Source organism: Podarcis filfolensis (genome assembly GCF_964270895.1).
Source record: "Podarcis filfolensis genome assembly, chromosome: 3".
Lineage (NCBI taxonomy): Eukaryota > Metazoa > Chordata > Lepidosauria > Squamata > Lacertidae > Podarcis > Podarcis filfolensis.
The window spans coordinates 41,766,679-41,838,220 of record NC_139606.1 but is presented as its reverse complement, the minus strand read 5'-3'; the positions used below and the strand labels follow the sequence as shown (position 1 = coordinate 41,838,220).

Genomic DNA, 71,542 nt, shown 5'->3' with positions numbered 1-71,542 from the left:
TATCACAGCAGCCTATCGCTCAAAGCTTTAAACACTTTACCCAAGAATAAGCCCCTTTCAGTCCAATTCATTTCAAAAGGAATGGGCTAAGCAAATGCATGAATTTCCCTCCCACTGAAATCCATGGAACTTGTAAGATTATGGACAAGTACCTGGGAGTAAACCCTACTAGTCTATATATGTTTTTAATTGCAGGTGTTTTTAATAGTTGCATCACTTTGGAATACTTTGGGAGAAGCAATTCACAAATGAAATTAATACATTAAACAATCCACCCACTGGAACTTACTTCTGAGCAAATATACCCAGGATTAGACTGCAGGAGTGCATGGTTCAGCAGCAATTCCCACCAATTTCAATGACTGTCCTAAGGATCAGATTCAGAATTGTAGCAGCAATTTAATGAGCCCTCACCAGCAGAGTTATGGCAGTTGAACAGCTGCCACATTCTAGGAACCAGATATGAAAATCAACATTGCTTATTGAAAGAGACGGTTGTTTGCATGCAGTTTAAAATAAAGAAGTGCAAATCAGTATAGCTTTGTACATTCCTAGTCTCTCTGAAAGGTAAACGACAGCAATGGGGGAAAAAATGAATTCAAGCAAATATCTTAACATATGAAGGCTTCACCATGTTTTGTAATGGGGAAATAATTTTTCCCCCACTGAAGAAACTGTGTCCATTCCATACTGTGCTTCATTTCTAGATCAGAGCATTAAAAACAGCAAACTTCAGCAAAACAAAAGTTCCTGTAAGAGCATTTATTGAATTATTTAAAAGTTCAAACTCAGTTCACATGCAGTTTATAGGGTCCCCCCTTTTTTAAAAAAATCCTGTTTTCATGTAAATTGCAAACACTTGTACTGCGGTTTTCAGTTTCTCCCCGCCTACCATGTAAATTTGTCAACTATTTGCATGCACACTATTTTATGTGCTTCTTTATACAAAGAACTTTCCTTTTCCCTTTTTAAAAAGGCATGTTCTAAACATGCATGTGCACTACAAAGATTCTTCACCGTTCAGGATGCATAAAAGCAACATGGGTACTGATGGATCAAACATTTCTCCCAAAAGAAGTTGAGGCAGCCTTTGTTGAATCGTACTTTTTAATAAGCCCTCGTGGTTTGAGAACATCAGAGTGGGAGAAGGTGGAGGTGGGGGGAGTGAAAATGTCCTTTTCTTTTTTAGGTGCCAAGAGAGAGAGAGACAGAGAGAGATGTTTCCAAGCAAAGGCTGGTAGCAAGTTGCAAAGCAAACAGGCAGGGAGGCGGCAGCAGCAGCAGCAGCAGCATGTTTTCGTACATACAGCCTGATATCATGCACAATCGACTGTGGATAATAATAATGGCAACTTGTACAGGTAGGCATAATTCTCTGTATGGCGCATGTCAAGTCTGCGATGCCTCGAAGGGTGTATGCTGGGAGCAGAAAGCACACACATTTCAGGGGGGTAAAGCTAAAGTCTACATTCCATGCATAGCTATTGCGCCCCTTGGCCTGCTTCCCTGCAACGCATCTTCAGACATCAGAATTGGAGCTGAGGTTGGTTAGCCGGGGATCTGCGTTGATCTCATACCTGTAGTGATAGCCCTCCATGTGGTCTCTACAGGCGTCCCTGATATTGTACATCCACTTTTTGATCCCTTTGCGGTTCAAGTACAAAACCAGGAGGAAAATGGCACCGATGAGGGCCAAGACTATCCCGAGGAAGACATAAGAGGTCTGCAGCTGAGTCTGGTTATCGGTCGGCTCTGGGCAGCTCAGCTCTGAAAAATCAATGGCCACCAAGGACCTGTTCTCCATCCCTTTGGGGTAAGAGCACTTGAGGGACGCCTTGGCCTCCACCAGGTCACTCTCCTTGAGCCAGCTGACCATGTCCTCGATACTGCAGTCGCAGACCCAGGCATTGTGGGTGAGGTTGAGGCTGGTGAGTCGAGGAAGGCCCCGGAGCTGCAGGAGGGTGCTGTTCCTCAAGCGCTTGAGGGCATTGCCGCTGAGGTTGACGCTCTGGAGCTGACGGAGGTTCTCGAGCGTCACGCCGTGCAGACTCACCAGGGAGTTGTTGTGCAGGTCCAGGTGCTGCAGGCTGTGTAGCGCAGTGAACATGCCCTGGGGCAGGTAGAGCAGGGTGTTTTCGGACAGGTCCAGGCGCTTCAAGTTCAGGAAGGCCTCTTGCTGAAGCAGCTGGGCCACGGCGGTCACATAGCTGTTGTTATAGAGGGAGTTGCGCAGGTTCAGCTCCTCTAGGGGGCTGCTGGTGTTGCCCAGGGCCACGGGGCTGAGCTCGAGGAGGGAGTTGTCGCTGAGGTCCAGGTGCTTCAAGCTGGGCAGCCCGGCAAAGGTCCCAGCCTCCACCCACTGCAGGCGATTACCGCTCAGGTTGAGGCTGCTGAGTTCTAGAAGGGTCTCCGGGGGGAACGAGGCGGACGAGACGTTCTGGATGTGGTTGCCCATGAGGAAGAGGTTCCGCACATAGCGGGGCAGGCCCACCGGCACCTCCGTCAGGTTCCTGTTGATGCACTTCACTGTCCTGGCTGCCTCGGAGCAGTCGCAAGTTCCCGGGCAATCAGCCGTCTGCTGAGCCAAAACCCAACCAGAGAGGACCAGCAGCAGCAGCAGCAGCGGTTCAAGCCACCCGGCTCCTCTCTTCTCCCCAGTTGGTGTGGGGGGTGCAGAGCCCCAAAGAGAGCACCCCAGCATCACCGCCTCTGCCAGGGGCTGCTCTTTTGTGGCACTCACACAGCGATTTCGGCCGCTTCGTGCAAGCTGTGGAAAGCTGGAGAATGCAAGCCTGCCAAGAGGTCAATCCCGGCACAGTCAATGCTCCTGGGAGAAGTGGGAGCAAAGAAACCCCTCCTCTTCAGCGCAACCGACTTAGAGTGTGTGGCACCAGCACCAGGGTGTGAGCAGGAGCCCAGCGAACAATGCAGAGCAGTTCCTTCCTGTCTTGTTTCGTGGGGGAGCTCTTGGGGGGGCCCCCAAAGTCCTCCGTTTGCTCCTTCTCACATCCAGCCACCCCTGAAAGAAGCCACAAAGAGAAAGTATGAAAGTCACTGAAGCATCGCATGCCAAGCCACTTTTGCTTGCAGACGCTCTCTTCTCCTTTCTCCAGCCCACCTCTACACAGTCCTTCTCGAAAGCTTTGCCCCTACTCATCCACGTCTAACCACAAAACCAAGTAGAACTTAAGACTGCAAAAGACAGTCTGGGCTTGTCTTTGGTTTTACTACATTGTGAAATAGGTTGGGAGGGGGACACCTCACATCTGAAGAATTTTTATCAGCAGACCATGAATCTCGCCTTAGGTTCATTCTGTCTCCTCCTCCTCTATGGCGAGAGCCACCTTCCAGCCAAGAAGAACACATGCAAAAAGCAGCAACTGTCTGAATTCTAGAGGCTGCAAACAAGAGAGGATTGCCACCACTTTTTACATCCTTCTCGCGATCTTTCCCAGGCATCTGACTGGACCCTGCTGGAAAAACACCAACCCAACGGGACTTCGCTCTGGTCCAGTTTTTAAGCCACCTCGCCCCCCCAAAAAAACTTCCCACCACTTTCCAAGGTCACATATTTCATCCACACCGTGAGACCAAGCTTCTCTCCTGTGCCTTTTTAGAGACGTGACGTTTTAATCCGCGCAGCTTTTTGGAACTACAAAACTACCCCCCCTCTCCCCACCCCTTCAAAGCGCGCCTTCACCATCACGTTGTATAACCGGGCGATCTTGCAAGTTTTCTTAACTCCCGCCTCTGTTGGAAAAGCGGAAAGTCCCTGCTGCCCCTGGGCTCTTTTCTCAACTTCTCTCTCCCCTTCCACCAGATTCCCGCCAGGAAACCTCGAGATTCCGCAGAGATTCCACGCTCACAAAAGAAAATCCCCCCCTCCCGCGGCTCCTCCACCTCCTTTTCTCCCTACAAAGACTCACTTTGAGAGTCCATCAATCCCATCGAATTTAGTTGGGCTTCACTTTGGAATCTAAAGATGCGCAGAGTCCGGCCGCGCGTCGGGTACCGAGCAAAGCGCGCCAGCTCTGGGCGCAGGTACAGTATAGACAAGATCGCGCCTGACCTGGATCCAATCCGGACTCGTCTCTCTGTCTGCTCCTTTTCCTGCGCGGATGGGCGACGAGGAGCGAGGTCCTAGCAGCAGCAGCAGGATGGGCCCTTCTCGCACCGCTGGCCGCCCCTCCCCGCGCCTCCTTACCTGGCTGCCTCTCCTGGCGCGCGCGGCTCCCTCTCCAGCCAGTCCCGTGCAAACTCCGCCGCCGAGTGCGAACTACATGGCGCAGGCAGCAACTTTCCCTCCCACTCCCTGGCCGTGCCTCTGGCCCAGCCTCCGCTGCCAGGAGAAACCAATGGCAGGCGCAGCCGCGGGGGAAGCCGCGCGCCACGCCCTCGGCCGACGCCGGATCCTGCTCGCCGCCTCTGGGCGCGCGGAGGCTGCTGGAGCCGAAGCGGCGGCGGCGGCCGCTGCTGGGCTAGTGGCGAGCGGCGTCTCGGGAGCAGCGTTCCGCTCGGAAGCCTCAGTCCGTTTGGTGGAAACACCTTCGCGGTTAGAGAAAGGCACTTGGCTTGCTTTTGTTCGCGCCACAGATCCCAGGATTGAGCCGTACTTGGCACTGAGCAAGGGCGCACGCGGTGGGGTGGAAGGGGATCTATTTGCTTTACAATTCTAGATGTAGTTACAGGTAGGTAGCCGTGTTGCTCTGCCGTAGTCGAAACAAAATTTAAAAAAAAAATTTCCTTCCAGTAGCACCTTGGAGACCAACTAAGTTTGTTATTGGTATGAGCTTTCGTGTGCATTCAAGAATTGTGCATGCACACGAAAGCTCATACCAATAACAAACTTAATTAGTCTCTAAGGTGCTACTGGAAGGAATCCTAGATGTGTCTGTTCAGAAGTTAGGTGCATTGAATTGAGTGATTCCTTAGGTCACAGCCACACCATGCCCCCCCAAGGAATCCTGGGAGCTGTTAAGGGTGCTGGGAATTGTAGCTCTGTGCAGAGGATGGCAACCAAGATGATCAAGGGTCTGGGAAGCGAAGCATTATGAGGAACAGTTGGCGGAGTTCCAGGTATGTTTAGCAGTGGCGTAGCGTGGGGGGGTGCAGGGGGGGCCGGCCGCACCGGGCGCAACATCTGGGGGTTAGGGTTAGGGGGCGCAAATCCACGGGTTAGGGGGCGCAAATTACTTGCCTTTCCCCGGGTGCTGACAACCCACGCTACGCCACTGATGTTTAGCCTGGAAAAGAGGACACTGAGAAGAGATATAAGGTATCTCAAGGGCTGTCATGTGGAAGATGGAGCAAGCTGCTTTTCTCCTGCTCTGGAGGGTAGGACTTGAACCCATGGCTTCATGTTACAAGAAAGGAGATTCCGACTAAACATCAGGAACAACTTCCTGACAGTAAGAGCTGTTTGAAAGTGGAAGGAACAGGAGATGGTGGATTCTCTTGGAGATTTTTGAGCAGAGGCTGCATGGCCACCTGTCATGGGTGGTTTAGCTGAGATTCCTGCATTAGGTCCCTTCCAAGTCTACGATTCTGTGAGGGTGGACTTCGGCTCCCAGGATTCTTTGGCAGAGGCCGTGTCTATTGAAGCTGTATGAGTGTGTTTTAACTGTATGGTGTAGATATGGCCTTACTCTCAGGTTGCAGCCTTCCTTGGCTTTTTGTACCTTGCTCCAGGAGCCTCAGAATGGCACCCGCTGCCCACCACATTGATCCTCACAGCAACCCTGTGAGGCCGAGAGAGAGCTGGCGCTCGCAGGCATATAACTAACCCCCAGACAACCGGCCAAGGTTCATATCTGAGCAAGTACATTAGCCCATGACCAGGGTTTGCTGATCATACTCTTTCCACAGTATCAGGTGCTAGCATTCACAGAGGCTGAAGCTGAAAGAGCCCTGCCTTAAACAGTGGCCGCTCCTCCTGCTGCTGCTTTGCAGTGGGCACAAGCTTCATCTTCGTGTGGGGGTGGGGATCTTTTTTTGCCCGAGAGTCACATTCCCCTTCTAAACAGCCTTCCACGTTTTGCACTTGTACATCCTTCTCGGTCCTCCATCCCAGGAGGCAAGAAGCATTATCAGAAGGGCGCTTTCTAGGGAGGCATAGATACTCAAGGAAGTTGCAAAGCAGGGCCATTGAATGGTGAGGTGACCGAGAAGAATAGTCCTGAGGGCCAGATAGACTCAAATGCCAAAGAAACTAAATCTATGTTGTTCTGCATATAATATGAGTCTGATTGCCATGTGTTTTTACATACCTGTTGCAGTAATGTATTATTTTCTATTAATTATATTTTTCATATTTATTCAGTCTGCAGACTTTGTGGTTTGTGTGCAATCTGGGGGTGTTTGTGCTCTCTGTCACTTCACCCTGTCGCCATCTGTTCTGAAGTCTTCAGTCTCTCTGGATCCAGCACTCCCAGCCTCCTCACCAGGGAATCCCTACTGTTGCTCTCCCTTGCATTTTAATGTTTCTCCAGTGCTAAAGGAGCACCTGAGCTTCAAAAGACAGCAAAGGATCCAGGAGTACCCCCAAGCTATGTACCTTCAGAGGGAGTGTAACCACATCAAGAGCAGGCAGTCTCCCATCCATCCAGTCTAGGGAATCGCCCACTAACTGTGCCTCTGTCTTACCTGGATTGAGCTTCAGTTTGTTGGCTATTTGTTTCAGGGGTTTGCAGCTAGTACCTCCCAACCCTCCCCCCGCAGGCTGTTGCTTGGGTTGCCTGCCCCCCCCATTCCACCCGTCCTATAGGCTTCTTTGTCATCCCCAAATAGCCAAAGTGGAAATTTATATCTTAATCAGCTTGCTCAGGAGGTCTATTTCTGCTGCCTGCGAGCTTCTGAAAGATGATTTGGCCATTCATTCATAGCGATCCAGTTATGCCATTTCATAACAGGGTTACAAAACAATTTTATTGACCAATCTTAAGGCCATGCAATTGGCAGTTTACTGTTCAAGGAAGCACACTTGAGGAGTTAGCTGGTTGTATGCTGACTGGCTACCGACTGAGCTATCACCCCCCCCCCCTTGTTCTGGTGGCAACCTTTAATTTTGTACTGTACTCACAGGCTGGATTCCCGGTTACACAGAAGCCTGTTAATGCTGCTCTGTCAGGATCCTAGCCCACTGATAGTACATTTCTGTACTAAGGGCCTTTTGTGGCTGACACAGAACTGACGCTGGGGAACATCTGCACTGGCAGATTGGGGGCACAGCCTTTGCGGACTGCATTACTCTACTCTTTTCAGGTCCCATAGGAACGAATGAGAACTAAGTTGCAAAAGGCAGCACTCCAGACAGGAATGACCAGATGCAGTTTAAAGCAGGGGAGGAAGCAGATCAGGATCAATTGGTAGATCTCTGGATGAGTTGTATTACGCCAGCCAGGATTTCTCACTCCCAATCGTAAGAGCAATGTGCCTTCCCCCACCTTCTAAATTAGGCTGCTAGAATACTTGATAAGATGTACACTTACAATGATATAGACAGGTCATCCTAATGCAGCCATTGCTAACCTGGTGCCTTACAAATTTTGCACACTGCAACTCCCATAACCCCCTGCTGGCTGGGGCTGTTGGGAGTTGTAGTTCAGAGGACGCCAGCAAAGGTGGTACTGGGTGTGGAGTTTCAGGGGGCACTGCAGGAGGTGCTGCAGCTATTATGTAAAATTGAAGGTGAGAGATGTGCACGCCAAATTTTGTACAGGGCGCTGCGGAAATTTGAGATCCCAAGGTCTGCCACTGATGCCAGATGGGTGGAATGCAGAAGGGAACTGGCTTTACCACCTGAGCCACCATTATGCATCAAGCTCCGACACCCACACCCACTTTTTTACACCTGCCTCCAGTTGCTGGTCTTGGGGGTTCTAAAAAAAGAAGCAAAGGGTCCCCCACAAGCCTGAAGACTTTCCACCTGTGCTTTAGAGCACAGGGCTCCAATAGTTGTGCAAAGGAAGGAATTTAGGCAGGTATGCTTTTTCTCCCCATGGTATACCAAGCAGGACTTGATTTCCTCTTCTGGATTTCCATTGAGCAATACATTTTCTTCCTATCTGGTTCCAGGGTCCTCTCTATTTTGGGGTGGGATTCAAGCACGAACTGGCAAATTCAGGTTGCACAGTTGAAGCTTATTTGGAGCTCTTGTGCAACAAAGCTACTTCTTCAAAAGACTGGAGTTTTAGAGATATGGAAAGTGACATGGAAGGGAAAATGCAGTGGAAAGTGTGAGGTATTATGCCAATAAAGGCTGAATGAATGAATGAATGAATGAATGAATGAATGAAAGTGTGGGGTAACACTTGCGTTTACACTGTCTCATCTAGCCTTTCTGCAAACAAATCAGAATGAATGCTCATTAAATAGCCAGCATCATCTAATATCCCAAATCAGTGTCCAATAAGCGGCTTGTCTGGAAGGGCTCACAGTATGTCAGTGAAGTTTGTTTCTTTTACAGAAATAGAGTGGAAGAGGGTCAACTATAAAGGAAACACAAATGTACTTTGAAAGTAGCACAGGGGTATGATTCTGTGTCAAAACTGTTTCAGAAATCTGCTGCAGTCTGGAACACTGCTGCTCTTAAGAAAAAGGACTATGTTATTTCATTTAAAATGCAATGAACAATTTCTATAAGAATATATATTTTTTTAAAAAGAATAATTCTGTTGTATTCTTATAATTTGTAGACTTTGGTTGCAGCACTTTATTGTTTTCTTGGTGTCTCTTTACCTGAGCATTTATGTGTTTTATGTGAACTCTCACACAGTGTGAAAGCCATTTCTGGAAATCTAGTGGAATCTAGTTGAAAGGCTAGCATTCATTTCTGTTTTAATTATTTCCAGGAAAAAAATCCGTTTGCAACCCCATTAACTTGGAAAATTGTAGAAATTTTACATTGTAATTCCATGTGCTGAAACTTGGGAAACTATTCTGGCATACAGTTATTTCCCACCATTTAAAATTTAGCATGGCATGTTGGTATAGGGATCAAAAAGCCCACTGTGGGAAGTGGATTTTGGAATTTGGATTGAGCCCTCAGAGTCCCAAGCCAGACAATGCAAAACTACTGAAAAATAAGATATGGGTGCCAGCGCTATCTGTTAGTACTAAAATTCAACCTAGGGCTGCTACTGCTGCATTAGCAAGGGAAGAGGAGCAGAACAGGCATTTGGGTGCTACCAACACCAATAGCACACACACTTCACTGGTCAGCTGTCCAAAGGAGGAAACTGCAGAAATACAATTCATAGCATCCAACAAAGACTCTTTGCATCAAGAAGCCAGAGAGCATGATGTGTATATTTTTACTTCAGTTTTTAAAAACTTGAATATATTTACTTGTCCTCTGCAGATCGGCGGCCTTAGATATCTGTCTTCCTGGTCCACTAATGAGAGAATAGTAAATGATTCAGTAGGTATCTGAACTAGCTTAACAAATGCCAATATATGCTAAAAAAATAGAATACTATTTCCCAAGTATTTAATGGGGCTTGCAGTATTTACTATGAATAAGTTAATTCTGCTGTACATAAATAGAATATCTACTGATTTAACTGTATCTTTGTTTACTGTATAGGTTTGAATAACCGTAAAATACCAGGGATAGCTCATCCAACTATAATTTACTTTATTGTGAGTCATTATTTACTCCGTGACATGATAGGGTACAAAAATAAATTTCAGATGTAATATGAAAAGGTGCCTTTTAAATGTAATTTAAATGTAATTCAGCTAAATGCTACTGTATAAAACAGTTATAACTGGGTCAAAGCTAATAGACCTGAATCTCTTGCCTTGTTAAAGGTAAACATTAAACAGAAACCAGCAATAATTGACACACTCGTTTCCCATATAGTTTTATTTGAAAGAAATGAAGAACACACATTTCAGCCAAAGCTGAGCACTATAAGTCCCATTGTGTAGCTGTCTTACTTCAGCTTATCGGGTGTGCTTCTGATCCAGATGTTCCCTAGATAGATAGCTACAAAAATCCTTAAGGGGATTTTGTTGGTGCCATAAAACCGTTTTGGTTTCCCTAAAACTTCCTTCAAATATTTTGTGCGTGGCAGAACAACCTATTTTGCTTTTTTTAAAGAAAAGGGTGTTTTGGCTGGATGGGTGGGGAGTCTGGTGACATTGTACAAGGGCCTCATTCCTATCTGGGTGTCCTTTTGGTAGGTGGGGAGATATGCTAGTGAGGGGCAGAGCAACAAATGTCAGTTTTTCTTCTTTATCGTTTGCTTCTTTCTACATCCACACCCACACAGCTTTCTGCCCTCCATCCAAGCAAACAACAGGCATTACCAGAGTTCAGGGACACGTCACATCCACAAACCTTCAAGGAGGGTGGGAAGCAGGGCTGGTAAGGGATGTGGCTGGAGAGGAGATCTGGCCTGAAGAGAGGCTAGATTGAGAAGCCAGAGAGATAGGGTGGGCACTTTTGGTCCCTGGGCTTGAGGTTCCCCACTCCTGCTATTGCAAAAGTGAATCAAATAAACAGCAAATAGTCTGCACTTTGTAACTGTAATAAGGTAATCATAATAAGAGAGACTTGGGCCCCACATTTAAAACAGTGTCACACGACTTCATGCCTTTCACCCCAAAGAATCCTGGGAGCTGTAGTTTGTTAAGTGTGCTCAGAGCTGTCAGGAAACCCTTATTCCGCTCCCAGTACTACAATTCTTCGAGTTCCCGTGGATTGACTGTTGAATCACTCTGGGAATGATAGCTCTGAAAGGAGCTCTGGGAATAGGAGTCTCCAAATAATTCTCAGTGCCCTTTAACAAACTAGATTCCTCGGCATTCTTTGAGGGAAGCCCAAACCGTTTAAAGTGGTGTGATACGGCTTTCCTTGTCTAGTGCAGATGGGCTCTCAGAATGCTAGAGGGTTCTAGTCAGCATGTCTGTTAAGGCACTTGTTTTATTCTGCTGCGTTTAGGAACACAGGGAGTTAAACCGGACTATTTGTCAGGACTGTTTGTCCCTGCATTTGTCTGCTCTTCACTGACCAAGGTCTTTCATATCTTTTCCCATCCTATCCTGTGAAACAAAACTGGCAGGGATTAGAACCAGGGATTTCCTATGTGCAAAAGCATGTGCTCTGCCCCTGAGCTACTACTACAGTTCCTGCCCCAGTTTTTGAAGTCCCAAACATCTTTTTTCAAATCCTGTGTTGCTCTTTCAAGTTCCATATAGGGACAAAGTGCTTCATCAACTGTTTGAAAGGCTACAGTGCCAGCCAGCTCCACCAGTGCCTCAAAACATCTTGTCTCCGAGCTCCTTGAAGATAGCCTTTTGTGTTCATTTCGGAACATTAAACTACCAGATTTATTTTTATCTCACTTTGGGGCCTGTCTATTTCTAACATAAAGCCTGCAATTACGATTTATTTGTGAGGTCTCTCTCATTTTTCCTTCTTATTTCTTTCTCTCTTATAAGGCATGACTGCAGGGAACAAGCAGGTCTATGCTTTTTAATTTATTTTAAATGAGTGAACTTTTAAACCTCTGTATGCTGTCTTTTACTGAGTATAACAGAAATGGAAGTTTTCTTATAGTGTAACTACTCAGATTGACATTTTGTGACCTCCAAAAGTGATGTACTCCATCAGAGGGCCAGCAATAAGGACTGTGGCCGCTGGCACACTCTCCATAAGCTGAATCACAGGCAGAATATGCTCCATAACTTCCTTTACTGCAATGTGGACGGTAAGAGAGTTTTTGGTAGGGCAGGTTTTTTTACCCACCTCAACTTTTCTCTATGATTTCCTTATATGCAGGGACATCCCTTAAAGGACTCAGGGCCACAGGCCTGCAATGCAAATTTACACCTGCTAATTTAAATGCATACAGGCCACTTTTCAGAGGTAGAATAAATGAACTCTGACTCTTATATATTATTTGTAATATAATGTATGTAATTTCAGTATGTTCATATGTTTCAAACCTTTGTATCTTTTACCCTATATTTTGAGAAGGTTTATGTTCATCCATTTTAAATATTTGATTTTAGTAGTATTGTGTACATTTTGTATTGTTTTATGGATTAAGTGCTATATAAATCTACTTAAAATAAATAAGTAAACAAAATTTTTAATGTTCTTAGGCTGCTTTTCTAGGCAAATGCCCATTCACATTGGTTTGCTATCAAAAACAAAAGATAGATAAAAAGAACAATGCAAGAATAAAAGTACAGTCGTACCTTGGTTCTCAAATGGAGTCCGTTCCAGAAGTCTGCTCGACTTCCAAAACGTTCAGAACCCAAGGAAGCCGCAGAAGCCGCGTCGGACGTTCAGCTTCCAAAAATAGTTTGCAAACCGGAACACTCATTTCCAGGTTTGCGGTGTTTGGGAGCCAAAACGTTCGAGAACTAAGCTGTTCGAAAACCAAGGTACGACTGTACAATAATGCAAATAATACAGATCTTTTAGAACTTGGAACTATAAGTTGGCAATACTACACATTATTATTATTATTATTATTATTATTATTATTATTATTATTAAAACTATTTGGAGCTTAATTCTTTTCAACAGTTTCATGCCATCAGGGGTGACTCAGAACAATGTGGTGCCACTTTGGGACCAAACAGACCAGCACAACCATCATGATAGAAAAGAAATTGGAAAAGCATCTCTTTCCTGAGCTACTTTAATGAAAGGTACAAGCACCCTACAGCAGACACTAAGGTCCAAACCTTCTCCTGACAAAATTGGTTCACATAGTTCAGTATTAAATACACTGAAAGGCAGCGGCTCTGCTCTTTGGGGTTTCAAGCCTAAGTGTTTTCTCAGACCTTCCTAGAGATGCTAGGGATCAAAAGTCAGGCTTTTTGCATGCAAAGCCTGCACTCTACCTCTAAATGATGGCTCCAAGGGTAAACTAAGAATCTATATGCATTGGTACCAGAATGAAAGGGGCCACTGTAGGTGGGAGAGAAGGGCTGTCTGTGGCTCATTACCTCCACATATGGGTTTGCATTCTTTGCTCTTTTTAAATATAGCATGTTTGCAAAGGCCATTTATCATGCCCACACTAATTAAGCCATTTTTTTAAAGCTCCATCTCTAATGGCAGCCTGTTGTTCCATGTGCTGAAGCAGCGTTGCTAACGAGCTGACCTCCTGAATTTAGTTCTGCCGATTCCTTAATTCTGAATGGCCTTGCTTCTTGGCTTACCTGTGCAAAAGTGCCAAAGGGATTTTTCTAAAACCCCTTTCTACTGCAGCTACCTCCTATGTCCCAAACACTCCGGGAAATGAGAGTAAATGCTCTTGCTGAAAAATCTTTTTCATTGGGCAAATGAGGTAGAGGCAAGGAATTAAAGTAATTGATAAAAGAACATTTCACTGAAATGAAGAAAATACTTTAATGCATGACACATTCTACTTGCATCTGGGGAACCTTGTAAGAGTGGGAGGTTTTTGCCTTTTATTCTGTGGACTGGAGAACTCAAGAAATCACAGAGGACTGAATGATGGCAATCATAAATCAGAAGCATTTCCCCCCAGATTCCTCTGAAGTATTGGTAATTAAAGCTTTAACACTGGCTCTGTTAAAATCATCATCATCTTATACTGGCATCTAGTTATTCAAACCATTGTTCCAGCTTGGATCTGCTCTAGATAATGTGATGACATACCTACCTATATGTACAAATGTTGATCTAGGTGATTAAAGGAATCAACCCATAATCTTGAATCACATAAGTGTTTCACAGTATTGTTATACCGATGACAAAGTTTGTTTCTCTCTTTGTGTGGTATGCAAATACACACACACTATTTTTCAGCTGGGAATGAGTGTTAGTAATAATACCAATATTAAGCAATTATATACCACTTTAGAGTATATGTACAGTGTTTCATGCTATCTTAGTTTTTCACACAACAGTCCCTCCTTGTATATACTATTATTATCCCCATATGGCAGATGTTTGTGACGAAGTATAAAAGCTGTGTAAAACCTGTGATCATTACGGTTCCCATTACTTTATGGGACTGACCTTTACTGCAGTAAAGTCAAATTTAAAAAAGAGTATTGTTCTTGCTTGAATATTGTCTGTGTTTTTATTCAATAAATTCTCTACCTGGGGACAAAATTAGAGAGTGACGTAGGTCAACTCCCATGACATTATTGTTTGTAGTCAATGGCTATTACAATGTAACTTTCAGAAACAAACAAGATAATCAAAGACACTTGTTCAGCAGATACATTTTCACATTTGTTAAAAACTTAAAATTGCAGAGTTTCCCCAAACCATTTAAATAATAATAAATCCCTTTGGCAGTTTCAGTTCAAAACAATTAGTCTATAACTTACCCACTGCTAGAACAAATAATGGTTCCCTGTTGGTAACAGACTTGCCTATATTGACCAGCGGCCATTTAATTTTGAAATCATTTGATTGACCACCTAGAAAATTCTGAAATTAATAGAAGAATCTATCCTTACGTGAGATGTACAAAAGGCAATACCACAATGTTGTGGTTTTTTTTAATCTTGCCTGATCTGCATATATGAAGACAGTTATTTGTTAGCTTATTAAAAACATTTAGTGGTCAGTTATTTCTGTGGGCATAAAGTTGAAGCTGAGTGAATACATTTAACGGGGGGGCAGGATTAAAATTATCACAGGTAAGCAGCCTTTTTATAGTAAGATTTAATCTTAATACAGTAATCCTGATATTTATGCATACTTTTATTACGTGATAGCAACCTCATGTGGGTGTGGTGATGTCGCCCATTTAAGACTGGTTTATGGGAATGTCTTAGAACCTCAGAAATAATGAGCTTACATGCAGCTGTCTCCCGTTAAGGCTTCAAGGCCAGTGTCACCAGATAATTGGGTGGAGGAGGTGAACACCCATGGTCTAAATTCCCATAAAACCTGGATTGGCGGGAAAGCCGAGGTCAGCGTCTATTTGGGCTTTTGACAGCATCTTGTTCTGTTGCTCAGCCTACTGAGATTTAAGTGTAAGCATTTATGTTAATTAGCTGGATAGGTTAGTGTTTGTTGTTTTCTTACCTTCTAAGCTATTTTAATCTGTGTAATTATTTGGAGCTTTTCTCTCCTGTAGAGTTTAGTTTTAGTAAAGTTTGTGTATGATTTCATGAAATTTGGTCCTGTCTGAGTTCCTGAACCCTTTAATTTTGACCACGCTTTTCAGAGCAAGGGTTATCTGCCACAGTGGGTGATTGAAAACTAAATTTTAATTGCCTCAAAATGAATGTGCCATAAAACCATTTTTGCAAAAATTAAGCCCCGTGTACTTAAATGAATGACACTGTCTGATGGTATGATCACCCAGGATCATGTTATGTCCTGGGACTTCCCTAATTCAGTCCAATTCCATCTGTACAGCTAGGGGCACAACACAGCAGAGAACAGGTGAAATATGAGTGGTGCAGAGAGGTGATGGAAAATTATTCAAGACTCAACAGCATTCCTGGGCAGATGTTCAGCAAGGAGTAATTAGAAAGACGAGCATGCACACTATGCCAAAAGGGTCAGGAAGATCACTATGTATCTTGTTACAGCTGGGTCCTAAACATATGCAGTTGAAAGTTGTTAAAATGGACCTTGCTAGGCCTCTAGAATCTGAAACTACAGCAAACTTCAAGCACACAGTACAGCAGCCATGAAATAGATGGCATGTGTAACTCTGTCACTTTTGTGCCGCTTAGTCAACTTCGCTGCTGGTTACGTGAGACCTTGGCATCCTTCAGGATGATATGATTGGAAGGTAACCCAAGGTTGTCAGCATTATGAGATCTTATCTACCTGAAGAAGACAACAGCCATGAAACCAAAACAAAGGAGAAACCATGGCATGTTTTGGAAAATCAGCGCTGTTGTGTGTCACAGTTACCTTGCTGATCAAGCAAGGGTCCCTGTTACATTAGTCTCATTCCCACTTGATTTTGGCAATTCATAGTCTTAGGGCCACATTAAGAATGGCATTAATGCTAAAGATGGGAAAGTCCATCTCCTGGTTCAGTTCCTGATCAATATAAAGTGTCTAGAGAATAATTTTCTGTCTTCTCACACTCCTTCCTGCAACCTGCTGGCTAGTCCGCTCTGTTCTGCTTAGGCAAAGAGCACAATATGTACTGCCCCAGACTGGTAACTGTGAACTTTATTCCAACCTGCGGATATGCTTGTGAATTTATAACTTCTATTTCACAACTAGATGGGGTGAGGGCTTTAGGAGACTGTTTTAGCAATGTTAGTGACTTTGATTGCTTTGTTAATGCAATTGCCCTTTTTAAACTAAAGATTTACTCTTATTATTAAACAATACATATATTATTTTCTACCATATTGTTTTAAGTTGCTTTATTTCATGCAATGTCATATTTATTTATTATAATATTTGCTTGCTGCCAACTTAAATAAAATATCAAGGCAGTATATAACAGTATATACAATAAAAAGTATAGACTACAAAAAATTAAAATAATAATTAAAATGACTGGCTGATCAAGAAAGTTTGGACAACTGCATAGGTCTGTCAGCATAAAAAGATATCCGAGCAACACTTGAAAGTCATCAGTGAGGATGCTAATATCATTATTGTCTCAAAGCATTTTACACCAGTAAAATGACTGATTCATTTCAGTTACAATTCTGAGTCTGTGGTTTTCATTGCTGGTCATAATTCATTCCGTCTCACTGGGTCAATTATTGTTGTTACATTGGCCAGATATTGATATAGTATGCACTAGTGTTAATTGGATCCCTGAATTAACGAAAGCAATTCCCACTCTCCCAGACCTCTCCATATTCCTGTTAAGAAGATGATTTTCTTTATACCCCGCCCACTGGGCAGCTTATAGCATATTGAAAACATAGAGCATTACAAACCTCTTGATCCAGGGTTGCCTTCAGTTGTGTAATTCTTTATCTCCTTGACATCTGACATCTTTATCAAGGAGATAACGAATTGCACAACTGAAGGCAACTTGCAGTTATTAATCTATTGTGTAGGATTCAGAGGACCTTTTCTCAAGCTAATGCTTCTCTTGTGTGGGTATATCACATTACCCAACCCTCAATCTATAATATTTTGTGACAGGGGAAATTGAGATGCTTTCATCCTTTTGAGCTAGCTCAGCAAGTATGGTTGCAGAGAAGTGGTTAAGTGGCAAACATTGCAACGTTAGCATGAGTATGGTGCTAACAGGAAAGGCGACTTTTTTCAATATATGCTGGAATGGCAAATTAAATGTGTTCATAAATTTAATACTGTATTTTGCTGGGTCCCCCCCCCCCCCATAGCATCTAACTTTAGTTCTGCACCTAAAAGTGGAAAACAGGTACAGTACTTTTAAAAAGAATTTTAAACAATTCCAAACACTCTGGTGTGTTTCATCAACAGTCAAAACAAAAAAATTTTTTTTTCTTTCCAGTAGCACCTTAAAGACCAACTAAGTTAGTTCTTGGTATGAGCTTTCGTGTGCATGCACACTTCGTCAGATACACTGAGAAATGCACACGAAAGCTCATACCAAGAACTAACTTAGTTGGTCTTTAAGGTGCTACTGGAAAGAAAAAAATTTTTTTTTGCTTTGACTATGGCAGACCAACACGGCTACCTATCATCAACAGTGAATTTGAGGACCTATATCTCAATAGTGACATCTAGTGGCAAAAAATGAAATTTCCCTTACTAATTGCTTGAGCATCTACGGAGATCCTTCCTTACCTTATTGGCCTTGAAAACTCTGATTAGCCCCATTTTTTTTAACAAACAACAGTGGGATTTCTTGGCCGGAGGCTGGGCCTCTTCTGATCCAAAAGATGACAGGGAATTATAAATTTAAAATAATAAAAATGCTGGAGGGTGAATGATCATATATGCAGGTGTGGCTGATATCTTCACTGAGAGGTATGAAATTTGAACAGTAAAATGAACAGTATTTATTTACTTAGGAAAACAAGACATCAAACCTTCCCTTTTCTATTTACATAAATAAATCTAGATTGATTTAGCTTTAATCAACAGCATTGGCCAAAATTAATAGGCTTTATTGAAGGAAGTGATGTACATGCATGGGACTGATCCAAGTGTGCCACTATAGCTTTGATTTTAATATCACAGCAATTGGCACTGCTGAAAAGATAAGCTGAGTAAGATAAATCCGTTCACACATTTGCCTGCAAAGTCATCAAGGAATGAGGGATTCTTCCACAGTTGTGCATTAACCTAAAATGCTCTCTGGTTTCCCAGTAATGCGGTCTATGGCACGAAACGAGTTGCTCTGTGCATGTCTTTCTGCATATAAAAACAAAAATAATTATCACCCCAGTGATTTTCGCCATGGCTTGATATCTATTGTACTACATCTTTTTTTAACCTTGAACAAAGATTACCGAAATAGCTGAAACGGGTCTTTTAAAGCCATCGGAAAAGCACCTCTGATGCTATACACAGATGCTTCATTTTTCAGATCTATTTCCACAGTCTGTTCTCCTACACCCCAGTGCTAATTCTGACCTCAGAAACACTCCCTATCTCCTAATTTTCTCGTCAGCCACCAACGATTTCCTTCTACAAATGCAGTCCGCATTTTGCATGAGTCATCTTCCCCCCCAAGAAGGTCACCAAAGAAGTCCGGTAAAAATTAGAGTGTTTTATAGCTCCTAAGGCTAGCCTTCCTGGTTTCCTTCGAGCCAGTGGAAGTTTGCAATCCTCTCTCTGCACCTTGATCTGAACCGTGTGTGTGTGTGTGTGTTTCTCTCTCTCTCTCTCTCTCTTACTCCTGAAGGGACATAAGACAGGAGGGGTGCGCAGTTTTCCTGAGGCGACACCCATTGAAACAAGAAGTGGCAGCTCCGCAGCAAACGGCGAAAGTGGTTCACTAGAGCCCAAGCCTGAAGAGCAAGTCCCCTTTTGACAGACCCCGCACCTAAGCAAACACGCACAGGGTTGCGCTCTCTCCGAATTGCTGCCTGTGCTGCTTCGCCCGGGGCAGTTTAAAGCTATTTAAAGGGGCTTGGCTTCGGGGGAAACAACCGCCGCCGCACGCTTCGCTTGCAACCCGACCGGTTACAGCGGCGGCGACTCGGCGAGGGAAGCCGTCCCTCAGCCCTTCCCCTCCTGGGGGGCTCTTCGCCCGCCCTCCTGCCCGGAGAGGGCCTATTGCGCGTCAGCCCCTTACAGCTTCTGGCTCCCGAGGCAGAAGCCGGAGCGTTGGCTCCCACCGGCCAATAGGCGCTCTCGATACTCAGCGCTTCGCCCAATCGCGCGCTCCTTTGCTCCGCTGTCCTCAACCTGCCCTGTTCCGTCTCCTCCTGTGAGCGTTTTGCAGCCGTGGCCGATTCCTTCCCTGGCTGCCTTGGGCTCCGCTCTCTCCCCTCCGCCGTCAGTCGCCCTGGCTCGGCCCGGAGCCCTTCGGAGACACTGAGGATGAGCTTGCGCGGCTCCCAGCGCGTGTCCTCTTGCGACCGTCCCAGCCCATTCATCTAGCGACTGGTGAGGGTGGAGGTGCTGCGCGCGCGCGCGGGGGGGGGAAGACTCTGCTGGGGGAAATGGGGGGAGGAGAGGGCGGCGGCGGGAGGGAAGGCAGGCATGAAATAACGTCCCGACCTCGTCCCTCAGCCTCCCACCCCCCCCACCTCCGACCCTCGCCCAGGCAGTGGCCTGGGGGCTTCTGGCAGCTGCATGGCAGGTAGGAATTCAACAGGTGCAGACGGTCCCAGTATGGGCAGGTGTTGAACGGAAGAGCTGCACCGATTGCATTTCTCCTCGCCATGCAGTTGGTTTTTTCCCCAGACTGCAGAAGCTCTGCCAGAAAAATAAAAGATGGCAATCTGTGGGGTGGGACACACACACACACTTCAGGAAAACTGAAGCTGGACACCTGTATTTTTATATAGGGGAAAAGAGTCCCTCGTCTCTCTCTCTCTCCCTCTCTCTCTCCACCCCCCCCCCAAGAAGAAATTGTATATGGAAATATATTTTCTGGATGCTTTTACACCTAGTTTGCAGGATTGACTTTCAGGGCCACTACTGTACCCTCTGGTTCCTTAACATTTTGCTAATAGGATTTGTAATTTGAACTCTGCTGCAAAACTCCATTGGGTAGTGTTGCTTTCATTGGTTCCAAGGGCAACATGCTGAAGGCCGTTTTGCATGACGGTTTATTTCTGACAGATAATGCTGAGGACACCTTCCCCTTGAATGTTTGCACTGTCTAGGTCAGGAACACCTTGCTCTCCTTACTTTGATTGTGGGATAATTTATTGCGTACACACTAGCAGAGCAGGTCATCTCTGTTTAATGGAATGTACAGCTTAGAAAGAAAAGTACTGACAATACAGTGAGCAAAAGGAATCTAATGTTCTTGGTTGTATAGGCAGAGTTCAGACCTCTAAATCTTGATTGTGTACATCAGCTCTGAAATGTTCACAAGATGCCCCAAGTCTGTTAATGAATTATGACGTTTCATTGTTTTATTTTATTTTTTGTTGTTTCCATATTGCATTGATAATTGATTTTTATGGAATTGGACCTTGAATTGGACCCGCAGTCAGTTGAAGAATAAAAGTTATACATGTCCAACTTGCTGCTCACGTCAATACATTGACTGCAGCATCTTGCAGCAGGTCCACATCAAGTACATTACAATGGTCTATTCTGGAAGTTGACAGAGAATGGATACCTGAAGCCATGCTATCCCTGTTCAGAAAAGCCTGTTGTAATTGGTGCACCAACTGAAGCTGGACATAAGCACTCTTAGCCATTAAAGTCACTTAGGACACAAATGTCCATAATGGTTCTAGAAGCGACCTGCAAACTACAAACCTGCTCTTCCAGGGGGAGTGCAACTGCATCTAGAGCAGGGTATTGATATCAATAGGGTTGTCCACTTCCCTAACAAATGCCATTAACCTGGTGACCAAGGCAGTTTTGATTGCAAAACCAGGACTGAATGCAGATTTAAATGGGTCTAGATCAGTGGTTCCCAACCTTTTTTTGGCCTTGCCTCACCTAAGCATCTCTAAAATCCTGATCCCCCCATGACATATAATTCTTATTATTCAAAAAGTGAACTCCTATTCACATGGAGGAAGCCTAAAAGACCATTAACTATTAATAACTCATTCTCAAATTGTCCCCCTTAAAAATCAAATTGCCCCCCTGTGGGCTGTGTGCCCCACATTGGGAACCACGGGTCTAGATACACTGTTTCTTCTAAGCATGCATGAAGCTATCCCACTACCACCTTATCTAGCACCTTGCCCAAGTAGTGATGGGGTGGTAGTATTAAATGCAAATTTGGAGACAATGACATCAAACCAGCGTTTTTCTGTATCCCCCTGCACACCTTGTCTATTTCCTCTTGAGCCATTTTCAACTGCTCCTTACAATGGCCTTCCCCCAAACCTTGTGCACTCCATGCATGGTGGACTCCATCTCTCAGTTCCTGCCAGTTTAGCCAGTAGAAATGATGAGAATTGTAATTCAGAATGTCTTGAGAGTAGCAGCTCAGCTGTAGTGGTGGTTTCAGAGCAGTGATTTAAAAATAACTCCTTGGGAATGAAGATATCGTGCTGATTTTTGGAAGTCTCCTTTTTATTGAACTTGAATATTCAAAGGACTAAAGGCAAAACCTTAGCTACTTGATTATTCCCTAGTCAAAAGCCTAAAAGCATGAGAAGAAAGGAGTAGAGAATTTAATATTGTAAGCATGTCCAATCCAAGATTCTACTTCTTCCAAGTTGGCAACTCAACTGAGCAAGCAATCTGAAGGAAGCATAACATAAGCCATATAAGCAAGTGCACTAATAACTACTGAGAATTCAGCCTTAAGGAAACATAGGATGCTTCCCTGTACTGAGTGAAACCGTAGGTCTTTCTAGCTCAGAATTGCCTACACTGACTGGCAGCAACTTTACAGGTTTTCAAATGGCAGCCTCTCTCGGTCCTACCTGGAGATGCCAGGGATTGAACCTGGTACCTTTTGTATGGAAACCACATGTTTTACTAGTGAACCATATCGCTTCCTCCAGAGTGCTTCTTCTATAGGACAAGAGCTTGCATTGATAGAAGCTATTTGGTATTGCTTTTTGACTTCCTGGGATCTGCAATGGCCTGGGGTTTGATCAGAGACTTCTTTGTTCACAGTCTCCTCACTGTACCCTTGCTGTTGTTTGTGGACATCTGGGGGTTGTAGGGGGTAGAGTCTGTGCCAATGCCTGCTTATATTGTTGTGTTACATGGTTGTTGACACTTTAAATTGGGTTCTCTCCTTTAATGGGTGGAAAGGACTGTGGGGCTGGTACATAGCATACTGTTGTTTGACATTAGAACAAATAAATGATTCTAGTCTTTCTTGCATGACTGGCCACTCCTGTTTTTTTCCTATTACCATATTACCTCCCCTTGGAGGTTTGTAGTTTGCAGGTTGTTCCTAGAACACTATTGACATTTGTGTCCCAAGTGACTTTAATGGCTAAGAGTGCCTATGTCCAGCTTCAGTTGGTGCACCAATTACGACAGGCTTTTCTGAACATGGATAGTATGGCTTCAGTTATACATCTTCTGTCAATGTAGGAGATTGCCTGTATTTTGTTAAATTATTAGATGCACACTTTCCTACCTTTTGGAAGCATCTGGTGTTGATCATATTTGAGATGAATCATAACTTTCCAGTAAATGCTGGAATTCAGCTTTCTTGTATTCCCCCCCCCCCCAATGACATGATCTGCTTGGATAGTCATTTTCGTTTTAATGTTCATGATCCCTTGAATTCTGCTTTGTATTAAGATTTCTTTTTGATGTGTCTTACCTAGAGATTTTTAGTTTTGTGCTCATTTCCATGACATGTGGATATATTACTGTTAAAGAATAACCTATTGCCCACTTCATTGACAAGGAATGCAGGCTGGCTTACAGTGAAACAGATATGTGAGCCAACATTTACATGTTGAATTTGTCTATCACTATTACACAACCTGTGAAGCAACAGATAAGAGAGAACTGCTGAGTCAAAAATGCTTCATGATGTCAGCAGTTTACTTTTTTATAGCAAGTTCCTAAATAGTACTCTGACTAATGTTGTCCTGCCTTCCAGTTTGTTCCCTCTGTGCCCTTTACTGTCAACTCAACAAGTTAAGTAAGTGCTGCTAACCCACTTTTGGTTTGTGGAGTTTGGCAGTTACAATACATTAGCTGTATGTTTTGTCCCTTCAAACTGCCCTCCCCAATTGAGAAGTATAGTTTTGAAAGGGAGGCATTTAAGTTTTAACTTGACAGCCATTGAAATAAGTGATAAAATATGCTTGCCATTATAAATCTTAGTGCTACAGATGTTACAGAGTGTGTGTGAATTATTAATATACAATATAATTCATTGCAAATTGACAGGCAATTTGCATTTGATAGTTTGGTTCCACTTCAAGTATTTGATGGTTATATAACCAATATTTGATATTCTGCCCTTTTCCTCTAATAGGATGATAAGACTCAGTGGTTCTTTGAAAATATCATAGTTGATGGGGTGAAATATTTCCAAATCAACACTAATTATGAAGTTTGAGAGTTTGTAGTGAAAATTACCAAAATTTATGTTAGCCGTGCTTATATATAATGTTATTTCTACATTGCCCATGGATTTTTTTTAATCAAGTGGTTTATAATTTTATAAATAAATACATATAAGCCTACATGACCACAGGGAGAAGAGCAGAGAAAAAAAATGCCATGGTGCATCTGTAACAGTGAAACTGGACACCTTCATCTGCTCCAGCTGCAATAAAGCATTTCTCTCCCATATTGGTCTCTACAGCAACAGTAGGCACTGTAACTCTCCAGCAGTTTGAATTTACTCCCGTTGGTGCACTCTTCCATTGTCTCTCAAGACAGATGGATGCCAACAACATGCCTACATAATTTGAGAGCTGGCTAGTGTAGTGGCTAACAGGGTGTGGGGGTACAGGTGTCTCACAGACAGATGCACAGAGCAACTTCATCTGCAAGTACACTTTAACATTAAAAAGTAGTGAAGGCAGGTTCTTGTGAAATGCAATCAGTAAGCGCATATCACTTCAAAAATTAAAAAGAACAGGTTTTAGCCCAAGTCCTTTTTGCCTGATTAAACATGAGGCCAGGCATATAAAGAAGCATAAAGAAAACATTACCCGTGTGAGGTTTATGTACTTAGTGTCACATTTAAACCTGTTTGTAGATGTCTACATGTGCATAGGCACCTTAGTTTAAATAGAACACCAATTGCATGAAATCCCATATGGGTACTGTGTGTGTGTGTGTGTGTTTTTACATGCTGGTGTCATATTTAAAAATGGACACGAGTGTGTGAAATATGAGGCAGGGCAAGTCAGAGACCATATAAAACTTGAAACAAATATGATGATGAGTTGCATCAGGCACCAAGCCACAACTGCTGGTAATGAGCAAGTAAGAAAAGTCCCTAGTTAGAGTCTATTTCTGTTACATGTCTGGCTATAGCCTCTTGATTGCTTTGCAGTTTTGGTCACTCAATTTTAATTCAGCATTTGAATTTTTGTTTCTTCTACATGAAAACTGGTATTCAGAGGGATACTGCCTCCAACAGTGGGGGCAGAACATAGCCATCATGGCTAGTAGCCATTCTGAATTTGTCTGTTCTTCCAAATCTGTCCACGTTGGTGTCCATGACTATATCCTGTGGTTGTTTAGCTAAGCATTGTGTGAAGAAGTGCTTGAAGGAAGAGCCATAGCTCAGTATTAGAGCATCTGCTTTGCATACAGAAGGTCCCAGGTTCAGTCCTCAGCATCCCTAGGTAGGGCTGAGAGAGCCCTCTGTCAGAAACCCAGGAGAGCCACTGATGGACCAGTGGTCTGACTAGGTATAAGGCAGCTTCCTTGTTACTTTGTTTTGTCTGCCCTAAATCACTCAACATTCAGCTTCATTGGATATCCTTGAATTCTAATAGTGAGAGAGGAAGAAAAAACTCCCTGTTTTCTCCATACTGTGCATCATCTTTGCCTTTCTATCATGCCCCTCCTTATTTGCTTTTTTCAATTAAGAATCCCCAAATGTTGTAACTTTGCATCATAGGGAACTTGTTTCACCCCTTGATCATTTTAGTCGTCCATTTATGAACTTGCTCCAGCTCTACAGTATCTTTTTTGAAACAAATTAAACATTATTGAGACTTAGGAGTCATAGAGTGAGATACTTTATTAAAGCAATTAAAGCATAAGATACTGAGATGGATTTACTTTCTGTTTTCTATAAGTTCAGTTGTATGTTCAGTTATATGTATGTCACTTGTTGCTCAAGTCTGAACGCCAAAGTTGGAAGGGGGAGATAGAGTTAATATTGCCTGAGCATCATGTGATTTATGAAAATTTTGAACAGTGCAGTGATGAACAAAGTTAACTTGAGAACATAAAAATGCAAACAAGGTATGGCTGTAGTATATCTCCAAAAGCAAGTTCATATAATATGTCAGTAAATTAGTTAGTGAATATGTAGTACCTGGGACAAAGATTAAATATACTTAAATGTATGTATAAATAGAATAGAAGCATGTAGTTCAAATCTTGTTTATTTCCATATCTTTTTTTTAAGAAAAAAATGTGTTGGTACTTATTATGTTATTATTTATTAAATTTGTCAGTCACCTTATCTTGCTCAGGGCAACCCAAAGCGACTTACAGTCAAACACAGACAATGAGCCCCACATTGATACTGTGCTTTCAAACCAAGAGGAAAGAGAAATACATTAAAAACATCCCACTTCTGAAAGGTCACTGTCACAGATAATTAAAGGCCAAAGGCCTGGTTATAAAGAATAGTTTTTGTCTGGCGCCTAAAGGTATATAAAGATGGAACCAGGTGAGCCTCTCTGGGGAGAGCATTCCGCAAAGGGCAAGCCACTACAGAAAAGTCCTGTTCTTGTGTTGCCCCCCTCCAGACCTTCCATGGAGAGGGCTCGCGAAGAAGAAGAAGCAGGCATAGCTTGTGTGTCTGTATGATTTAGTTATTGCTAGGGTGGTGCAAGAAAATGCTTGAAGGGTGAGGGTTTCCAAAGAGATGGGGGAGAGGGGTAGGTGTAATGGGGAAAAATGAAGTGTCTGCAGAACATAGAACATCTTTCTGGTCTTAGAAATCCAGTTCAGAGTTTCAATTTTCTATCGAAATGTTTTGTGCTTCCTCCTGTATCTGGCATAGTTGAAAATAAAATGTCAGTGTGATGTCTGTTTGCTCTAGCGCAATTAGCATAGTATTCTCTTTGCCAGTGAGGGATGGGGGCGGAGTGGAGTTTCACATAAATTCCCAATTTGCATCTGTATTGGAATTGTTTAAGATGTTGTTTTGTTTTTGTTTTATCCATTCTTTGCTGCCCTCGTCTCTTTTAAGAGGGAGGCCAGGAAAAAAATAATCAATCAATCAATTAATAAATCCTTGAAACACAGTTGCTGATATTCAGAATGTTTCCTAATCTCATTTTTCTCCCATTTCTCTTCTTGCAGATCTCCCTTGCAATTATGGATATCTGAAAGAACTAGCCAGTGTGGAGGGGGAATCCCCCTCCTCACACCTTTATTGCCTTTTGGAAATTTTTCTTCCTTGACTATAATACGGTATTTTGTAGATAAAGAAATGAACTCTTGAATTTATATCGATGAAAATATTTATTTTTTTAAGTGCCAAGCCTTAACAGCACAATAATTCTCATGGCAGCTTTCTGCAACTGAATAAAGACTGTACCTAAATCATGATTTTCTTGTGAAGAAGGGGCACAAAGCAGAGTTCCCTTGTGTGTGTTTTACAGGGGTTTCTCTTGTACAGTGGAGTAGTGCAGTAAAGCGTAAGATGAGTTCTTTGATGCCTGACTGTACGTTGAAGTGTCGATCACTGCAGCATGCTTTGGATATCGTTTCTGTCATAACTCAAGGGAGTGAAGGCCAAATCAAGGCCTTCCTCACTTCTCACTGCTACAATGCTGCAACAAGCAAGGATATCTTTGGCAGGAACGCCCTTCATCTTGCCTCTTCCTGTGGCAAGAAAGGGGTGCTAGACTGGCTGATAGAAACAAATGGAGTGGATTTGTTGGCAAAAGACAAGGAGTCGGGATGGACAGCTTTGCACCGTGGCATTTTCTACGGTCATATAGACTGTGCGTGGTCGCTACTGAAGGTTGGTATTTTGCAATTCATAGTTCCGTTATGAATATGCATTTGGCCTCATGACTTTAGGAACCAAGCGCTGAGCAAAATCAGACTGTACTGTATATAAGCAGTTGGATGGACCCCAGTGTAGTGCTCAGGTGAACTTGATGTTAGTGCAAGCATTTATTCTTGTGCAACAGAACGTTCTTTCTCCTGGGGAGGGAATGTGGGGAGAAGCAAGGAAAGTAACCACAAGTGAAAATCCTTGCGCTGATAGAATACCACCCACTTCTGCCAAATCCCATGTGGTCATTCTTTCAGTTGCACATATCTTTTTATCAGGTTGTCATGGTTTGTTCAAATAAAATCAAACTAGATTGTTCTGTTGAATAATATGTAGGGGGAAAATCTTAACAGGAAGCCTTCTGTGTAATGTTTGAGTCTGATGTCAAAACAAATCATTCCCTGCCATTGCAGGCAAGGTGGAGGCAAGGTGAACTACAGATGGCTTCAGGTTTGCTCTAGGTTTTTGTCTGTTTGTCTCATTGTTTTCTTTTTGATCCATTTGAAGTTTTCAGCTGAAGAACAGTTCTAGGTTCTCATTGTTAGTCTTCTCTAAACTGGTCTCCAAATGTTTTGGACTGCATTTCACAACACAGTTGTGCCTCCTGAGACAGATGGGAATTGTAGTACAATGTATCTGAAGAGCACCAGGTTGGGCAAGGCTGGTGTAGGGCTTTAAATGTAACTAGCCACAATTTGAATTGTTCTTGCTTCCTTTTTTGTTACAATTATTTATATCCCTCTTTTCACGATACATGCTCTAACCAACTGAGCTACCTAGCTATCCAAATAATTCCAAGGCAGCTTACAAATAAGGAAATACATTAATGCAATGCAATAAAAATATATACATATAAACACGTAATTATCACGCTCCTTCCCATAGAGCACTCGATGGCAGAAGGCCCTGTGAGAGAAGCAGATCATTCAGCTGAGCCATGCGCAGAGGTGGCCTTTGCTTGCCTCTCTCAGGATCTTTCTCATAGATCAGTTGCCTCCTCAGCTGTTGTTGGACTACAACTCCCATCGTCCCTTTCTACTAGTCCTGCTAGCTAGGGATGATGGATGTTGTAGTCCAACCACATCTGGGGACCCAAGTTTGAGAAAAAATTACACCGATCATGTGTCAGTGGACCCCTTTAAGCTCAACAAGATATGTGCCCAGTGCCTACATAAAGTTAGCCTATCAGCTGTCTTCAAAGGCAGCTCACAGCATATAACACATTAGACCCGTCTGAGGAGAACTGGGTGGTATATCTAGAGGTGCCTCAGCTGGTAGAAGGAGCGCCCTTCCATCGTCAGACTATGAATCTGATCTTTGGAGGGAGTCCCTCATCCCCCAACCAAAACATAAAACTGTTCACCAATAATACCTGTGTCTTGGCAGGATGGTGCTTCAGTTTATGAGTCTATTGGAGGTTTCAGACACCTATAAAAATATGAATGAGCTAATTTAGATTAGAAGATGGATGAAATAAGAAAAGAAACCAGATTATCAGTTTTCACTTCCTCTCCTCTTTCTCTCCTCCCTTTGCTCTCAGCATGGTGTCAACTTGTATATGCAGGATAAAGAAGGCTTGTCTGCTTTGGATCTTGTAATGAAGGACAGACCAGCCCATGTCATTTTTAAGAATACAGGTATGTCACCATAAGAGGATCATTATGCTTACTGATACTTACTGTACAGATTTGAAGAAATAAATATATTTTGAACATGCAGAAAAAAGCTATATTTTAGAAAATGTATGTTTTATGAAGTGCAGTGCAATGTTAGGTGTTGGATGCTGGGTTTGCCTCTCCTCTGAATCCATAGGGGCCTAAATCGTACCTTAAAACAGCAGGTTGAACCTACATTTATTGAAATTGTGTGTGTACATGCATGCCTGTTGGTACTTAAGCTATGTTCATTGACTTAGTTCTCTTCCATATATATATCTTGAGAATTTTGGGAATATGTTAATCTATGTAAATGCTCAGGTATGTAATTTTGTTGTAATAAAAAAACTGATAGTCTTGAGTTTTCTAGGCCTTTTGCCTAGTTTTGCAGGATATCTGGAAAGAATCCATTCAACAGAAAGTAGAAGTACATTTAAAATAATGCATCGTGTGCATATGTGAATGAGGATTCAAATGGAAGTCATGATTTTGTGTTAGATCCCACAGATGTCTACACCTGGGGAAACAATATAAATTTTACTTTGGGACATGGTGGTCAACAGAGTAAACATCATCCTGAGCTGGTGGATCTCTTTCCTAGGAATGGCGTTTATATTAAACAGGTAATTAATATATATATACACATCAAAACATGCTGGATTAGCATGGTAAACTCCCTCAAGCCCCCCCCCCTTTCAAAGCATTTATTTCAAAGCAAATATAGGGCTTAGTCCCAGGTCTTAGACCTTAGAATCCCAGTTGATCATGTGTCTTTGCTTCACTTCTGTCCTCCATCCTCTTCCCCTCTTTTTCTGTGACTTACAAAGCAGAAACAGCCCATTCCCTGCTTCTGGTCTTCCACCCTCTCTCAATACACCTGGCTCAATAGCTGGTGTGGGTGGGAAAGCAAGCAGCCTCAGAATCTTCTCTAGTCTCATCAGTTGGTTTGTTAGCGTAAGTACACGCCTTTCAGCATTTCCTTTTCCGAAGAAAATCTGGTTTAATTACTGGAATTTTCTCCGCTCCTTTTGTTAGTTCGTTATATATTACTTCATGGTGATGATAATAAGTAATGTTAATTCATGATGCAGCTCAAGTAACTTTGTTAAGGACTTTTTCCTCTCTCTCCTTTAGGTGGTGCTCTGTAAATTTCACTCCGTGTTTCTTTCCCAAAAAGGACAAGTATACACATGCGGACATGGTCAAGGAGGACGCTTGGGTCATGGTGATGAACAGACTTGCTTGGTATTTTAAAACAAATTATTAGGTTATGAAAAAGGAAACTGGTTTCAAATATTGTATTTGGCCCACTGAGCCATCTTTTGTACATACACAGGGTTTTTAAAACTTTAAGTAATTCCCCTGCAGTGCTTCAAAAACTGCTTTTGATACCCTGTCAGAAGTAGCTGCTACTTTAGTGCAGTATGCAGCTGCTGTTTTAACAAGAGAGCTAAAAGCATCATTGTCTATGCAAATTGTTTCATGTTCAGATCTTCTGCAGAGTTCTGTGTTGCTGAAAATCATATTGCTTATGATTTTCAACTGAGTACCCTCTAAATTATGCCATATTTAAACCAAATTGGAACAATGCTTGAGGATAACATATTGTTTTAATTTCACAAGAAATAAACTAAATTCTCCTGATCCCTTGGTTAAGGGGGTTGTGTTGGTTTTGAGTTTAACCATGAGTGACTGAGAACTCAGCTAGATTGGTAAAGAAAAAGTGATTTATATGTGTAGATTGGTAAAGAAAAAGCGGTTTATATGCGTTGTATATGCGATATAACATTTTGTCATCAGATGGCACTGTGGAGTGCCATTTTTCTCTTCCTGTTTCAGTTTATAACGTGTTTAACTGAACACTTCTTTGATGTGTCTAGATCCAGCCTAAGTGGCTTTGATTTTAAATGGATTCAAACTTTTGCCATCAGTTGAAGCATGATTAGTGGAGACCACAAATTTTGAACAGCTATAATGGCCAGCTGAAGTGTATAAATATTTCAAAATGGAAATAGTTTTTTAAGCCTGCAGGATTCTAGTGCATATAAATAGTAAAGCTTCTGAATCTTTTTATTAGAGACGTTTGTGTGTGTCACCTAATATATTTTACGAAATGGTTTTGCTTTGTTCCTGACAAAGTTGATGTACGTCTTGACTGAGGGAGGCATGTCTGAAACACAGGTGCAATATTTTCTTAATCTCTCTTAGATTCCCAGACTTGTGGAAAGCTTGATGAGTCACCAGTGTTCTCAGGTGGCAGCAGCGAAAGATCATACGCTTGTTTTAACAGAAGATGGATGTGTGTATACATTTGGCCTGAATACTTTTCATCAGCTGGGTGTTCTTCCTCCTCCCCCTAATTGTAATGTTCCCAGACAGGTAAAATGGTCTTTTTAATAATTGGATAGTTTTGGCATGCCTGTAAATTAGGGATGGATGTGTGCACATGTTCCCATGTGTACATGCTGGTCAGTGCTAGATATACTGCTGCTGCTTGATAGATGATATCTATTGCTGTTGCTGGGGAAAAAATATTTCAGATTGCTTAAGAGAAACACCAGATGATTAATCACCTGGGCGACTCCATGGCAGTGACTTATTTGTAGCCTACACAATCCTTGAAATGAGGAATGTGAATTTTTCAACAGTACTTGGCAGCATTGCATGGCGGTCTAAACTAGGAGCAGCCTGAATGTTTCTGGATTACAATTCCTATCATCCTTCACCACCACCCATGCTGGCTGGGGATGATGGAAGTAGTAGTTCAACAACACTTGGAGCACACCAAGTTGGTTACCCCTGGTCTCAGCCAAGAAGTGGCCAACTAGCTGATCCCTTGCTGTGGTTTATTTCTACCTTTTTCTGTGGGACTGCATCAATGAAAGTGAGCAGTGGACCTATTCCTAAGCTTAACTGAAACTGCAGGTGGAATTTCCAAAGAGAGTGAGAATAAAAATTTACTGTATCATGGAAAAGTTACCTAACTAATAATTGTATTATCGATCTCAAGATCTTAGGATTGGGGGGGCGGGGAACAGTTAAAACTAACACAGTTTCAAAGTGTCTTCAAGGCTATAGGATACACACTTAGTATTTTTACTGCACTGTCCTGTTCTAGTTGCCATACAAACCTCTGTGTGCTTTTGATTTCATTGTTAAAAGTGAGCAGATCAGGCTGCTAAAACAAAACATTAAACTACAAAACAATTGGTGCTTGCAACACTGTGGCAAAGCACCTATGAAAACTGCCTGTAACAACTTAAGCAACCTGAAGGCCATTGGAAACTGTTAAAAGCCAGGTAGAAGAGAACCATTTTTATGTCACACCTGAAACTCAAGAGACATTGCCGAGTGACTTTCACTGAGAAGATGGTGAAGAGTCTCCACTACTTGTCAGTTTGCTACTGGACCAGGTTTAAAGTTTGGGTATTAACATTCAGGGCTCTGAACAACTCAGGACCTGCTCTGCCACTGAGATCATCATCAGTGGAAGCCCTCCTGGTTGTCATGGCTTTTTCCATGTTGATGCCATCCTCTGGAATACCTTTCCTCTAGAAATAAAACATGTGCTGACTCTGTTACAGTTTTGGCACACGCTGAAAAGCATTTTGTTCCTCTTGGTGTTGAATGGCTTATGATGCCGGCCATTGTGGTTTTAAGTATTTTGGCACTGATTATGTTGTCGTGTTTTTAACTGTAGTCTGTATTGTTACATTGCTTTTATTTCTTTATTTTAAATAAAAACATTGCTGTCTCTTCTGTCAATAGCTAGAGCACAGTAGTAAATACTTGATAATAAAAACTAACACCTGTGTATGTTTGGATTTTTCATATAGGTTCAAGCAAAAAATCTTAAAGGCAGAACAGTGATTGGTGTGGCTGCAGGCAGGTTCCATACTGTTCTATGGACCAAAGAAGCGGTATACACAATAGGACTGAATGGCGGACAGCTAGGTGAGAGAGGGAGTTTTACATCTAAGGTGATGGCTGGGGAAAGAAGATTATTTTAAACAAAACATTGCAATTCCTTTAAGAAGCAGCTTAAAATCTCCTTGTTGCTTTACTAAGATTAGCTCCCTCTGTCAAACACCTGTATTTTGCACCAGTGACTATTTAGGAGTTCATATATTGACTGTAAAGTTAAATGTATTTTGGGTACTAGGGATTCAGACCTCAATATACAGCACTCATATGAAAAACCCATTGTTATTTGTCAATACATTTACATTTTTCAACAAGAATAAGTGAACTTAGCAAATGCATCCTCTGTTACAGTGGACCAGCTAAGTCTTTTTTCGTTTCCTTTGGTGCTAAACATTTTAGAGGGCAAATGATGTGAACTTGAGTTTTATTCCTTCGAAAAACCAAGGGACATCTTAAGGGGAAAGTGATTATTATCAGCTCACATGGCTATCTCAAAATTTGAGACAAGGTCTCTTAATTTATTAGAATTCAGAATAGGTAGCAAAATATCTGGATGTTGTCCTATCTGTTAAACCTAGTTAAACCTGTTAAACCTGTTAAACCTAACCTAAATGCTAGCTTATATTGTAATAATTGGCTTTATTGAGCCTGTGACTTTGTATTTTATACTTTGCATGGTTGGTTTGCTGACTAGTAAATGCTGGACTGTCAGTTTTACTGATAAAGCACAGAAGTTTAAAACAAAATGCCTTAAAGCAGAATGGTTAAGTCAAACTCTCTCACACAAACATGCATGCACACTTGCACAATCCTGGCATTTCTGCCCCTCACCATTCCAGCCCTGAGTGGTGGTGGAGGGGAAATCCTGCAATGTACTCTCAGAGAGCCAAGTGAAGAGCTTTATCTCTGATTTCAGTGCTGTGGTGATTAGCACTCAGAGAAAAGATTGACTGCTTTCTCAAATCAGCCAGAGAGATCTTTTATCTCCAAAACAGGAGCTAAAATGCTCTCTGTGTTCTCTACAGATCATTCTCTGCAGAACAGAGCGATTTATCACCCAGAATGAAACCAAAGCTGTGGGGGTGGAGGCACTGCCTGTGGCTTGCTGAACTGAATCCAGACCCTACCTCCCCTTAGTCTAAATGATGCTGTTAAAAGCTCAAACTGGAAAAAGATTGGACAGCACTCTTTGTTCCACCCTGTGGCAACTTGCTAGCTCTCTTTATTCTCTCTGTCTCCACTGCCGATACTGAAATTCTTCTTTAAAATGCATACACGCAGAGGCCATAATTTGTTTTACAACAAAAATTGCACGGTGTAATTTTTATGCACAATGTGAAAATGCTTGGTGTGAGGACATAGAGTCCTATCATAGAGTGAAATGTTCTAAATTGGCTTTGGCATCTGAACTCACCAAATACTCCTGAGTGAGCATAGTAGTCATAGAGTAAGAGGTGAGGTCCTCTTGAGGATTGGGAACTGATTAAGTAACAAGAAGCAGAGAGAAGAAATAAATGGACAGTTCTCGTAAGTGGAAGGATGTCGAAAGTAGAGTTCCCCAAGGACTGGTATTGGAGCTGTGCCTTTTAAATTGCTTCATAAATGATCTAGAGTTAAGGGTGAGCAGTCAGGTGGCTAAGTTTCCTGACAATACTAAACTGTTAAGGGTTGTTAAAACAAAGGGATTGTGAAGAACTCCAAAAGCACCTCAAGGCTGAGTGTATAGGAGGTAAAATGGTAAATTACTTCAGTGCAAAGAAGTGTAAGGTGATGCATATAGGGGCAAAAAGTAAATCCTTTTTTTTTTAAGAATATTTTTTTATTAACCGACCAATCACATCAAATCAAACCAAATTACATAAATTCCAAATTACACAGCCGAATTTTAAATTTTTGTTGGGGGTACCAATATTTCAAGTTCTGAAGGGGATCCAATCAACTTCTTGTTTCTTACGGCTGTTTTAATGTCCACAAATCTAACCTTATGATGTTCACAGTACTATCCAGTCCTTTCTTATTGTTTTTCCACATCTCTTGTCGTTATTTTCATATATTTTTCCTTTCTCTTTGTGACCTCTGATAGTCTCCGCAAGCTGGTTAGAACAGTTTGTAATCCTGCGTGGATATTATTTTTTTTATCCAGTAGCCATATCCAGACGTTTTCCATATAACATCACTTCCATACATCAAAACAGTCTTAGCGTCATTAATCTTCACCAATCTGCCTCCTTTCTCAAAACCTCTGAGGAGATTCACCAGGAATGCAGTCTGAAAACAAGTCCATTCTTCCTCCCGGCTATAAATCCTTTGGCAAGATGGCGACTCCGAATTAATTGCTGCGCCATTCCAAAAGCTCTTATTGCTTCTCGATCTCCATAAAGCATACTTTTGGTTAAAGTTTATCTCCACACAGACCTTAATCATCCTGCTTGGGTCAGTTCAACCGACGATTCTAATGAGGAGGGGTTCTTGTAAATCACATAGAAGGAAAGTAAAAAAGGTTCCCCCCCCCATTCAGTCCCGTTGTCAACATACCCAGCCTTTGGTGTATCTTCATCGTAAAAGATTCCTGTTTCTCCAACCCGTCGTCTTCTTTCGCAGAGGTCACTTAAATTAGCCGACTTCATTCCCCTTCTTCACTTGAAATATGTGCATTTGCTTCTTTTGTAATTAATTATTCCAAATTGCTGCATTCTGCCTAGGGCCCTCACCCCCTTCTTTTGAATTAGGGGGTGATTTATGGGCACAGCAGGCAAGGGCAGTGTTCCCCATTTCCTTGGGGCAACAAGGGAGGCTGCCTACTCCCATAACAGCCTCTTAATTACCCCGTGTGGGTCGGAGAGATGGTATTGTCGGCCATCTTCCAATGCGCCCCTAGTGGCCCCCTGGCAAAAAGTAAATCTTCATTTCACGGGCTGCTGGTTCCTCCGCCACCCACAGCAGCGGAGGAGGAGGAAGGAACAGTTTGAAAGGGCTCCTTTTGGGCTGCTTCTTCCTCCTCTGCTGCTGCCGACAGCAGCAAAGGCGGAGGAGGAGGAAGAAGGAGCAGCCTGAATGCAGCCCTTTTGGGCCGCTCTTCACTCAGCCGCCGCCTCTGCCGCTCGCAAGAGCAGGTGTAGGAGCCTAGTTGGGAGAGGCGCAGCGTAGCACAGCGCCTCTCCCAACCGCAGCTCCTGTGCCTGCCCTTGCGAGAGGTGGGTGGTGGGACTAGTGGCAAGAAAAGGCTCCTTTCTCACTGCTCGTTCCACTGCCACCGCCCGCCTCACTCGAGTATAAGCTGAGCGGGGCTTTTTTAGCATAAAAAAATATAAAAAATATAAAAAATATGCTGAAAAAGTCGGCTTATACTCAAGTATACACAGTATCTGTACTTTGGCAGGGAATGCACTGCTTTAGTGTAAAGCAGCTTCATATGTTGACCTAAATTTATAAACTAGTTTTTGATGCTCCAGAAGTTTTAAGTGTGTGTGTGTGTGTGTGTGTGTGTGTGTAAATATGAATTGACAGCACTTGTTTCTGTCATTCTTTTGAGTAGGAAAACTATTGGGCCAATTAATCATGAGTCTGAAAAAGTTGGCATTGAAGGTGTTCTTTTACATTGTAGGATACTTGCTGGATCCTAACGGAGAGAAGTGTGTAACTTCACCTCGCCAAGTCTCTGCTCTGCATCACAAAGACATTACTATGTCCTTTGTCGCTGCAAGTGATGGTGCCACAGTTTGTGTTACTGAAAGAGGAGATATCTATTTGCTCACCGACTATCAATGCAAGAAGATTGCTTCCAAGTGAGTGCTTTTCCTCAGAAAAAAATCTAACCCTTGTTAGTTCAGCCAGGACACTGAGGTCCAGCTCTGAGAGCCTTCTTGCGGTTCCTTCATTGAAAGACATGAAGCTACAGGGAACCAGGCAGATGGCTTTCTCAGTAGTGGCGCCCACTCCCAGCTTAGTACGTTCCTCCTTTTTTGCTTCTTTTCAGTGCTTCTTTATAGATTATGATGTCTTACAATGCAAAGTGGGTTTTATTTTTGTTCTTTATGAATATATCTTTCTAACATATGTATGTGGCAAATTTGTTTCACATGTCACATGGTTTGTATGAACTATTGGGCAATATGTAGGAGGGCAGGGTAAAATCTTGTGATGAATCTTGTCCTAAGGTCAATATAATGGTTTTAGCATCTGTGATAGTCTGGTGGCAGTTGCTTATTTGTAGCTTCTTTAACAGTAAAGTTGTTAGGTTTGTTCTTTATGTAAAAGTTTCATTTTCTTTACACTTCTGATTTGTGTGTATTTTGTGTAAATGAAGTTCTCCTTGTATTGTGATTGTTCAGGCAACTGAATCTAAAGAAGGTTCTTGTTAGTGGAGGCTACTTGGACTACAGAGTGGCTCCTGAACACCTTAAGGAAAATGGAGGCCAGAGGATTTGTATCCTTGCACTGGACCAAGCGGGAAGAGTAAGTTGACCAGTACTGTGCTGCTGCCCACTTTATAAAGTGTAAAGGCATACCTTGAAACCACTTTATGTTTGTAGCATGTAACTTAGTTATGCATTGTCACTAAATGCAAATGTATTTGTTTGCAGTAGTGACGTGTAGTGCCTCTCCAAGGGATGAACAGATCAGTCTATTCAGTCCATATCAGATTTACAAATGTTTATTCTTAAGTCCATTCCATTCTGTTTCTGCATCTTCTGCAAATGAAAAACATAAGCACACACAAAATTTAGTATTTTTGTATAGTTTTCTACTAAATAGGTAATTTTGAATGAATTTTATCCTAAAATATACATTTTATATACACGATTTTTCAGCCAGTCACTGTGTTTTGATCTGATTAGTCCAGGAAGTGTGAATCAGGGACCTTGACTTAAATGGACCAAACAAAATTATCAAGCATTCCTCATCTGCTCTGGCTTTTTCCTCACACAAACTTGTCTAAATGTCTGCATCTCTGTCTACCGAAAACCTTTTGCTGTTCAGCTGTGAGGCAGTTTGATCACTTTTACTTAAGACTGAAAAAGCAAACAAATTTTGCAAACTTTCAGGTGGTGGTGGTGGGGGACTTGCTGACAAAGCTGCTTTCTTTGAGGATCTGATGCACAGTAGAGTTTATCATGAGGAAGTTGGCCACACAGCCAATCCAGCAGCATCTTTACTGCCCCATACCTCTCACGAATGTCATCAGGTGTGGGCCAGGTGGGCATGGTTAGGGGGAATTTAATTTGGGACCTGTTCCAGGCTAAATTTGGCTCGTGGGCCAGAGGTTCCCCACCCCTGCTTTAGGGAAGCAGGACAACTCTTGCTTAAAATTGTGTAAATCTGTATGAGGACAAAACAGATGGTGAGCAAATCCCCATATAGGTTGCGGAAGCAGGAGTAGATGTTTGTAGCTTCTTCGTGCATAAATAATTTAGTTTAAAGCAATTAAAGAAGGCAGGGGGATAAATTATTGCAGAAATGTGTAAACTGCTCTCATTTTCTCCTCTCCTTACCCCACACTCCACAAATGTTTAGGTGTTTTGCTGGAAATCTGCCAACAATCCTTTGAAGCAGTGCCGATGGGTGTATGGCCGCCAAGTCTACATGTCTGACATTTCTTTAAATAGGAATGAAATTATGTTTGTTACACAGGATGGTGAAGCTTTCAAAGGAAAGTGGATGGAGGGGAACAAAAATTCGGAGAAGAAAGGTAAGTTAAGTAGACTTTTGAGTGTGTTAACTTTGGCTGAACGGAAGCAGTTGAGAGAGCAGTTCTCGGTCAATCAGTGTAAATGTGAACGTGAACACACAATATTTTTTTCCTGAGTTAAGGCATAAAAATAAAAAGGAGAGGTCTACAGTTGTACTACTCAAAGGACACAGGAATTCTAACAAGGGGGTGCAGAGTGGCTGACCACTGCTTCTTGCACTGGCCAGGACAGAAAGCGGGGCGGGGCGGGGAGCAGTTTTTTGTTTTTGATCTGCCAACTTTAGGTTGATGTAGCTGGACCCCTTGGCTTTGGATCCAATGTCCTAGAATGCCCCTTTTGCAGGGATTTCCACTGGCCAACATAAAGAGAATTGCTGGCAGTATTTTCCCACCCACGCTCCTTCGCTGTAGTAGAGCTTCCCTCACCAGTAGCATTCCTCTCTGCCAGCAGAGGATGGTGGGGAGAAATCTACACACGACACATACACACCCAACCTCAACATGGGGGTAGGGAAGGATCACATTCTAAATCTAGCACAACTTGTGTTTTAGAGTCTTACCAAATTATGTTTTTTTTTAATTAAAAAAAATTCTTGACAGGATCTTAGTACTTGTGGGTTTTGGGGGGTCCTTTCTTTTGGCTTTCTAGCAATAGAAGCTTGTGGCCTCTAAGACCCACAGACAGAGGACTAAGCCTCTTGCAGAGTAGTTGTTGTGGGGGAAGGCAGTAGGACAGTCCCATGCCCAGGAGTTAACACCACAAAGAGGGGCATTTGATTTCTTCTCCTCCAACTACATTGTTAGCTGTGAACCTGAGTGCCATAACGCTGTAGCACTACAAAGACTGAAGTATCAGGACTGGCACAGGTCCACTTAAAGCATGCAAAGGAATTAAAAAGCCTGAGGTTCAAAAAATTTATTTTCAGTAGCTACCTTCTGTGCCTTTTCCAGGCTAATAGGGAGCGTTTAAGTATTTTCTCTTGCCTGCTCTTTTCACTGATTTTATCTTCAATCCGGTTATTTTATAGGTATATGTCTTCTTATTCACCCTGTCCAAGCAAATTAATTATCTAGTAGACTTTTTGTAGTGCTAACAGGACTTTCTAATGTTCTGTTCCTATGGTAGGTGTATGTGCATGCGCGGAAGGATTTGAGGCTATTCTGTTCCTTTTCTTTTCTGTTTTTTAGCCAACAGCAACATTTTTCTTTCTCTATTTCTCAGGAATTTTCAGAATTCTCTATCTTGTTTGGAGTGTTTAGTTATTCTACTTGCTGACACTGGACCACCAAATCTGCTATTAAAAGGAAACACTGTTTTCCGCAGAGCAAATACTAGTAACTAGTGCCATCTAGTGCCATCAGAGCAGTATGCAAGCTTACATAAAAGTGTCAGGGAAATGATATTCTTATTTAAATAATGATAAAGACATGGGGGCAGGCACACTTCAGCTTGTGGTATCAGCTTTATTTTACTAGAATCACAAGATTTACCAAATTGAGCCCACTGCGAAGGGTGGAATAGCTCTGAGCAGTTGCTGAGAAACGGATTTTTGTGTGTCAAAACGGAGCTCAGCTCAGCACCCAGTCCTTTCACACACAAATCCATTCCAGGTTTCCCCAAGCTTATTTAGTTCAAGGCGCATGCTTGTGAGGAGGTGATGTATTTCAGCAGTTTCTCAACTTCCTCAAAATTGCTGAGGGTATTTGCAGACTGGCAGTTTTAATGTGTTTTTTTCCTGCTTGTTGTAGCAATTGGAATTCCACAGACGTCAGATTGTAAAACAATAAAATACAAGAAGCAATAAAAATACAGTTTAAATCATTTTAAATATTCAGTCCAATGGATGTGCCACCTCCTATTTTTAACCACAAATCCACAGACACACGACAGACCACCTGATGAAACTCGTGGTTCATGAGCCACAATTTGAGAACCCCTAATCTATTGCAAATCACCCAGAGATCTATCAGTAGAGTAGTTGGGCTGATGAAATTTAAAACAGTGATTACTGCATATGAATACAACATTCAGGATGTTTTATAGTCATATGGCTTCAGTAGAGCTGGAAGTTCAACTGAATGATGTTCTGTACCAAAATATTTTCCAAAACTTGTAGGAAACTTAAAATTAGTTTGGAGTTTAAACAATTTGCGTATGTACCACTGTACAGACCTCAAACTAATTATATAATTGGTGGATTTGTATGATTTGATTAACAAAACATTTTGAATCTTTTTTTTTAAAAAGGGGATATAAGATTCCACTCTAAGATGATGAGATTATTTTTTTCACAGGGTCTTTATTCATGGAAGCTTCAGTTGTAACTTTTTCCTACACTCATGCTGCAATTAAATGAGATAGTGTTCTGTAGTATTTTCCTACTTGTAGATGTTTCTCTGATCCAGCAGGGCTCTTCTTATGAAATTAGTTGTACTGTCTGGAAATCACATCAAGTATGAAGTAGTCTTCAATAAATGTATAACTAAAGCCAAATACTTGCCTTTCAACCCTAGTGGAATCAGTGCAATGCTTCCAGCAAAACATTTTCCTATTTGTTTCCTCAACTGATTATCTAACTTGTTAATCTCTCCAAATACAGCAGAGATTGTGACAAATGTTCAGAATTCCTCAACCGAGGTCTCATCTTGCGATACAAACAACGTATATGAACGAATTCGACTTGAGAAGCTTGCTTTTGTTCACAGAGCTGTTAATGTTACTACTGATCCTAATGGGTGCAACTTTGCTGTTTTACAGTCAGATCCTAAAACAAGGTATAGTTCAGCTATTTATGGGAATAATTTACCTGAAATTTATGGGAATAATTTACCTTTATGGGAATGATTTACCTGAAATTTATGGGAATAATTTACCTAAAAGCTTTGAAAACAATATTTTTTATTTTATTTTAAAACATTTCGGTGCTGTTTTCCTGGGCAAAGCCCATCCATACTAACTGATAGCAATACAAATTATAATTATTGAAAAACAAAAGAATAAAACCCATTCAAATCTTCCCATATCATTATCCACTCCAGCCTCAATTCAGCAAACAGGACCAAAATAACTCAAGGGAAGGCCAGTGGAAACAAATAGGTCTTTTAAGCCTTATGAAAACTTACTGAGAAGGGATTTCCAATGCCATGAGGGCTCCCACCTCATAGACCTTAGGGGCACACACCACAAGGGCCTCTAGAACTAGTGCCTGGATGCAGTGCTCTTTCTTTTGAGCTCCTTGTGCTTTTTGAAACTCTGGTCAAGCCAGTCCTTTACTAATATTTAGCACGTGAGGTTATGATGAAGATGTTCTTGCCTTCCTGAAAAGAGGGATGAAGTGCCCAGTCTTGCCTTCTGCAAATGGAACACCATATGCTACATTAAACCACAGCTATTAGTCTGCGGACTGGGAAAGCGTTGCTGGTACTGTTAAAAATATACAGGCGTGAATCCAATATCTTTACGAGTCTACCACAACGGGGCTCTACATACTCATGTGTGATGATGCCTCTTGAGGTCTTTCTTTTAATGTTTTGAAGAAGGAAAGCAAATACTGCTTGGAATCAGGGGTGGGGAAGCTGCAGCTCTCCATATGTTGTAGAACTCCCAACTCCAGTCAGCCCCAGCCAGTATGGCCAGTAGTTAGGGACGATTAATGTTTTAGTCCAACAGCGTCTGAAGATCTTCAAGTTCCCAATTCCTGCCTTAGAAACTTGCTTTTTCTTTTCTTGCATGGAGCATGAAGATGAAGTGAAATGAAAGCCAATTCAAATAATTCTTATAACTCTCTTCTTCCAGTTTGTATGAAATCCCAAGTGTCTCGACTTCTAGTTTTTCTGAGGATTTTGGCAAATTGTTGGGAGAAGCAGAAATTACGGACAACATCCACGATGTGACTTTTCAAGTTGGCTCCAGGACTTTCCCTGTGCACAAGTACATTTTGGCAGCACGCTCTGACTTCTTCCGGAAGCTCTTTGAATCGGATCACAATTGGATAGATTCTGCTGATATTTATCGTAAAGATGAAGATGGTGTTGGCTGTGATCTCTTTGTGATAGAAAAGCTTCACCCAGATTTGTTTATGTACATTCTGCAGTACATTTACACGGATACATGTGATCTCCTCATTCATGGTCACAGGCTCAAAGCGGTGTACAAAGAAAAAATGGAAGAGAATGAAAACACTTTAATTACAAACTTGAATAAAATAACTATCAATGGAGATGTTAATAAGAAGTCTGCGTTTGAGGTTTACAGAAGTAACCAAGTATACATGGGAAATGAAAAACAGAAGAGCAAACCAAAATCTGCATCTAAGAAATGTAAGAGTGTTGGGGAAGAAGTGAATCTCATAAAAATGTTGCAAGTTGCTGCAAAGAAATTTGGAATTGGGAGCTTAAGTTCAAGGTATGCTATCACTAAGTCTTTTATACACACACACACAAACAAACACAAACAAACATGTGCTTTTTCTTTTTCTAACGGGTTGATCCTTAGGTTAAGTTGAATAAACATCTATAACTCTTCCTGTCAACTAATCCTGTTGCATTATTCTTTTTACAGTGGAGCATTGTTATCACTTTAACAATTCATTTTTCTTGCAGGCTAGATGGAGTCAGAATAGAAAATGGAAGAATAAACATTGCCAACAGAAAAACTGGCAACAAGCCAAAGCTAAACCAGAAAAAATGGTGAGTTTCAAAAGGTGCAGTATGGAAGCTTGAAGATTTCTATAGGGTATAATGAAATTCAAATAATTCACATAATTTTGTCTTCTAGTTTGTATGAAGTCCCAAGTATCTCAACTTCTCATTTTTCTGATTTATTTATTTTTTTGAAAACCATGTAAAATAAACGTAAAACTATACATTCAAAAATTTCTCTTAGTGAGAATAATTGTGCATTTTATCACATGGATAAAACATACGACATGTCTGCGACCAGACCTCCATGAATTTAAGCAGGAAAAATCCTTGCTATTCCTATTCTTGTAAAATGCTTACTGAGCCATCACTTTAGTGTATATACAGTGGTACCTCTGGATGTGAACGGGATCTGTTCCGGAGCCCCATTCACATCATGAGCAGAACGTAACCTGCGTCTGGGGGTCGCGATTCGCCGTGTCTGCACATGCGCGTGATGTCATTCTGAGCGTTTGCGCATGCGCGAGTGGCGAAACCCGGAAGTAACCCGTTCCGTTACTTCTGGGTCGCTGCTGGACGCAACCTGAAAACGCTCAACCTGAAGCATCTTAAGCCCGAGGTATGACTGTAAATGTGTCTGAATCACTACAGAACCAACCAGCTGGCCATATGCTGAACTCTTACTGACCATACGCCTCTATGTTCATTAAGGCTGCTCCTCTTCACAGAGGGGCGGGGTTGCTGTTGGCCCTCGCACATTCCCGCGGTCAGTGGGGGTGTGTTGAGTCCCCCGTGTCATGGGGGAGTCCCGGCCTGCGCCATGCCCACGGCCAGCCAGATTGGGCCCCCCCCATGTTCATTAATACCCTTCCCCATATGTATAAACCGTTCAGTTTCTTAACTCTGGAAAAAATCTGGTGATTCTCCCCCTATTCTCCCACAGCATTACTTTATCCTTGTTTGTATTAAACCCCATTTGTCATTTTAATGTCTCGTTATAGTAGGTTTTTTAATTGTTTTGCAGCTCGTACCTCTGCGATGTGACCATGAAATCTGTAGATGGAAAAGAACTCCCATGTCACAAATGTGTGCTCTGTGCAAGACTTGGTAGGTATAATGTAAGGTACTTTGGCCATGTTATTAATAGAGATCTGTCTTTTAATGCATGTCAAAATGAGGTCTCTCTCCTTTTCAGACTATTTTCACAGCATGCTGAGCAGCTCCTGGATTGAGGTAAGTGTGCCTGTATAAGTGCTTGGATGCATTGCCCTTCGTCTTTAATTTGTGCAAAAATATTTACTCAGGCATTGTGAGGGAGAAAGTAATTATTCATGAAAGAGAACTTTGTAATGGCTTGCAAAGCAGAAGGCAAGAATATAAAAATTATCCAGCAGTGAATTCTACATGTGCACCCTTCATTACATAAATGATATTGAGCACAAGGGGCCTTTTATAGCAGCTGTGTGCTATGCTATGATACATTAGTTTGAATGTTGTTTCGATGATGGGATTTTAATTGTGGTTTATTTATGGCAGCTTAATTAAAATAAATGGGGGGGGGAGGGTTAGAGGGACTTTAGAACACATGCTTTGCATGCAGAAGGTCCCAGGCTCAGTCCAGACACCTGCAGATAGAGCTGGGACAGATGCCTAGCTGAAACGCTTGAGATCCACACCAATTTCTATGCAGTACAGAGCTATGTGGACCATCAGTCTTACCCTGTGTAAGGAAGCCTCTCTGCCTAAGATTGGAGAGGCTTCACAGCCAATCAGAGTAGACACAATAATGGATTAATCATTAGATGGAGCAATGGCCTGGCTTGGTAAAAGGCAGCTTCAGAAGTTAATAAATTTGTAGGTTAGAAATAGTTATAAATGCCTTATTTCTGAGCCATACTTTGAAAATAACCCCAGCAGCCTTTTATTTTGGTTTAGTTTGCACATAATTCTAAGCTAAACCATAACTTAGTGTAGAAACACAGGCTCCCAAAGAGAGAACAAACTTTGGTTATGTCTTGTGGTTGCCTGGAGTGAGATTAACCAGAAGCCCAGGTTTGGATGACATACTAAGCCAAGCTATGGCTTGGTTCATAGCAGCAGCAGCAGCAGCAGCAGGACCAGAAGAGGAGCCTTGATTTCCTCTCTGGAAACCTGCAGACTCACTCATTCACAACAAGTCATGATTTGGCCTATTGTTATGTCCAAACTGGGTCTTTCTTTCATTTTTGAAATAATTTATTTATTTATTTTACAAGTAAAAAATTGTCACATTACCAAATACATAACCATATATAGAGATTTCTCTGACTTCTCACCTTCCCCTCCATGGGTCCTATTGTCAACCGTATAATCAATATTTTGTATCTTTCTATATTGTCCATCGTATTAGTTACATTACAAGTGTTGTTAGAATCCTGCTAATGTTTTCATCTGTTTACAGTGGTCTCCTAAATAAATTAGAAACTTTCCCCATTCTTTCTTGAAGTTATTGGCTTCTTGGTCCCTGGGTCTTTCTGTCTTGTGCTCTTATTGAAATAGGCCCACCCATGCCTGTGAAATGTGTTTGCCTTGGTTGCTTCCTAAAATACCACATATTCAAATATCAAGATCCAAATAATCAATAGCTAGCATTTTTTGCATAGTACCCCCTGCCCCCGGCACTTGCCATATAGAAAATGCTTTTAGAAACTAATGAACCTTTACAACAGAATATTACCACATTCTCTGCCAAATATCTAACGTGTATGGATTTCTGTCCTCCTAGACTTCCTACTGGCCATGATAGGGTAGATATTTTATTCTGCAGGTTGACTTTTGGTAGCTAGTAGTTATTGACCTCTTTGGTTACAGGTAATGCTTGTACACTTAAAGAATTAATTGGTAAGCACGTGCGCAAGTTCTGCCGTTTTGAGTTTGCTTTAGGCGATGGATGGATGTGAATGACAAGTTTGTGGCTTGCTTGTTCTCTTTAATGGTGGACACATAATACTAGAGTTTGAAGTATGTAACAGTAACCCAGAAATTAGTTCTTGAAATTCCTTCCATGTTACAGCAGTCCATCTGAAACGAGATTTTTCCAATAAACGTTGAAAACGTTAAGTCGGATCAAGTCCTCTTCAAGTTTATGCATACTGAAAGTGCCAGAGGATGACTAATAGCTGTGAATAATCTAATGGAACCTCTTACTACTTTATTTCCCAAATGGGGCGTTTGCCAATAATCTTGAGATAATTCTGTTATGACTGCAGAATGCTATCTTCATAAGAAGTTTTTCCTTTTGTTTATATTTGGCTGGTTTGTTTAGAGCAGTTGATTAGGGATGGATGCTCTGTGTCAGTGTTTCCCACATTGTGCACCACGAGAAGTTCAAGGTTTTTTATAAGTCCAGCATGCATAAATGCAGAGGAGGTTACCCTCTGCATCTCAGCATGATGTATTGTTCTCGCCTGTCTCCTCCTTATCAGTTTCTGTTGGGAGTGGGTAATTTGGTCAAGCTCTCTCCATTGGGTGCCATTGTATCATTCCTAGCATGGGCTTTCTAGTCCATCATCTTCCAGACAAGAGGCATGCTCAGAACCATGACCCATGGAGGAACGTTGGAAGTGTTCTTCCTTGAGGATTGGTCACTCTTACTCATACTCTAAATCCTTTAGTAAAATGTGCATCTGAGGTCATTGAAGGGGGAAAGTGTTCACTGGCTATGGGAACCTTTGGAAACACTGCTCACCCACCCTCTTAGTATGTTGATTTTTATGAAAGCTACCAAGACACTTAAATATATATATATATATATATATATATATATATATATATATATATATATATAGTAGAATACAGAAGAGTAAATACAATACATGGTGATCTGGATTATTTGGAAAGGATCGAGATTTATGTATTCTGCTGCGGCTGCTGCTGCTGCTGTTACTACTACTACTATTAGTTTTTCTAGTTTTCTGTTGCATGCACTATTTGTAATGGCATATATCATTTTTAAAATCTGATGACTTCCCTAAAGGTTCACAAGGAGCTTCTACCAGATCTTAAAGTGGGCTGGCATTTGAAATGTTTGTTTAAACCCGCTTCTATTTAGGCATCATGTTGTGCTGCTCTGGAAATGCCATTCCCCTCTGACATCCTGCAGGTCATCCTGGATTATATTTACACTGACGAAGCTGTTATAGTAAAAGGTAAGGACTTTAATAGAATGGGAATAAATTACATGTTTGGGAATCTGGGAACAGTAGGAGGAGGAGGAGATGAAAATAGTATCAATAGCAAAATGCCAGCTTAATGGATTAAATTGCACAAATGGTATAATGTCATGTAAATCCAACAATTAAAACGTAGTATTACACAATATTAAAAACAGTTTGAAACAAGTGTAAAAAGCCAGGATAAGGATGTTTGTCTTCAGCATTTGGTGAAAGCAGTGCAATGAAGGCACCAGACATACCTATGTGGGAAATGAATTCCACAACTAAGGGACTGCCGCCGCGACTGCCCTGAGCTTCTGAGGGCAATGGAGCAACCAAGAGGGCACCCTCCACTCATGTTAGCACCTTGAGAAGTTAGGGAAGGATGTGATCTTTCAGGTATTTGGGGCCTGAGTGGTTTAGGGCTTTGAACATTAAAGTGAGCACCTTGAATTTGGCCTGGAAATGAACTGGTAAGCAGGGCAACTCTTTTAAAATGGCATGTATGAGACCCGAAGGAGCCCCACCCAGTCATCTGGCTGTTGCATTTTGGATCAAGTTTCTAAGTCATCTTCAAGGGCAGCCCCACGTAGAACACATCACAATGATCCAGTCTGGAAGTTACCGGAACATGGAGCACAGTGGCCAAGTCATTTCTGTACAAAAGGGGCCACCGCTGTAGCTGAATAAAAGGCACTCCTAAGCACCTGAGCATCCAGAGAGAGTGTTGAATCCAGGAGCACCCCTAAGCTGCCGGTCATCTCCCCACCTCCTGGAACACGAGCAATCAGGACACATAGTACCTCTGTCTTTTCAGGACCGAGCTTTCTCCAAGCACTGATCTAACACACCAGCTGCCTCTCCTGGTTTAATTGGAGCAGAAAGATAGAGCTGGGTGTCATCTGCATATTGACCACACTTTACTCCAAATCACCTTATGACAGAGATGCAGATGGCTGATTATGTAAAAATGGCATCCTGTCTTCCCTAAACCAGACAAATATAAAAGGGTAGAGGAGGGTTGAGGCAACTACTAGATCTACTAGGACTAGAACAAGTACTGGGAAGTTGCAAAGGCATTGGATTAAGGTTGCAGAAAGCTGAGATCTGCACCTTTTTCGGTAGCTTCAGTATGGCACACAGTTTTTTTTCTAGAGAGTGACTTGCACATTCCAGGCTAACTAATCATCTGAAGCCGTTTGCAGTTGAGTGAGCTGATTCATACTGTGTTATGTTAGACAGTAATCTTGGCTGAGTTAACAGAGAGACAATAAATAGAGAAAGTTGGAAACTAGGCTCAAGATACAATTTTCCAATGATTTCCAGAATCTCAAAATGTGGAATTCATCTGCAATATTCTTGTGGTAGCGGATCAGCTCCTTACGTTGCGACTGAAAGAAATCTGTGAAGTAGCCATTACCGAAAAACGTGAGTTGTTACTGGATTGACCCTGTAGTAATGCTACTTATTGTTCTAAAGTTACACAATAGCTTGCATGAATGTCAAAATATGATGTTATCTATTGCACATCATTGTAGTGTGCCTGTTAAAATAAAATGTTTAGGCCCAATGACATTCAAATTGTGCTGTAAGGAACCCTAGTAATGGTGGATAAACTTTCTGAAATAAAGTTTCCATTATAAATCTTCCTTTGCAGTATGCGCCTGTGGAGCATGAATGGAGGAATTTTAGATAATGCAAGTCCAAATGGCTTTGTTAGTGCCCCAGATGATCTATGTACATACCCCAGAATTTCCTGCAAAGCACTATAAATTTATATTGTGGATAAGTGGCATTTTAACAGAAATGGCTTGGGAAATGTATTCTCTTCCTTTCCCCCCAATTTCAGTTACTTTGAAGAATGCTGCTGAGCTTCTGGAGTTTGCAGCAATGTACAACGCTGAGCAATTGAAACAATCTTGCTTGCAATTCATCGTTCTAAACATGGCAGCTATACTTGAAACAAGGTAAAAGCAATCCCTGGCAGTCCATGCTCGACTACTGTCTCAGACCATAACCCACAGGGAAATGAGTAGTATATTAACGTTCATTGAGCATTTCCTGCTTTGACATCAATGCACCAGGTTTAAAAAGCAGTTTGAAAATGTAACACATGAACATTTTAAAATAAAAGAGCTGGCAAGCAAGTGACATTGATAAACACATGCGATTTAAAGAGAATGCTTGTGTCACATTTCAAACAGATTTTCAGAATGGCGTGAGGGAGCCATTATTTAAAAGGTTTTGGAGGTTTGGCAAAAGTAACTATAGCTCCCTTCGGGCATTAAGGCTCATGTGCTGAGTAACAGGGGCACGCCAAGTAGTGTACAGGGCCTTTGAGTATTCAGCTGTGTACAGATAAGCTTTGTCAGTATAGATAGATGGGCTGTTCATCTGAAGGCTAGTGGATGGAGTTATTCATGGTATTGCCACTTCCTGCTGCCATGTCACTCAACACAGGAGCATTAAAGCCTGAAGAGGGTTTGTGCCTGTACTGGATCCCTGTCTTTTACCACATCAGTTTCAAGTTACATGGGCCTAGCCTCTAGATTTCCCAGTTCTGTTCCCTTAATATTTACCACTCAGATCTTTTTCCTGTTCTCACAGTCTTCTACGCTCTTCTCTTTGATCCATTTTGTTACTGGTGCCTTCTGAATGACAGGCTGCATCCCATGTCTAAACCAACCTTCCTCAACCTTCCAGATATTTTGGACCACAACTCCCATTAGTCCCAGCCAGCATAGCCAATAGTCAAGTTTGATGGGAATTGTAGTCAAAAACATGGAGGGCACCAGATTGGGAGAGGTTGCTCTACATAATCTCTGCTCTTGTCTGTTCTCTTTCCTTTCATCATTTCTCCTTGCATACTTCACCCGCAGATTCTCTTTTCTGTACCGTCATAGCAGCACCTGTAGTTCTCTGCTTGATTCCTGGTCTTGGGAAGTTGTTATCTGGAGAGCTGTTGTACCATTACTCTTTCCACCCACTCACACTTGTACCATTAATAATAATAAAAAAAGATTACCTGGAAATTCTAGAATTGGGACTAAGCCAAGAGACAGTTCACAAGCAGGCATTTACAGGTCTAAGGTCTGTAGCAACTCATTAAACCCCCAGCACTTTAGAATCTTGTTCTGTTATCAGTACACCCAAATACTTTATGAATTAAGTAGAATTTATCAAGATTGCCTTTCATTTCCTTGTGCTTGGGCACAACTAAATGTTGAGTGTCATCAGCGAGCCACTCTTGAATTTGCATTTAATGTGTGTTTGTCTTAGGGCTCTAGATGTTTTAAGTGATGACGTTTTGAAGGACCTTTCCGTTTCCTATAGAAAAATGGTAAGTACTATTATTTGTTTAAGTAGGCTACATTTGAAAGCAGCTTGAGTGATGAAATGTCTTGATATGTCTTTTGTTAAAAGAAATTCTGACCAATTTATTTTCTAATTATGCAGCATTGATAATCTGTCTCATGGTTTAAATTGCCATAATAGAAAAAGAGTCCCGCAGATACTAAAGCAAGACTCTTCCAGAGTCTGCTGAACTGTCGTTACAATGAATAAAATATAGGTTTAGAAACTTTGTCAAGGCTTCACCAGGTATTTACAACTTTACTTGGATTATATTACTCCAAATGTTTTAGGTTACTTTATGAATCATCTATATATGCCAACACATCCTTAGATTAATCGTATGGAGGGTTTCTCTACCATGCCATACTTTAAACAAGGGGTGGGTGGCTGTTCATTTTTGGTCTGAGGGCCACATTTACCCTGGGGCAAGCCTCTGGGAGCCATATACCAGCAGTGTATGTGGCCCTCTTGACTGAAATAATCAGTCCAATGACCTGGGAGCACTGGGCTCCATCCATGCCAGTGCTTTGTCACCTTTAATGTTTGTTCTCTTTGCTGCCACCAAAAATAGTGGTGTCTGGGTGCAGGGAGATAAAAATATGTGGGAAATGAGGCCCCCAAACTGGGGGTTAGTCACTCTTCTTCCAAACTGGATTTTATGGGATTTCAAAATGCACAACAGCATAAATTTTTAAAATATGCATTCAGTGCCTACCTGTTTTTCCAGTGCACAGCTTAACAAGCATTTGTGATGTTGTAGATTCCTGCTATGGTCAGAAGGGTAATTACTCCATACCAAGATGGCCCTGATATTAGTTCCTTGGAGCCTGAGGAAGGAGAAACCTTTGTCTTCCTGAAAGAAGAGCTGAGTGCAGAGCAAACTACTCAGTAAGTGTCTGTCTGCCCTCCACCTTCTACTGCTGTGAGTGATGAGGCTTCTAGTGTGGCGGTAGCTCTGTTGCTTCACAGAGCCTCAGCGGCAGGTTTGCATTGCTCTGCTCACCTCTCGCCTGCTGTGTTCCTATTTGTTTTCAGTTATTCTAAGCAGCAAATCTGAAGCTAGAATGGAACAATGTGGATTGGTGTCAGTAAACACATTCCGTATAAAAGTTTTTAAATGTCAGAATTTTCTTTGGTAAGGAAAAATTACTGCCCATACATCTTTTGGTTCAAATAGTAAGGGGGACTGGGGTGGGATGGAGAAAGGATTATGAGAGTAATTTGCTTTTAAATGCACTGTGTTATGTTCCCTGGGTATCGTAAATCCCCAGTGTGAATCTCATTATCCCATTTCAAAGCTGAACAAGAAAAGATGGAGAAAGGGTATTTTTTAAAGCAGGGGATGATTAGTAGAGCTCTGATACTTAAATTTAAGGAAACAAATTATTGTATTTTTATTTTTATTTTTTAAAAAGGTTTGCCTAAAATAGCTTTTAAAAACTGGGTTAGGTCCTGATATTGGGAAAACTTGGGCCTGGGAGAATGTAGTAAGAAAAGATGAAATTCTGTTTGTCACAATAAAAAAAAGTAAGTGAAATCTAAATAGAAGTGTTTTGCTTTAAACCAGGGAAGCTCTTTTCAAAAAAGCAAAAGCAAAGGCGAAGAAGAAGCCACGAAAACGGTCAGACAGCTCAGGAGGGTATAATCTTTCTGATATTATTCAGAGCCCACCCTCTACAGGTTAGTGGCAGATGAGCTTTGTTTTCACTACTGATTTGTAGATTGCTTTTAAAGTGGTTGTCAGTTAAGTAAATCTGCATACTCACAAAATAGTAGTGTACTAGGTATGGTTCTCAGTTTCTGTTAGTTCTGTAATGCCAGAATTAGCTCTGGGATGCATGGATCTCAACATGGTTGAAGACTAGTCAACTAATACATTGTGAATATTGTATGGATCATGTGGGAAGCAATTAGTATGCATGCTTTCTTGATACTTTGGTTGAGTTATTTGTGGCTCTCTGCCTGTTCCTCTAGAGCCCCTTCCACCTGACAGGATCAGTGGAAGGTTTCTGATTCACATGTGTCAGCTGCCACTTTGTTTTTCATGTACTATTGTAAATCTGTTGTATCGTGTGACAGTCGTTTTCCAGGCTGAAAAATTGTTGGTGTGAGTGACTTGCTGGGGCTTGTTGCTACTTTATTGCCATTTGTTTTTGCTTTCATTGTGGCTGTGGACTTGATAATACATAATGTTTTGATTATGTATTATCAAGTCCACAGGGCTCAGTTTCCTTAACAGGAGCCTGTAAAGGCATTGGGAACAACAGACAGGGCTCTCCCCGTGCCTCTTCATTTCCCAGAAAGTACAGTGGTACCTCGGGTTACAGACGCTTTAGGTTACAGACTCTGCGAATCCAGAAATAGTACCTCGGGTTAAGAACTTTGCTTCAGGATGAAATCGTGCTCCAGCAGCGCGGCGGCAGCAGGAGGCCCCATTAGCTAAAGTGGTACCTCAGGTTAAGAACAGTTTCAGGTTAAGAAAGGACCTCCAGAACAAATTAAGTTCTTAACCCGAGGTACCACTGTACAGATAAGTAGTGAAGAGTAAATGCTGAGATTGGAGTGAGGAAGCTATCTGCTAAACTGGCTTGTGTGAGATCAGGGTGAGATCAGGGCTGGATCTTTTGAAGTCAAGCAGATAGGCTGCAAGGCATAGGATAGCAATCCCCACCCCAACTCAAACAACTTTTGCATCTCAGGGAACTTACATTGCCAGGATATGGTGTTAATCAAGCTTGAATTACAGAGACTAACCATTTCTTTTTTCCTTCCTCTGCTAATACTTGTAGGGATACTGAAACTAGATAAAACCAACTCCATTGAATCCCTCCCTGAAATGCTGACCTCGGATTCTGAAGGTAGCTACGTAGGAGTGAATAGCCCCAGAGATTTGCAGTCCCCTGACTTCACAGCAGGATTCAATGCAGATAAAATTGAGGTTAGAGCATTTTAATTTCTCTTTTTGCGTCAGTGTTTACTAATTAAATAAAACACAGCATCTAATGTTTTTAAACATGTGTGCCAATCTTTTCTTTTTTTTTGCTTTTGAGTTTGCAAAAAAAAAAAAAAGCTTGGGAATCTTCTTGAACACCAAGCAAACCTTGATGGGTCTTCAAAATTCTGGTGAGGCCGTGTTGAGACACATTTAATGTATATGCATTTGGTAACTGAATAATGCAGATAACCCGTCTCTTCTTTAGTTGGCTTCTTTCTAATCTTTATGTATGCCACATAACAGAATACCTTCTTTGCTTAATGTAGCATAAATTTTAAAGGAGCGAAATGGCTACATTGTTGCATTTAATTGAATAGTTGTATTGGATGCAGTAATATGAATAAGTTATAAAAGGATTCTCTTAAAACTTGAAGGACTGTAGCTCTTATAAATACCACTTACTGTGAACATGATTACACTCTTGAAATACGTTCACAGAGCAGTCCAGAGCACCATGCAGGGCTTTTGACATGTTAAGCCACAGGCCTTCCACACTGTTGCATGGCAAACCATTTCTAAAGCCGAAGGGTGTTGAAAATCCCACAGAATATGAGATTCATGCCAAGCTCTTAGGCATGCCTGAAGTAGCTCTCTGGATCTACTTTGGATTAAATGCAGAATCTGGTTTTGTTCTCATCATATTTGTCCGTAAATGCACATATTGTGTCTTAAAACTGTGTAATTTTAGTGTGCTTTGACTTTAGGTGAAAGAGAAAATGTGTGTTTCCCGTGCACACGTTCCAAATGCTAAAAAAGAGGTGAAAATACCCGAGAGAACATCGTTGCAAAAAATATCTCTTCCACAGTGCATTCCTAACAACAAAAACACCTCCGCAAGCTCTTCCAACTGGGTTATCAGCTCTTTTAGGTATATATTTTGTTTGTTCCCACGTGTGTCATGTGCTGAGTTATTAACGGTATTTGAGTCGGTTGCTGATGCCATGAATTAGGTAAGTTAAAATGTGAATTGAATTTCTCCTCCATCCTAGTGAGTCTTCATTGTGGAAGGGAAGTTCACATTCCAGAGGACATTTGGCCTGCATAGTTGTTGACATGTTTTCTGACGCATCAGATGACCAGGTTATTTAGTGGTAGTTATGCACATTAAGTTAAAAGCAATTATATTGACTCTGTGTTGAAAGTGCTACTTTCCCCTTTCCATTGGGAGTTACTACGACTTTAGCTGTGTAAAAGTTGCAGCCCAAACGTGCTGGCTTTTAAGGATCTACTTCATGGTAGGCTTTGAAAGAAAAGTCACCAAACTTCACACAAACTAAAAGTTAATGTTATTGGGCATCGTCAGTGAAACTAAAAGTGTCCCTGATGTTTGCATGTGTTCTCTGGAAAATATATAAAACATTCTATTTGAGGTTTGCCATAATTGAGGAAGGAGACATAAATTATACATCCGGTTACAAAATATATGCAAGATATAGTATATTTCAGTGGTACTTGGCAAGTAGAAGATAAGTAAAAATGGATGTCTTGAAAAGTAACAACTTGTTGTGGTGTTGTTGTTGTTTCATTCAGTCCTGCCAGTCCCCCTGCTATGGATTTAAGAACTATTATGGAAATTGAAGAAAACATGCAAAAAAGTGGAAGCATGCCAAAGATAAATTCAGGGTTGGTAAAAGAAAATGATTTAATAAGAGAAATGATAAGATCTATTTGTGTTAATTTAAATTCTTAACTTACTTATAAATTCCTAATTTTTGAGGGGGGGCTTTGAAACTTTATTTTGGAAATAATTTTATGGGGCTCTGATCTACCTGATGATATAGCACCTGTCTTGCCTCAGAAATATTGTTTATTAATTGCATGATTGTGTAAAAAAAGATCAGGAGGGATAGAATTGAAAGATTTGTGCCTCCTTCCCCCGGCTCCACTGGTGGTATCACAGCTATGCTAATTTAGGACCTACATTGAGCTGTTAGTTTGTGTGATTATTTGATAGGCTGTAGTAAACTACACGTTTCTGTTTGTAATTTTTAGTAGACCCACTTCTCATGGAAGTAAGCTTTCTCAGAAGCAAAGGAAGCTGATTGCTATGGCTGCTAAGGATAACAGCCCAGAGATTGTGCCAGAGGCAGCCATGCCACCAACACCCCAAAATGCTGCAAAACCAGGGAATGTGTGGTATGTTTCTTAATATGCCTTAGTGTTAATGCTTGTTGGGATCTATTTCAGTCTTTAAAATAAGCTTTGTTTCAGCTGAGCAGAACACCTAAGTAACTTACTAAGTGCTGAGGAATTTACCTGAACCCAAGTAGTGTTTTCAGAAGCATATCTTTTCTGGTGTGGGCAAGGTTTCTCAGGGTTCATGAACAAACCTATATATACAAATGACTAACTGCAGTGCTAATTTTGAGGAGTTGACTACTCTGTATGAAGTGTGATACTGATCAGTAGGGTTTCAAGAGTCTGGAAAACCAGGCCATTGCAATCATCTATATTTTCTCGGTCAAGCTGCCTTCTACAGAATCATGCTATTGACCCATCTAACTTAGTGCTGTTCACCGTCTTGCCAGAATTCTTTCCTTCTCTTTTGCACCTTTCTTTTTAACTAGAGTTGTCTTAGATTGCATCTGGGACCTTGTACAAAGTAAGTGAATATTGCATTTTCCAAAGCATTTCCAAAGTTTTGTAGTTTTCCACAGTAGCCCAAGGTGAGGGAGGGAAACACACTGGGCACCTTTTAAAATTGCATTATATATCTATCTATCATGTTTGTATCCTGTGCTTCCTACCAGGAGCTCAGGATACACAACATTTTCCCACTGCATACTCTCAACAGCCCTTTGAACTTGGATTGGCTGAGAGATGATGACTAGGCCAATATTACAAAGTGAGCTCCATAGCTGAGCAGACATTTCAACATGGTTGGAAATTTATTTTTCTTTCCACTACAATACATTACACTGGCATACATTGGTGTACTTCAGCTGTGGAATGAGTTTTGGTTTAAGTTTAATGTAGGCATAGATGGCCAAACTTCCTTCATAAAATTCCTTTGGCTGCAAAAAATGGAAAATGGCAAACCCCCTAAAAGCTTTAAGCAGACCATCAGTGTGAAATCTTATAGTATTTTTTTCTTTAAAAAGAATTATGGCTCATTGGATAATGGAATTTATTTTAATGTCCTTTTTGAATATATATATATAACACGACTGCTGGATTGATGACAATTCCTCATTAACAAACATGGTTCTCATTAAGGATTCTTGACTTAACTAATTTAGAGTGACAGAAAAGAGTTTGCATTTGTCTTAAGCTTGTTGAGTTCTGGTATAACCCTGACTGCTTTGAAGCCCAAATGAACTCACATGCATACATTTGGCACCACGTTGAGGTTTCCGTGCTTGCAGTATGTGGCATTCTCCAGAACTTTTGTTTTGCAGTGAAACAAGATCCTTGTCTTGGAAATTCAGCAGCTCTACTGGCAAGACAACATGCCAGATGGGTGTGGGACCTTCTGGAATTTCTTCTTCTTCTTTTTTTGGTTGACATGGAGACTCAATATATCTTAAACCATACTTGCCAAAAGAAACCTCTAGTTTCATGGTTTGCGGGGGGGGGGGGGCGAGTTAGGACTGTGGAGTGTTCTTTGAAGATTAATTAATAAAAACAAACCCAGCGTTGAGCATTTTTGGAAGCACAATTGTTGGCAAGCAAATAAAAGGTTGAAGGTAAACTAGCACACACTCCCAGCAAAAAATACCTCTGAACAAGTTTTCAAGGTGCACTTATTATAATAGTATTTGGTGGGGGAGTGCAGTAATACCTTTGCTGAGAGATGCTGCCTGCATATAACATTTCAATCATCTTCTGACAGGATGGAATAGAAAGCTAAATTGGCATCATGGCAAACATTTCAGATAATGGATTTGAATTTTCATAAATAGCATTTATTTCACTTCTAATGCCTAGGGCTCGTGGCACCGTATTTTCCGCTCCATAAGACGCACCTGACCATAAGACGCACCTAGTTTTTAGAGGGGGAATGCAAGGAATTTTTTTTTTTAAGGGAGCGTTGAGAAGAGCCTGTATGCATTCCAGGCTCTGCTCACTGCTCCCTTTCACGAGCCACGTGGAGCATGTATGCGGCGCTTGCAGGCTTTTCCCCAGGAGGGAGAAGGGCAGCCCGACACTGCTCCTCAGGGGAAAAGCCCCCAAGAGCCCCACACATGCTCCACACGGCTTGTGAAAGGGAGTGTGGCACTTGGGGGCTTTTCCGGGAGGTGGGGGAAGGGACTGAGGGGCTGCCCTCTGTCCCTTTCCCCACCTTGTAGAAAAGCCCGCAAGAGCCGCACGCTCTTTAAAGGGTACACGGCTCTTGGGGGCTTTTCCCTGAGGAGGGAGAAGGGGGCTTTTCCCGCCTGCATCCTGCCTGCATTCGCTCCATAAGACATACACACATTTCCCCTTACTTTTTAGAAGCGAAAAAGTGCGTCTTATGGAGCAAAAAATACGGTATATTAATTAACAGTTACATGAAAAAGCTTGGAGAAGCTTGGGATGGACTTGACCTATAGGGGCCAGCAACATTGACACTTCAGTTATAACCAAAGTCTGCACAGGGATGTATCCTTCTAGAGAATGAGAGCTTTTAACATCCAGCAGGCAAAGCTTGGAGCATGATACTTACTGTGTACAAGTAAAGGGCTGTAGCTTGGTGGTAGAGCACCTGCTTTCTCTGGAAAGCCACTTGCCCTCCGCCCGTCAGTTTCCGCAGTACTGAGCTCACTGGACCAGTGGTCTGACTTAGCATAAGGCATCTTTCTGTGTTCCTCACTTGGGGCTTTTTCCTAGGTCTCTTTCCTCCACTGTCTTTTATTAGGCCTTTGCACCAGCCTCTAATTCAAACAAGATAGAATTATAGCAGCACACAAAAAACACTTTGCAATAGAAGGGTTGTATTTACTGCTATGCAAAACAGATGGAATAGTACAGTTAAAATAAGCCCTGCTTACTAATCTGTCCAAATAGAAATGTGTAACTTCCTTTGAAATTGGCCCAAACCTAAAGAAGGAGACAGGTTTCAGAGCTGCAAGGGTAGTAGCTGGACACTTTCTGCATGGCTTATATTATTATTCTCTTCAACTTTGCTACAGCAGGGATGCTGACTGTGAGCCTGTGAAGTTATCTTGTATTCAGTCTGACCGTTTCAGCCCTCAATGATCTTTCAAGTCTCGTGCAAAAGCTTTCCCCAGACCATAGGAAGCCAACTTCTAGGGGCCAATGTCCCTTCACTCCCCCAATAAAATATTTGAGGGAGCCAGAGCCCCCCAAAGTCAATGGCCATTGTCATTCAAATGGTATGTGTGCCATGTCATGTGATCGATTGTGCAGGGCGAGGCTTATCTAGCCCGCCCAATATTTTATTCAAGTTGGCACCTCTGCCCCAGTCCTGAGTTCAGCAAAACAATTGCCAGTAGTCAGTCTAACTTGAAGCCAAGTATTACTCTCAAAACAAGAGTTGCAAATCAAATTTTGTTCCTTTAAAAAAGAAGTTATTTATAGACTGTGCTCAGAAGATATTTACAACAATGTTAAAAATGGTCCGAAAGGATCTCTCCAATGGGCAACAATGTTTCAGTGTAACTAATGGTAAGGTAAAGTGATGCCTCATTGTTTGTGAATAGTTGGGGAATAACCAGATCTTCTTTTACCGCCTGTTCCCAATTGCATTAGTACTAGAGTATGTGTCTGCAGCCTTCATCCATCTTTGGTCTTCAGTTGTTGTTGGACTACAATTCCTGTCATCCCCAACCAGTCTCTATGGAATGTGTAGTCCAACATCTAGGGACTCAAGTTTGGGAGTGCTGGGTGAGACTAGTAAGCACTTTTGCCTAGTAACTCCTGTCTATTTTGTAGGGTCTTCAGTATACTTAAGATGACTCAATAACTCCAGTTGGTTGGTAGGGTATAAATACTCTTAAGTAAATAATAAACAGCCATGGACATGGAACAGATTTGTGTTAATTAGGATTTTCACACAATTTTAGTCTGTTGGTAAAATAATTTTCAGACAGAATGAATGAATGAACTTTATTACGGTCGCAGCCCAGGATAGACAGAAGGATAGACAGAAAAATCTCTAGGATCTTCTGGAAGTTACAACATAGCAGTGTTTGATTCATTTAGTTTGGTGTGACTCAAATATAGCACAAAAGGTACAAGGGTTTGAGACTATCCCTCTTTTCTGCTAAAGGGCTTCTTCATTGCAATCTGCTTCGCCAAAGTCATTCCGTAATCTCTTGGAGGAAGGGAAAAGAACAGTTGGTGCCAGTTCTGGAAAACATTCTGCTAAAGTGATGGATGATGCACAAGATCAAAAATCTCTGAGGTGAGAAAGTATAACATTTATTTGCACGTTTCTGGTGAGCACGAAAGTTGTGCACATCAATATAAAAAGCTATTTAAGTACTTGCATACAGAGCATCTCATTTTAGTCAAATATATGTTCTGATAGCGTGCTATATTTCATTGTTTTAAAGCTATCATAAACTATCATAAACAGAATAAATGATAGATCACTTACGGTACTTTCATAATATTGTATAGATATGTCTAATTTGATAGCTTAATCAGTGAAGTGGCTTAGGGAAGCTTATTCTCTGTAGCAGATCAAGTGAGACGTGTGTATAATGTTATTTCTTTGGGTTTAACGCCAGTTTAATGTAAGTGAAGAAGTTTGGGGGGGAATAGAGAGAGAGGTATAGTCTACTTTCTATGTGGCTGTTAAAAAAAATGATCTCTACCTTGAGCCAAGCCATTCCATTAGTGAAGGGAGGTAACTTCTGTCCCCACTTCCATCCTTTTCATAAATAGATACCCTGGTTTCTATAGATAAATAAAACTTGCCTTTTTTAAAAAAAATCAAATGGAAAATGTGGGATTTATTTTTAAAAAAAGAAAAAGAAAACAAATTCTAGTCAAAATATGTATTCCTCATACTATTCCAGAGACCAGAATTCATGTTGGCTGGCAACCTTTTTACTTCCTTAGGTGATGTTTTTAATCAACAGTTCTTCTGTTAATATTTTATTTGTGTCTCTAGATGCTCAACTGCCACTGCTGTTGGGGCTGAAAATCAACATTTTAATGAACCAACACTGTCGGAAAATCTGAAGTAAGTTGGATTTGTAATTAAAAATATTTGTAGGAAAATGTCTTCTGCGATATGGTGACATCTTTCATTTGGTAATCTACCTTGCAGCCCTTGGTTAGCAGCATCCGTTATGAGTCCAGTTGTAGCAACAACTATCACATTTGCAGAAATTGTAGAGGAAGAACTCCAGCAAGAAGCTGCTCTCATCCGGAGTAGAGAGAAACCTTTAGCTTTGATCCAGGTAAGGCAAAATGCTCAGTACAATAAGTTAAGAGTGGCTGATTACCATTCTTTTTATTTTATTAAGTACATTTTTATCGAGACCTTTGGCCCCAACAAGCTGTTTACAACCACTTTTTGAAAATACAATCCAATATAACATTCTGCTATGTTGTTTATGATATGCTGTGTTATTCACATGCCTTCAGGTCAAGTATTTTCTTAATGCCAGTTCAGTATTATTTGTTTATTTCTCATATCATAATTCCGCCACCTTCCAGGTGTTGTTGGACTACAGCTCACCTCATCCTGACTGTTGGTCATTCTGGCTGGGGCTGATTGGAGTAGGGAGTCTAACAACAGGGCTAGAAATGTCCCCCCTGAATCCAATTTGGGGCCTGATCTGGCATTTCAGAGCATCTCTAGTCAACTTGAATCTGAATAGAGCGAATCAGGAGCCTTGAACTGTGTTTAGTTAGGGTTCTAAAGCCTAACTAAGCATGCAGTTGGGGCAGGGGAAAGGAGATGCAGGCAGACTTCCTGCATCCTCTGCATTCTGTCCACCCCCCCCCCCCGCCAACTCACAAATCACCCAATGCCTTAAACTGCTCCAGGCCCAATTTGGTATGAGCTTCAGCTGGAGCAGTTGCACAGGCCAGTCCAACAACAACTGGAGGCCCTTCCCTTGATTTAACTAGTCCTAACCAATAGATCTATGTGCTCAGTTGATTCCCTTGTGCCATAGTTCAAGAGAAGTTGGATGTGTTGTTTCCTTAATGGGAGAATGTGGGATTACAGTTTATTACGTCTCGCGAGGCTTTGCCGTGCTACTGAGTTTGCCAGAAGATTTGGGCACTTTGAGGCTTAAGGGTCTGGTGACATCTGTTCTTCTCTGCTTGTGTAAACATCATCCTTAGCCCTGTCAGATTTCAAAAAGCATCACCCTCCCCTTTGTTACTCTCTTCTTCCAGATAGAAGAACGTGCTATCCAGGACCTGTTAATCCACTATCAAGCAGTTGGCAACCCCGATGAGTTTGTTGTGGTTGAAAGGTCTCCACAAGGGCCAATAGCAGCTCCAATGTGGAACAAGCATTGATCTGGACTAATCTTGGATTTTATGAAGATGTGTGCCCTAAGATTGAGGATAGTAACGTGTGTCCATCTCTTTTCAACATAATACCTGCTTTGAAAATGTATCTTCCTTATCCGACTGCATTACTAATTGTTCATAGTACGAAAGTTCCTATTATGAAGATGGAGAATGAAGTCTGCATATACTTAAAATTAAGTATATGTAGTTTTAAGTAGGGCTGTATGAGCTTACCCTTTTAGTAATTAGCAAACGGTGCAAAGCCAAGTGTTTTTTCTCCAGTTAACAACAGCTGAACTGTCATTATCATGCATACATGTTGAATTAATGCAAATGAATGATCAGCCAGAATACCACAAATTTTGATTTCCTAAATTTTGTTACTGTGTGTGTAATAAGAGAAAAAGAAAAAAAAAATGCTGTCTGCTGAAGCAATGGTATCCAATGTCTGGTATGTTTCGGTGCCTCATTCTTGCTATTCTGGACAATGCTTGTTGCCATCATGCCTTATACAAACAAGTCTGTACTGGGTAGGCATTTTGTGCTGGTTTAAGTAGGTATTCAAGTTCTTCTGAGACTGCCCTTGTAATAATGCAGACTTTACTGTTCTGGGAGTCCAGATCAAATAGAAAAAAGGCATATTTTGGCTTGTATGGCAAAAATGGGATGGGGGTAGGTAGCAGCATGCTAAACTGCAAAATGTTTCTAGAAAAGCACATGCTATTAATGAAGCATTAAAACTATTCATACAAATGAGCATTGCATTTTGACAATTTTCACTTGTAACAGATGCATTGGTACTCTGTGTTCAAAACCCTATGCCTGATTGTGGATGATTTTTCTTGTCATTGGAAAGTCTTATAAAAGAATGTTTGTTAACTGTATTAAAAGTGCTGTTGGTCCGATCAGAGTTTGTGTATGTGTGGGTGTGGGGAGGCCAAATTTCAATTATCTCAACATTTGTTGAAATGATGGGGAAGCTTTGGAGATTGTTGATCTCCACCACCCTGATGTGACTGCAACGTCTTTCACTCCTTTGACTTGTGGGGTTGATTTGACTGGTCTGATTGACCAGGTGGGTGTCCCCTTCCTCACTCACTACTCCTTGGCCAAAGGTATGTGATAGCTACACTTCTCTGCTAGAACCTCCAAACTCCCATCAGCCACAATCAACATGACCAATGGTCAGGGATGATGTTAGTTGGAGCCGCAGTTTAGTCACCTGTAGTCTACATTAAATGTAGTTGTATCTCATGGTGTGCAGTTGAACACCAAAAATTACTCTTTAAACACAATAAAGAGCAAGTGGTGGTTTAGCATGAGCTACCACAGGATACACGTTAGTTAGCGGGTTATTTTTGTGGATTAGCTGAATTATTTTTATAGCACCCTCTGTTGCCACATTTTAATAACACATTTTTAATGTTCTAGATGACTAGTGTAGATCCGCCCTCTGTTTCCCCCCTCAAGTTAAGGTCTTTCATAATGCTTCATATATACAACAGGTGTACCTATGGCTGATTTTCTCATGTACTGGTGAAGGCTCTCAATATAGCTCTTTTTGTGAGTGAGAAAAAGACTGCACTGCGCAAGTTTTCAAAATACCAAGCAAAAAGACAGTTGACTAGACAAAATTCTTATTATTGCACAAGAAAATAATGGAGTGTATAACTGATAATTCCTAGTTGTTAGTTGAGCAGTATGTTGTGGCTATATTCAGAATCAACTGATGAAGGAGGACTCATGACAAATATCATGGATATAACATAAATCTTCCTCTGTGTGACTAAAATTACTAATCTTGGTGAAGTTCCACGATTTGAGTTGGTCCTTGGAACATCATCTGAGCTTTGTTGACACTATTGGGGAATCACAGGTAGCTGCGTTTTCTTGTTCACTCTCGAGTAGTAATTTCAAACATACAATGAATATGCTTCAACTACATGCCTGTCATGTTATGGTCCTTTTATTTATATATTTTTTAACATGCCTGCTTCTCCCAAAGGGACAAATCAAAATTTGGAGAAGGTGCCAACTGTGAGCTCCTGACTTTGCTTTAGGTCCAGATTTAATCCTTGCCTCCCCCTCCTCCAGTTTGTCTGTTATAATTACAAAGCGAGTCCCCTGCCAGCGACAGTCGCAAAATAAATTAGCACGGTCTGGCTATTAAACTGTTCCTTCTGTAAACTCTTTGCAAATGGGCAAAAGTCCATCACTTCATTATTTTGATGTAAATGAATTTTGTACCCTTGAACTCCAAAAAGTAGATTTTGCAATATTACGTACAAAGGAATTGCATGACACACTCTCAGGATTGGTGCTGCTTTTAAAAAACTTGTTCTAGGTTTAAATGTAAATATTAGGATTCCCTAAAATTTATTTATATATTTTCCTGTAAAACAAGATGGCTTATTATGGAGAATGACCTCTTTCTTTGAAGGATTGCCAACTACTCCCCAAAACTGATACCTTTACTGGAAAAAAACCAAAACAAAACACAACTGCAGTTCTGAATACTGTAGGCGGACAGTTAATGGCACTGTGTGTGTCATCTGTGAAAAGTGACACTGCCAGTGTTTACACGAGAGTCATCGAGGAAATACAATCACCAGCTATGATATTCTCTCCTTTGCAATAGTATCCTAGCATTTTGGAGCTTTTAGAACTTTTTAAGCCTGCAGGCTGTGCACTCATACTTGGCAGCTCAAAAATTGCACACCTGCTTATGTGTTATTAAAAAAAAAGAAAAATCCCTTGCCAATGAAGCCAATTTTCTCCTACAAGGCAATTCCCTTTTCCCTTCCTGTTGCCAATCCGTTACACAAGAATTCCACACAGGACCACTGTCCCCTATTTAAGAAATCCTGTGGGAGTCTTGCACCGAAGCTCAAATACAGTGTGGGAAAGCCATAAATGCACAGTCCTAATTACGTGCAAAGACTTATTTGTGTTGCCTATCAGGCTGTGGCAGAGAAATAAATATGGATATAAGCCCAACAAACAGAAACTGTATTAATGCTACATCAAAATGCCATTGCAAAGCTGAGAGTTTCTGCGTCTGCTGGAAAACAACCATGACATATTTCTTTAAAGAGAAACACAAAATATTAAAAAAGAAGAGGAGGAATGCACAAGGAAAATGCCACTTCTCAAAATGGAGGTGGTCTTCTGGACTTGACCTATGGATTATTGGATGCCCTCTAGTAACGAAATGAGAGAGAGTATGCAAGCAACTCTTACAGGTGAACCCCAAATAAAACAGTTGTGTGTGTATATCTGTGTGGTTGCCTTGGCGCACAGGTGGGAATAATTCCCTTGGGCTCATGTTAAAGTCCTTTGAATCCCAATATTTGTGTTAACCTCTAGGCATTTATGTAGAAATTATCCTAGCAAAATAGTGGCAACCAAACTATAGATAATAACATCCTCAAACCATTAATGTTGACATGATCCTCAAAGTTACCCATGCTGAGATCTCTATCAGGGTCTCCCGTTCACTCTACAAATTTAGGACTTAACTGCAGCATGCCTAACCGCTGTAGCTTAACATATAATGTTGCAATGCAATGACTTACATGCTTATTCACCTATGATATAGTTAAATGGATTAAGTAAATGTATGTGGGTGCAAACTGAGGGCTGGTTACTTAATGCACATGCCTGTTTTGCAGTTTGAAGACCTCACCCAGTGCTTGTAAAAGGCTCCAGCATTCCAGGTGAAGCGTCCATGACTTGCATCTACTATTTCAAGGCCTGCTATGACTTTTACCACTAAAGCTACAAATTCGACAAAGTTCAGCATATCCCATGCAAATCAGACTGTCCTCGATTGTAAACATGTAGCTGATTTTTCCATAGCGTGGTGTTGATTGCATTCCTTACAGTTATATACTGCCTTTTCCTCCTAGCAGCACAAGGCAGTGTACATGGTTCACCCCTCCCCATCTTATCCTCACAACAACCCTGTGTGGTAGGTTAGACAGGGGCTGCTCCAATGTCACCTGGTAACCTTCATGAATGAGTGAGGATTGGAAACCTGGTCTTCCTAGTCATAGTCCAACGCTCTAACCCAGAGCTTTCCAAATGTTCACACTGACACACTTTTTAGACATGCATCATTTCATGACATAGTAATTCATCTATACACTTAGTGTCAGATGTTCACCCTCAGGTAGGAGAGTCTGAATGCAGCAGAGGGACTCTGTGGCCCTCAAAGCTCTTCCTAGATCGTGTTCCCTACCCAGGTTGCACTTTACACATGCCTTGGTCTATGCGCTCCTCAGGTTCTTTGGACTGGCTGGAATATGTCCTTTAACTATGTCATGATGCCTCTTGCTTGCCTGAATGGAGGATGCAGAGGATGGGTGGGTGACAAACCAGGCTTTTCTACAGGGGGGATGGAGTATGCTTAACAAAGTCATTTGCCACTGGCCCTGCCTACATTTTGTCTCTGGCCACACCTACTATGGGCTCTGCTCCTGCCCCAGCTCCTGCCAACCTAGCAGTTCGAAAGCACGCCAGTGCAAGTAGATAAATAGGTACCACAGTGGCGGGAAGGTAAATAGTGTTTCTGTGTGCTTTGGCTTCCATCACTGTTGCATTGCACCAGAAGCGGTTTAGTCATGGTGGACACATGACCCGGAAAGCTGTCTGTGGACAAACACCGACTCCCTTGGCCTGAAAGCAAAATGAGTGCCGCAACATCATAGTCGCCTTTGACTGGACTTAACTGGGTCCTTTACCTTACTGTTAAAAGCTAAGTGTTCTTTGAAATTTTAGAAGTCCTGGTTTTCCCTTGCAAAATACACCCAAGCGTTTCCCACCCGAAGTGCTGCTGCTCAAACTCCCCTCCCCCACTTTATACAGTTCGAGATAATAATGATCTCCTGCATTACATCTGTTTCAATCCTAGTTGTTTACAGTGAAATTGGCATAAGACATGATTGTATGTATCTGCAAGATTCTCTTGCTGCTAGCTTTTCCCACCCGAAAGCAAACAAAGGCTTTTGATCTGTGTGGTACACAATGGTATCTAAAATGCCAAATGGTTGGCTTGTTTGAACCAGGCTGACCCAAGTGATTATGTTGATTTTCTTCTTTCATAGGCCATTTCTGTTTACCTTGACTTTTGCTCTATCTCGAAAACTTCAAAGCAGCCTACATTATTGTCTAGCCCTTCCCCTAATCAAACTATTCCTGTGGCCTTCTTGCATCTTCAAGCTGCTGTTAATTTCCTCCCAGACTGTACTGTACTTATACCACCAGCCATAAATATTCCTATTGTCTTGTTGCTTAATGCAGATGTTCTTATTTACGGAGAGGAGATCAAAGAGCTGCCAATTAATGGTTAAGTCTGTAAATGTTATACAAATATTCCTTTGGTTCTAAGCACAATCACTTGGGAACAAGTTCCTAGGAGGACCAAACTTAGTGTTGGGGGTGAGATTTCATTAGGATTGTGTAGGGGGGGGGGGGAAGGTTTATATTCCCACTTCCTGTTCATTTTGATCTTGATCACAACCAGTGATTATTTGCATTTTTTAACCATGCACATGAAATGTAGTAACACACTTAAATTTACATTTAGTTTGGCCATGAGTTTCAAAGTACAACAGGCATGGGATCTGACACGTTTTCAAGTTCTGAGAAAGCGGAGAGCAAGATACAGCTACAAATTGTAAGATGTGAATGCTAAACATCCTTGCTTACATAGGAAGCTACATTGCACCAAGTCAGCCCCTTGGTCCATTTAGTTCAGTTATTTCCCACACTGGCAAGAGCTCTGGAGAGATTTGGTCTAGTAGGGGGTTGGACTAGATGACCCTTGTGGTCCCTTCTCACTCTACAATTCTATGATTTCATGACATTTCCAGTCCTACCTGGAGATGCCAGGGGCATGTATTCTTCTCTAGTCCTGACAAGGAGCCACCTTCTGGAACTGGGTGTATGTATATAGACCTCCCCCAATATATAGTCACTTTCTAAATAAGCTACTCAAGTTCAAGAGAAGGGCTGTGGCTCAGTGGTAGAGCATCTGCTTGGCATGAAGAAGGTAGACATATGAAGGCAGCCCTGTTTCGGGAAGTCTGGTGTTTTGTTCTGTTCCATTATACAGTGGAGCCTTGGTTCTTGAACTTAATCCATTCCGGATGTCCATTCGACTCCCGAAATATTCGAAAACCAAGGTGCGGCTTCTGATTGGTGCAGGTGCCCAGGAAACAATAGCCGACAGCCACATTGGATGTTCGGCTTCCGAAAAACGTTTGAAAACCAGAACAATTCCGAGTTTTCGGCGTTCAGGAGCTGATTTGTTAGTCAACTAAGCCGTTCGAGAATCAAGGTTCCACTGTATTTCATTGGAAACTGCCTAGAGTGGCTGGGGCAACCCGGTCAGATGGGCAGGGTACAAGAAGTACATTATTATTTTTCATTATTATTATAAGGTATCAGGTTCAATCTCCAAGCAGGTACTGGCAGAGACCCCATCTGAAATCCCAGAGAGCTAGCCATTGTATTTTGGGCCCCCTAGAAGCTGCTGGACTACATCTCCCATCAGCTCTATACAACACTCAATGCTGATGGGAGTTGTAGTCTAACACCATCAGGAGGGCCAAAGGCTCCCCACCCATGTCCTACAGAAATAAAAACTTGCAAAAAAGGAAGTTGCCCTTCTTCTTCTTGCAGATCTTAACGGGGAGGTGCTTCATGTTTTAGAAAGTGACATAGGAGAAAGCCTCAAGATGGCAGGAGCCGGGGAGAGAACAAAAATGACTGGCTACAGCAGCAGATCCTGCACATTCAGTAGACAGTAGGACAGTAGGAGAGAAATGTATACAGTGGTACCTCGGGTTACAGATGCTTCAGGTTACAGATGCTTCAGGTTACAGACTCCACTAACCCAGAAATAGTACCGCGGGTTAAGAAATTTGCTTCAGAATGAGAACAGAAATTGTGTGGTGATGGCGTGCTGGCAGTGGGAGGCCCCATTAGCTAAAGTGGTACCTCAGGTTAAGAACAGTTTCAGGTTAAGAACGGACCTCCAGAATGAATTAAGTTCGTAACCTGAGGTACCACTGTATACTGGAGCCTCAAATAACTTTGGAATGACCTGCAGCGAATCTGAGCATCAAGAAATGTTCCAACAGCCGTGAGGTCTAGAAACTTGCCACGCTCTGTTTATGAGTGTGCTGTATAGAAAGATTGCCAGGATTCTTTGGTTGTTGCCCCAGTTGATCCTGGGCACTCAGTCTTTTCACAATTGCAGTCAGCTTGCAGCCCAAGCACCCCTGGACCTCCAGGCCAAGGCGAAGTGTACCTGCTCAGGTCCTGCCTTTCTCTCTTATGCAGAGTACAGCCAGCTGGTTCTGAGAGCCTTGCGGCTCCCACTCTGCCTATTCCGGTGGGCTCTGGGCCAAGTCCCGCTAAAGCAACAACTTTGCATTTATCTCCACATCTTTCAGTTTTGGAAGCTCTGCTTTCGGAAGTATGTGGCAAAAACGCAGGGGGGAAACCCGTTGTAATTGCTTCTTAAAAGTTTCTTTTCTGGTGCATAGTCTCATCTCCTGACGCATAGCCATTACGGTGCTGTGGTTTCATGTGCCTTTCTCTCTGTAAAGTCAACCCAGTTGAAATCTGCGATCGTAACAAGTGAATTCCGCTGAGAACACAAAGCGTTTTTCCTCTAGTTGGGGGTGACTCATCAGCTCTGCCGTCTTGCTCCGTGACTCATCCTTGAGGGCTATTTTCTCCCTAATGTAATATGGGCAGCCGCTTGCCACATCTGCTAAATGTCATTGAGCAGAGCATGACACTTCATTAGAAAGCGGTATGCTTTCTTCACCTGGTAAAAGCGGCTGAAACAATAGGCGGAGGGGGAAGGTGGGAGCACTAATTAAAAGTTCAGATTGGAAAGAGCTGTCTGTTTCTCACGCACGTCAAGCCGTGTGCCTCAGAAGGAAGGAGGAAGGAAGGGAGGGAGGGAGGGGGGCACCGATGAACGTTATCTTCATTGTGAAATTCAAATCACTCCTTTGCAGCTGGTGGCTTTTGGCAAAGGGATTTGCACCAGGAGAGGGAGCTGAATGCTTGGCAAATCTTCGGGGATTAAGATGCACTTCAGAACACCCCTGCTTGGGCCCATTGTGGCACATGGGATCATGGATTTTGGTTTAAGAATTGACAGATCATTTTAATCCAACTCCACGTCTCCACCAGCCAGATGCCCCTGGGAAGTTTCTAGGAAGCATAATTGAGAGAACTGTTCCCTGTTTCTTCCTAGCATGTTGTAAAATGGTTGCTGCCCAGGAATATAGAGATTTGATTTCTTGCTGTTATCAGTGCTTTTTTTCTGGGGGGACACAGGGGTATGCATACCCCTAAACATTTTTTGAATCTTTGTACTTTTGTCCATTTGCTGCATTTATTTTTCCCGATTCGAACTATAAAATGATGATTTTCTTGAGTCAAAATGAGAGTACCCCTAAACATTTTTTTTCAGAAAAAAGCGCTGGCTGTTTTATTGGTGTTGGCCGCCCTGAGCCCAGCTCTGGCCAGGGAGGGTGGGGTATAAATAAAAATTTATTATTAGTAGTAGTAGTAGCTCTTGACAAGAAAACCTCTGCCACGATGAATGGGGTTATAGCTACTCCTGGTCCTGCAAACTTCCAGCTTGGGCCCTCCCTACAGCCACAGCAGCATTGGAACTGCAAGTTAAGCTAGTGGCCAGGAATGCTTTTGACCATTTCACTTAGGGGGGAAATTTTGTTTTTGTGTGTTTGTCTGGGCGGTACCATTTCAGACTGCAGCTGAAGGATATGATCAAATGCCTCTTCATTAGGCCAGCTAGTTTATGAGAAAGTGTCATGAACTGGCAGGACTATGGGGAGAAGGAAGAGGATCCCAGCAAGGGGTGTAGCCAGGACTGGGACACACTGGGGATGGGGAAAGAGAGGTTGGTGTAGGAATTACACATGGGGTAATTGGCAAGGCGATGGGAGTCAGTGCACAGGAACCAGAGCAGCAGGACCCATCACCAGAGCCAGAGGGACCCATAACTCCATGAACACAGTGGGCTCTGAGGTATAGGGAGAAGTGGCAAGGTGCTCCAAGAGGCTGAGGCAAGCAAGGGCCCACAGCCCAGCTCCCTAGCTGGCCAGGTGGGGCTCGCTAGCTCTGGGAGGTCTTTGATTCCTTATCTAGAGTAGGTTCAGAACAGGTGAGGGTCACCTGCCTCATCAAGCCCAGATGCTGCAATCAGCATGTAAAGTATAAAAGGGAAGCAGAGCTGAGGTGCTGTGTCTGTTCAACTGCCCATGTTGATGGGCCTCATCTTGGATGTTCAGGATCTCTGTGGATCTGTACGTGGACACCAAATCCATTGTCTGTGACCAAGGCCTACAATACAATCACATCTGTTGAGACTCACTGGACAGAGACAAAAAAAAAAATACATCAGACATTTCTCAGGCTACAATAAA

General features: G+C 41.9%; 2 protein-coding genes and 1 long non-coding RNA gene across 7 annotated transcripts in view; 1 reads left to right on the top strand and 2 right to left on the bottom strand.

The window, feature by feature from the left end:
• Window positions 1–4,391, bottom strand: part of TPBG (trophoblast glycoprotein) — a 13,486-nt gene extending 9,095 nt beyond the window's left edge. For 3 of the 5 annotated variants that reach the window (XR_014546793.1, XR_014546794.1, XR_014546795.1), the window contains exons 1-2: window positions 4,205–4,321; window positions 1,578–3,019 (exon numbers count right to left, since the gene is read on the bottom strand). Coding sequence is in view for 2 of the 5 variants with exons in the window: in XM_083608151.1 (XP_083464277.1) it covers window positions 1,520–2,701 (1,182 nt within the window). In the remaining 3 variants the exon portion in view is untranslated. Of the gene's footprint in view, window positions 3,020–4,069 lie in introns of all 5 variants that reach the window. The other 2 variants (XM_083608151.1, XM_083608152.1) reach the window with 2 other exon arrangements.
• A 13,626-nt stretch (window positions 4,392–18,017) lies between these two features.
• On the bottom strand, window positions 18,018–18,535 carry LOC310760160. The gene is made up of 2 exons (XR_014546814.1): window positions 18,379–18,535; window positions 18,018–18,280 (listed from the first exon to the last, which is right to left on the bottom strand). It is a non-coding gene; the product is annotated as an uncharacterized lncRNA (long non-coding RNA).
• A 712-nt stretch (window positions 18,536–19,247) lies between these two features.
• IBTK (inhibitor of Bruton tyrosine kinase) lies at window positions 19,248–62,971 on the top strand. Its single transcript, XM_083608104.1, has 29 exons — window positions 19,248–19,480; window positions 26,492–27,158; window positions 28,735–28,831; window positions 29,348–29,472; window positions 29,984–30,094; window positions 31,058–31,228; window positions 32,686–32,803; window positions 36,378–36,558; window positions 37,105–37,228; window positions 38,288–38,462; window positions 41,063–41,237; window positions 42,259–42,867; window positions 43,065–43,151; window positions 44,128–44,210; window positions 44,299–44,336; window positions 47,194–47,290; window positions 48,623–48,724; window positions 49,146–49,263; window positions 50,576–50,636; window positions 51,411–51,538; window positions 52,218–52,330; window positions 53,440–53,588; window positions 54,350–54,513; window positions 55,176–55,268; window positions 55,638–55,781; window positions 59,857–59,991; window positions 60,706–60,777; window positions 60,865–60,997; window positions 61,947–62,971. Exons 2-29 carry the CDS (start codon window positions 26,835–26,837, stop codon window positions 62,070–62,072), a joined length of 4,053 nt encoding a protein of 1,350 aa, XP_083464230.1. The 5' UTR covers window positions 19,248–19,480; window positions 26,492–26,834; the 3' UTR covers window positions 62,073–62,971.
• The last annotated feature ends 8,571 nt before the right edge of the window (window positions 62,972–71,542 follow it).

What these genes read in the sequence shown, in the direction of transcription:
- IBTK (XM_083608104.1), top strand. Translation starts at nt 26,835, where the DNA reads ATGAGTTCTTTGATGCCTGACTGTACGTTGAAGTGTCGATCACTGCAG. An exon ending in ATGCCAAAGATAAATTCAGG is followed by an intron (nt 55,269 to 55,637) that starts GTTGGTAAAAGA and finishes TGTAATTTTTAG; the next exon opens with TAGACCCACTTCTCATGGAA. An exon ending in GCAAAACCAGGGAATGTGTG is followed by an intron (nt 55,782 to 59,856) that starts GTATGTTTCTTA and finishes TTTCTGCTAAAG; the next exon opens with GGCTTCTTCATTGCAATCTG.